The following is a 72,089-nucleotide window of genomic DNA, read 5'->3' as shown; positions in this document are numbered from 1 at the left end:
TTAAAAAGTTTGATGGGACAAACTTTTCTTTGTGGAAAGAACAGATAAGGGATGTGCTTATTCAAAAGAAGCAGATTAAACCCTTGGCAGGTATTGAAGCTAAGCCTGCGGATATGTCTGAGGATGATTGGAATGAGTTGGATGCATTAGCTATTAGACTTCATCTTGCAGAGTCAGTTTATTTCATAGTAGTAAATGAGCAGACTACGGAAGATTTGTGGAAGAAACTGTGTGCCACTTATGAGAAGGAAACTGCCTCTAATAAAGTTTACCTCATGAAGAGGTTGTTTGAGCTGCAGATGAAGGAAGGGGTCTCCATTGCTTCTCATTTGAATGAATTCAATATTATTTTCAGCCAGCTTCAGGCTCAGAAAATGAATTTTGATGCGGAGACTAAGGCAATATTTCTCTTATGTTCATTGCCATCCTCATGGGATACCTTCCGTACAGCTGTCAGTAACTCTGCACCTGGTGGAGTACTGAAATTTGATGATGTTGTGGGTAGCTTGTTGGCCGAGGAGATTAGACAAAAGTCTATGGATGGCAACAAGCAGGATGCAGCCTTAAATGTGCAAAGGGGCAGATCACAGTTCAGGGGGAAGTCCCAACAAAGAGGGAAGTCTCGTAGCAAATCCAAGGCACGGAACATTGAGTGTTACCATTGTGGCAAGAAGGGCCATATGAAAAAGGATTGCTACAAGCTGAAAAGAGAGCAAAAGGATAAGAAAAAGAATGCAAATTGGGGTGCAAATAAAAAGGAAGAGCGTCCAAGGGAGGACAAAGGAAAAGTGAAGATCGAGGAGATCAATGCAGTCACTCGTGATAGTGACAATGATGTTCTCTTCATGTCTAGTTTATCTGCAGAGTTGCTTACCACTTCAGATGATGCATATTCCCAGGATTGGATTTTGGATTCTGGTGCTTCATTCCATGTTACTCCCCATAGGGAATGGTTCTCCACTTATGACAGTGGAAAGACAGGTTGTGTGCATCTTGGAAATGACTATGCATGTGACATAGTGGGAGTAGGTGACATAAAGTTTTCTTTTGCAAATGGGTCTGCATTTGTTTTGAAACATGTGAGACATGTGCCTAAGCTGACCAAGAGTCTTATTTCAGTGGGTTAGCTAGATGATGCTGGTTTTCACACCACTTTTGGCTTTCAAAGTTGGAAAATTCAAAAGGGCTCTATGCTTTTGGTTAGGGGTGCCAAGTGTGGGACTTTGTATCCCTTACATGTATCAGGGGTATTTGATCATGTTGTTGCAATAACCGAGCAGCCAAGCACTTCTTTGTGGCATTGCAGGTTGGGGCACATGAGCCAAAATGGAATGAAACTCTTATGCCGTTTGGGTTATGTACCGCATTTGAGTTTCTCTGATTTTGAATTTTGTGAGCACTGTCTCTATGGGAAGCAGACTAAATCAGCCCATAAAAGAAGGGGAAAGAAAGAGTTTGAAATTCTTGATTTGGTGCATTCAGACGTATGTGGTCCCATGATGCCTACACGGTCATTAGGCGGGGCTGAATACTATGTGACATTCATTGATGATGCAACTAGGAAAGTGTGGGCTTATGCTATAGCTCGGAAGAGTGATGTGTTCTAGGTATTTCAGAAATGGCTGGCCTTGGTTGAGAATCAGTCAGGTAGAACGCTTAAATGCCTACGGACTGACAATGGTGGAGAGTATCTCTCTCATGACTTTCAGCATTTCTGTGATACTCGTGGGATTAAGAGGGAGCTTACATCCCCTCGTACTCCAGAGCAAAATCCAGTTGCAGAAAAGATGAACCGTACCATTCAAGAAAGGTTGCAATGCATGCTTTCCAATGCAAGTCTTTCTGGTGGTTTTTGGGCTGAGGCAATGAAGACTGCACTGCATGTGATCAATAGATCACCTAGTAAGAGTTTGGATGGTGGTATTCCTGAAGAGGCATGGAGTGGAAAGAAGCCCTCTTACTCTCATTTGCGTATATTTGGGTGTGAGGCATATGTACATGTGCCAAAAGAGCTTCGAAAGAAGCTAGATCCTAAGTCTAGGAAATGCATGTTTCTAGGTTATGGTGAAAGTGGAGAGATGGGCTATCGTCTCTGGGATCCACAAGCAAAGAAGATCATACGCAGCCATGATGTGGTCTTCAATGAGAAGAAGATGCATAAGGCACCCATGAGGGATGTGGAAATGAGGAGAATCACTTTCCAGGATGTGAATCCACCTGCCTATGTTGATAGACAGCAAGCTGTCCATGCACCAAATGTGCAAGAAATGGTACCACCAAGTACTCTCACAGGTATACAATCAAGGGTAGATGATGGATCATCTATTGGTGGAAATGATGAGCCAAATGTGGCTGATATGCAAGTGGGACAGCAAGCTGAAATGCCCTTGAGAAGATCATCTAGAGTGTCTAGACCGCCTGATAGGTTTGTTCCAGGGGTAGACTATGTGATGCTCACTGATTGCGGGGAGCCTTCTTGCTACAGAGAGGCTATGATGCGTGAGGATCAACGCAAGTGGGAGTATGCTATGCAATCAGAGATGAGTTCACTTATGAAGAATAAGACTTGGGACTTGGTTTCTTTGCCACATGGAAAGAAAGCATTGCCATGTAAATGGGTCTACAAAATCAAGGTCACAGGTGATGATGTGCCTAGGTACAAGGCCCGTTTGGTTGCTAAAGGGTTCAAGCAAGAGAAGGGTGTGGACTTTGATGAGATATTCTCTCCGGTTGTGAAGATGACCACACTTAGATGCATCCTTGGGCTAGTGGCAGTAGAGGATATGGAGCTTATGTAAATGGATGTCAAGACAGCTTTCTTGCATGGGGATTTGCATGAGGAAATTTACATGGTGCAGCCGGAAGGCTTTGAAGAAAAGGGCAAAGAGCATTTAGTTTGCAAGCTGAAGAAGAGTCTCTATGGTCTTAAGCAAGCACCTAGAGAATGGTATCAGAAGTTTGATGCTTTCATTCGGTCCGAGGGTTTTAGAAGGAGTGAAATTGATCACTGCCTCTACACTAAAAGGGCTAAGGATAATAGCCTGATAATCCTGGCACTATATGTGGATGATATGCTGTTGGCTAGCAAGAATACTTATGAGCTAGATGCATTAAAGGCCAAGTTGCATGAGGCCTTTGATATGAAGGATTTGGGACTTGCAGGTCATATTCTTGGTATGCGCATCACGCGTGATCGGAGTAGGAAACTCCTTTGGCTTTCACAAAAAGAGTATGTTACAAAAGTATTACAGTGATTCAATATGGAGGGGGGGAAGGCAGTGAGTACTCCATTGCCTCCATATGTGAAACTGAGTCATACAGATAGTCCCAAATCAGATGAGGAAAGGGCCATGATGGCCAAGGTTCCTTATGCATCAGCAATTGGGAGCCTTATGTATGCTATGATAGCTACTAGACCAGACATTGCATTTGCAGTGGGAGTTGTTAGCCGGTATATGGCTAATCCAGGAAAGAGGCATTGGGAGGCAGTTAAGTGCATCATGAGGTACATGAAGGGTACCAAGGAGATGTGCATTTGCTTTGGTAAAGGAGACATGCGTGTACTTGGGTACACAGATTCAGACTATGCAGGGCATGTGGATAGTAGGAGATCCACTTCTGGTTATGTGTTCACCTTTGCAGGTGGTGCAGTGTCGTGGATGTCTCGTGCACAAAAGTGCGTTGCTTTGTCTACCACAGAGGCTGAGTATGTTGCAGCCACAGAGGGTTGCAAGGAGGCTATATGGCTTGATCGGCTAGTGGGAGATTTGGGGATTCATACAGGTGTACCGACGGTCAGGTACCATTTCATCAGGGAGGTACTTGAGGACAAGCGCATAGAGCTTGTCAAGGTTCATACAGATGATAACCCTGCAGATATGCTGATGAAGAGTCTACCTAGTCAGCGGTTTGAGTATTGTCGTGTATTGATGGGCATTGGATAGTATGCTCACTAGTTGTTCTCTCTTAAAGGCACATTGTCCTTTAAGTGGGAGGTTGTGGGGGTTAAAGGTCACTGTGCCTTAACCCCAGTTATGTACAATACTCAAACACATATATAAATGAATGAAAAAGAAGATTAGGGTGGTTCTGCACCCACCAAAACTTGTGTGGCTCTCTGTCTCTCTCTCTCCTTCTTCCGTTCTTGCTTCCGTTGAGAGCACTCTCATTAAATAATCTTGATCTCTTGGGATATACAATTGTGAGTGATGGTTGGTCAAATGTACAATGTTGCCCTCTCATCAATGTAATGGTTGTCTCACCTCATGGCGAACACTTTTTAAGAGATATTGATAGCTCTGGTCAAATTAAGATGGGCACTTACATAGCACAATTTATTATTGATGTTATTAATAGTGTGGAAGCAGCAAATGTGGTACAATTGGTGATGGACATTAAAAAAAATTATTGAGCTATAGGTAAAGAAATTCATAGGATTTACCCATGTATATATGCTATTGGTTGCAATACCCATAGCTTGAATTTGGTTCTGCGGGATTGGCACAAGAGTGACGATACACAGTGGTTCAAGGAACCTATCGAAGATGCTCGTAGAATAGCAAAATTTGTGCTTAATAGACAATGAGTCCTTGACATCTTTCGACCCATAGCATAGTAAAGTTTAGTGCTTAATAGACATCAAAGGTGGGTATCTACCCATAGTCCATTGCAAAATGTAGGATATCTTTTGGACCCCGAGTACTGGAATATGTAGCCTGAGACTGAATAAGAAGCCATGGATGACTTCTATCGAGTAGTCAATACATTCTACCCGGACAGAGATCAAGCTGCTTCATGCATTTCAGAGTTTACCAAATATAGATTGAAAGAGGGAAGGTTCAGCGGCACTTTTGTACAGGAAATGGCCAAACAACAACTAGAATGGAAGTGGTGGATGTTGAATGGTACAGGTTGTGAGCTTTTGAGGCCATTGGCAATGCGCGTACTTGCTCAATGTGCTTCAAACTCCAGTTCAAAGAGAAGTTGGAGCACGTATAAGTATGTGCATAGTACTATTCAAAATCAATTGTTGGTCGATCGAGCTGAGAAACTGGTATATATGTATTGCAATAATCATATCCTATTGGACATTGAGTCTAATGCCTATGAAGAGCAAGCTCCACAGTGGCCCTATGACTGTCAAGCTGATGAACAATTGGATGATGATGTGGAGATTCAAAGAGCAGTTGTAACGAAGCAAGAGATTGAAGACAATTTGGAATTGGAAGTTAATGAAAGAGATGCTCTACTTAATGTCCAAGTAGAAACAGTCGACAGTGAAGAGGAATAGAATTTGTAGTCATTTCCAACATATGTCCACACTTTAAAACAAGACTTTATACAGAATGTTTTAGGCTTCAAACAAACTTTAATTATCTTTAAACAAGACTTTATACAATATCATGAAAATTTTGTGTACAAGCTTTCAGGCAGAGTAAATATCGCTTATAAATTTCATGAAATCAAACTGCAAGCTTGTCAATATTACATGTCAAATTTGTATTTTGTAATGCCACTGAGGAGGATCATTACGGCTTCCTTCCCCATAACCATGAAAAAGGTCACGAATAAAACTCGACATGGCTGGTCAGTTCCTGCATGTATATCATAGTATCTCTCAAGGCCAAATAACTCGAACAGTGCATGAGATAGTGGAGCAAGACATATTGGACATACACGGCTTACTTTCATATGCTTTATCAAGCATGAGAGGTGTAGATAACGCAAACACAGCAAATTGTCATGCTTTATCAAGCATGAGAGTTGCAAGTAATGCAGACACAACAAATTGTAATGCCCCAACCATGAGTCAAATGAGTTGTTTGCAGGAAATACATTCATTACAATCTACAATGCCTTTGCGTACTCTTGTTTGGACATCCTTTGGATGCTTCATAGTGATGGAGTTAGGAATTGAGCCATTCTGATGCTTAAATGACTCTAGAAGATGCTTCACCAACTGCTTTAGCTCAGCCATCTCTTGCACCATGCCTTCATGTCCAGTTTGAGGTTTTACTAAACGAGGTGGCCCTTGACTTTGTGCAAACTCATGCCACCTCTTCGTTTCTTTCTCCTGTTGGCTCAACCTCTGGAGGAGAGAATCTACATGTACCTTCAACTCTAAGGCAACTCCTTGAAGCGCTAGATTCAGCTCTTCTCGTGTGAATGTGACAGTCTCCATCCTGATATCATGTACATTGTGAATAACCTCTTTAGAGCTAAAGTCCACGCTCTCACCTCGGACAAATTGCATGTATCACATTTTTGCAAAGAATAACGGGAAATCGGCGTGATGAAGGGGATGTCCAAACACTTCAAGGTAGATCCTCTTAGCGTTTGCATTTATGTCATCATTCATGCACTTGTCCACCTTCCATCATCCCTTTCGAGACTCACTCAATGACACCGGCCATAGTGAATGCACATATTAAACAAAAAACCGCTTCTTGATTGCCTTCCACTGAAGGGACACAGGATTGGCCCACTTGCTCGTTCTGGCAACAACACGAGCCGATCCGATTGGATCCATCCCCAGGGCTAAGACTCGCATTCGCTTAAATGCTTTTCAAGCTCTCTCCTTTGTTGCAACCTCCTCTTCCAATTCCTCTCTAGTCAATGGTCTTTTTCCCCTATCTCTGTTACGTCTAGGGCCTTGTTCTTCAGCCATGGAAGTATGCATGTACACTGTATTGTGATGACAAGCATCTACAGAACAAAAGGACATGATGTTTAGTACACAAGCAAATATGTGATAAAAGTTAAACAATACAAATTTAAAACAATTAAATAGCAATTAGTCTTAAAACAATGAGCATCCATTTAAATACCATTTAAACAATTAAATTTAAATAATATAAATTTAAAACAATTGGATACCAATTAATCTTAAAGCAATGAGCGTCCATTTAAACAATTTAATTTAAACAATCGAAATTCAAAAAAATTGGATACCAATTAAACAAATTTAAAACAATTAAATACCAATTAATCTTAAAACAATGAGCGTCCATTTAAATACCATTTAAATAATTTAATTCAAGCAATAGAAATTTAAAACAATTGGATACCAATTCAACAATACCATTTAAATAATTTAATCCGCACTCATCTATATCAATTAAATTTAAAACAATGAGCGTCATGTGGAGATACCAAGTTTAAAACAGAGACACAAGTACATGAATAATTAGATAGTGCCATAAGCACAGTAGCTATTCAATGTCTAGTACAAATATATGTTCATTGTAATTCAAATACAACATGCCCAACTAGAACCTTGGGCTCATCTCAATCATTGGTCGACGGTCGCATGACCAATTGTGGCTTAATGTTCAACTTGCTCATTCTTTCATCATAGCAGCACGTGAAGTTGCCTTCTTTCCAACATAAGATCCGCAATAATATTTATACGAGACATTCGAACAAAATTTGTATGCAAGCGGTAGTCTACTTTCAGATATACATCCAGACACTCTTTCCAAAAACTAAACATTTGCTTGATGATCCAACTGAGAGAGTATACATCGGAGGCCTTGGAGTATGCATTGGAGCATGTCGGATCCAAAATCTCTGGAGCCACCCAATCTCTCAATCTCTCCCTCCCTCGTTGCACTTTAGCTTTCCTCAGCTCGAACTCTGCCTCATGCATTCCCTGGGGCCTAGTAATAAAATTAGAAGCCGGTCTAGTCTCACCGGCCTTTAGCATGAGACCCCAATCAATGACACCTACTTTGGGACAGTGGTCTCTTGTAAAGTCCAGTACAATATTTTCAGCTTGTAGATCACAATGCATGATCCTTGCCGTATGAGCAATAGACCACAAGGGGGTACACAATTGAGGGAATATGGTCTAGAAACCCCTGTAATCTAGCCATGTCATTAGCTTCAATCTTTGGATCCTCCCCCGGGCTTCTAATCACTCCTCCTTGCTTCAACTTGAGATGTGCATGCCTATATGTACCTAAGCAAAAAGTTAATTGCATCATCATTTTCCCTAGGGTACGACCATTGAAATATGGAAAGATAGTTACCCATGGAGTCTCGCCTGTCTTACCTATGCAACAAATGAGACAAGGGTGCAGTATTTGCATCCCTTGTTCAATGTCAAAAGCCTCAAACTATTTCCCTATGGACCTTGCTGAGTATTTCTTTCCACGGTATGCTAGATGACTAGGAAAGTAAGAAACACTAGTGAATTGGACCTTGTGACAAGATCCGTATGCACCCTTCCCAATCTCTTCTTGCCATACTATAGCATCGTATGGCACTACAATGATCACCATACACTCATTGTTTCTTGTTGTCCATTGCAAGTGTCCAAACCCCCCTGTATCACCTGATGATGCTCCTACAACACCTGTCTCTCTCTCGCCACCTCTACCAGATTCATCTAATGCTTTGCACTAATGTTTGCTCACTGGCAACTGTGACTCAATGTCCTTTTCTCTCTTGCTCCTATGCTTCTTCTTTGTCCACTGAGCATCCCATAAAGATATTATTTCCATATCTTTAGCTGGTTGTTGGAGTCCTAGGTCAGTGACACACTTAGTGACATTTCCAATGACACCGAGACACATGTGTTTGACCACTTCTAGGTGCCATAATCTTGCCTCCGTCAAATTTTCTTTTCCCTCTCCTTGAAGTTGCATCTTTGCCGCACTCAGTATTGCATGAGTGAAGTCATCAAGTGATGTGGCATTCTAAATGGTGCTCTCGATAGCAATCGGCAACATGCGACTAATCTCATTGACTAGCTCCAACCTAAGAGCTCTCATCACATCCCTTCTCTCATCTCTCCCGTAACTGACATCACCCATTTTGCATACAAGACCAATTGACAATGAGACAAAGATCATGCTTCTTGATAACAAGATTGTTGTAGGCGAGAAAACAAGGATGTCAAAACATAAGCATAGTAAACACTTACACATTCACTATATAAAAATTAAAACATGTACACAGTACAAAGCATGTGGAGAGAGAAAGTTAGTTGGCCACATCATTCTTTAAAGAAAAAAACATAAGTGAGTTCATTTCACATGCACGTGAGCATCAAGCACAAATTGCTCATGTATATGTAGATTGTAGATGGAATGTGCATCGTCTGATGTCACTACAGTGCACACACGAGAATGGGAATGGAACGAGAGATGACACAAATGCTGAACAAACAACAAATGCTGAACAAACGAGAGATGACACAAATGCTGAACGAGAGATGACACAAATGCTGAACAAACGAGAGATGACACAACGAGAGATGACACAAAAGCTCTTGGGTAGAGACGAACCTAGTGTAACGACACAGACGACCGAATAAACAACCAATTAACAAAATCTTACATAACTTAAATAAACCCTACATAACTACCCACTACCCAAAAATGACACACATGATTGACTAAACGACCAAGTGCCGAGTCTACTTCTACCAAGTAGTGCACACTTCTAAGAATGACACATACAGTCGAATAAATGACTAAGTGCTGAACTATACTTAGATATTGGTTGGAAAGGAAGGTGTTACGTCTCAACGACACACATGGTTGAAAAGACGACCAAGTGCCGAGGAGAGTAATATACCTATGCGAACGACCCATCTTGCTGAATGAACGACAAAGGGCCGACAGCTAGGTACCATATATATTGCCTACTATTTTACTAGTTATAGTAATTTTGGACGACCTGATATGTCGAAAGTACGACATCAGGCTAGACATTTTTACATTAACTACCTAAACTAGTGACGCAACTCATTATGTCGAATTAATGACACAGAGCTGAATCAAAACTATGAAATTAATAGTCAAAATAACATAATGATAAAGTTTTAAAATTTACTTGAAGGCTAAAGGCTGAAGGGAGGTGAATGTGAGGGAGCCCGCTGCGGGTCTGCCATTTATATAATATATAGCCCGTTGGACTTTTTGATTATCCCGACGGCCCCAGGCGGGCTTTTGAATTTTCTCGCCGGGCCCGATGGGCCTTGGCAGGATTTTGCCAAATCCTGCCGAGGTTTTTGCATCAGGACACTGCATACCGGCTTGTTACCAAGCTCTTAATAACGTGATGATGTGAAGTTGTTATTAACACACATTATTGACATTAAAAAGGCTCGTGATTACGTAACTACTTGAACCCTGTTTAAAAATCAACAAAAAGGAAGGGGCAAGGAAGGATATCTGGGTTAAAAAATTAAAAAATTAAATACACACAAGATGTTTCAAAATCTTCTTAATAGAGGATTCTATTTTTTAAAAGTTTTTCAAGAACTAATCTCTTTTTTTTTTGAGAGAAAATACATGGGCTTCAACGTATCTAGCTAAGATTATTTTTTGACTCACATGCTCGGTCCAAATATATCATTAAACATTATTGTTCTCGACTTCACAATGTTGTCTATGATACATATCTTGCATTGAGGTTGTTATCGACTACATTGGATGTGTGTTTCATGATCATCTAGCTGAGTTTATCACTTTCATTCTCAAGGCATGCAAAAAAAAAAAGTTGATCATTGGCAGAGATATCTTTTATTTATGACATGTTCCTTACATGCAACATATATGTGATCACTAGCAAAATATGTCTCATGCCTTTGGCTAGGCACACACCTATTGATCACTAATGCGTCTAGAATATGTTTAGGATGTGATCTTGGTTGATACATTTTATGTTCGCAATGTGATCTTTGCATGTTGGATACATCTACCAATTATAGGATCTCAAGCATTATTTATTTTATGTTCTCAAGGCATGCAAACATATGAGTAACACTGACATTGAGCTCATCATATTATCGGCTTCTATTTTTCATGTCTGACATCATCTCACTTGGCCATTGGTATATTGCATGATCATTGGCATTTCAGCCATGATATGGTTCTCCTATAAGGGGTAGGAGAGATAGGATCGATCATCAAACTAGTGGCAGGTCCTTCATGATATATGGGAACATATATTCATAAAAGCCACACTTAGATTCTAGAAATATGAGTGGGACAAGAATGATAGATTGAGGTGCTGGTCTCTCCAAGAAGTTCTTGGTAGAATTAGTTATTACAATAGCTTATGTTTAAAATTACTTACCCACAACTTCCCTTTCCAGCGATAATCTAGTCATAACTTGGATGGGTACATGATACCCTCCATCTCTCACTTTTAATATTTTCCCATATATTCATATTCCCAAGGAGATGATGAAATTTGACCTTCATACACACAACCTTATCTTCATTGGGTATCCGAACAATATCAAAAGTTACAAATTTTATGATAAAGCTACAAAGACAGTAGTCATAAGAATTGATGCAACTTTTTAAGAAAAAACCATGGGTGACAATCGATCTATCAATGTAACTAACGATCAACACACCATCTTAACAACTTTTCCTTTCATTTTGGATGCTTCATCTACCCTTGATAATATGGTTCCTACTCACACTTCACCCTCTAAATCTTGTTGCAATATTGAATTATTTTTTTAATGGATCTTTCTATTGACCGCTAGCATTGATCTTTTGCACTTGATGATGATATTGAGTTTCACGCTATGTCTACCTTTGAGGATTCCTCACTCATGAGCAAGCTATCTCCTCCCCCAAAAGGAGAAGTGGCAAGATGCCATGCATGTATCATATGATTCTCTCATTTCCAAAGATCTTGGATTCTAAGTCATCTTCCTCCTAGATAGACACCTATTCAATTATCTTGTTGCCAAAGGTTATTCTAAAATTGGTGGTCTAGTCTATCATGATGCTTTCTCACCTCTTATTCATGTGACCGACATCCATGTTCTCTTAACATTTGCAACCCAATTCAATTAGTAGGCTCATGAAATGGATGTCAAAATGGATTTCCTTACTATGGGCTTAAAGGAAGAATACATGTACAACAATCACTAGATTTATTATATTGCAGGACAAGAACACGTGGTATGCCATCTTCATCGAGCTCACTATGGTTTAAAACAAGCCTCACATGCCTTGTACCTCAAGATTAATGCTTTTCATTGACCTCATGGATTTGATTCTTGCACCTGTAATCCAAACTTATATCTAAAGTAGCAACCTCATCTATTCATCCACATTGCCTTATACGTCCTGACACTATCTTTGTTGCGAATCATTTAGACACATCATAAGGCTATTATCTTTGGCATTTGAAATGGTAGACCTTGGTGAGATCTCGGTGACATTCACTCTTGTTTGTATTTACTAATTTAGCGATTTCATAACAAAGGTTTTTTATTTCTTCACTAAAAAAAATCCGTTATTGATGCTCTTGAGAAGTTTCACTTAGCAAATACACATCCACTACATAATACTCTTAGTATTCATTCAACCAAGCACTATCCGTGAGCTATCCGTCTAAATATGATCATTCCTCAAACTATGTACAAGTTTGATTTGTTGCTTATAATTTGTTGGTCCAAATACATAACTGGCTAACATTCTTTTTATGAAAATTCTTCTTGGGTAACATCTTGCAAAGACATGTCTTGGTAATTGGATAGCAATGAAGACCTAAATTTGGAAGGTATTCAAGCTTTTGGTCTTCTTTATTGATGGTAATCTTCTTTGTTCCTTTCCTTAGTTGGATACACTGATTTTGATTGGGCTAGTTCACACTCTCAAATGAGATTTACAAGTGACAATTGTATCTTTATCAATCGATACCTCGTTCCTTGGACAAGAAAGAAACAATGTTCACTAATTGACTTTCAAGTACTCATCTTAGATGTGATAATCAGAGTGCTACAAGCATTATGTTCAACAAGAAAACCAAACATATTCAATAGACTATGTGATTGTTGATATATCAACAAAGGGGCTTGAGTAAGGTCGATTCCCCTATTTGTGTACAGTGTGATGGATTTGTAGTTTTTCTATCCTCATGAAACATAGCCAACCTCATGTATATAGATTATGCATCACACTATACAATACATATCATGTAACATGTAAGAGTGAACATATCATGTAGTATATGACATTTTCTATATCGTTGCAACTCTTAGTCTATGACCATTGTTATACAATCATTTTACCTTTGAACATCGCATAATGATTGAAAAAAAAAAGGCTAGCTTGTAGGTGCATAGAAACTTTACACAGAATTCATGTAACATGGAGAAGGAAGTTAGATTCCTATGTATACATAGCCGCTTGTCAAATTCTACCTTTAACGGATTTTCTTCCATTTCCACAAAGTGAAGAACTAGTGTTAATCTCTAAACCAATAGGAAAAAGAAGGCATTGACAGAATTATGGAAATGTAGGCTATTGGACAAATCTTTCTTGATGTAGAGTTGCAAATATTGGCCCATGCTACCATTTTCAAGGCTTCAGTGGAAGTAAGTATACGTAAACTCCATGCATAAGGTTTTAATAAGCTAGAACTTAAAAATTCCAACCTTAAAGATGTAGCAAGACAACTTATGCCATCGATACTCCATCGATTTGAGTAATTGGAGGACTAATTTTAGAGCTCATATGAGAAAGTTATAGTAATTAATTTTGGGTGAGCCCAACCAACTTGTAGAATTTTCAAATTCACCATTGGGCTAAACTTTACTATTATTTGTTGATTCCTTGGTAGCATCCCGCTAATGACTAAGATGTACGTGTGTATAGAGTGCTAGGTTACTCACATATGTGCTTTCTATGCATGGATTGTGATATCCTCACCCGAAATAATGTTGATTGCAGATCATAGTAGTTGTTTGGTAAAATGAGGGGTTAGAAAAATCCACTAACTGCAAGATTTCATCAATCAGGGCTCTCATGTGGTATCTATGCTCAGTTAATGAGTCTATGCTTACCTTTGAACATTGCATAATGATTGAAATAATACTAGCCAGCTTGTAGGTGCATAGAAACTTTACACAAAATTCATGTAACATGGAGAAGGAAATTAGATTCATTTGTATACATAGTCACTTGTCAAATTCTACCTTTAACTGATTTTCTTCCATTTCTGCAAAGTGAAGAACTAGACTTAATTTCTGAACCAATAGGAAAAAGAAGGCAGTGACAGGCTTATGGAAATGTAGGTTATTGAACAAATCTTTCTCGATGTAGAGTTGCAAATATTGGCCCATGCTACCGTTTTTAAGGCTTGAATGGAAGTAAGTATACTTCAACTCCATGCATAACGTTTTTATAAGCTAGAACTTAAAAATTCCAACCTTAAAGATGTAGCAAGATGACTTATGCCATCGATATGAGCACTTGGAGGACTAATTTTAGAGCTCAGACGGGAAAGTTATAGTAATTAATTTTGGGCGAGGCCAACCAACTTGTAGAATCATCAGATTCACCATTGGGCTAAACTTTACTATTATTTGTTGATTCCTTGGTAGCATCCTGCTAATGACTAAGATGTACGTGTGCATAGAGTGCTAGGTTACTCACATATGTGCTTTCTATGCATGGATTGTGATATCCTCACCCGCAATAACATTAATTGCATGCAGATTGATATAGTATAGTTGTTTGGTACAATGAGGGTTATCGAAATCCACTAACTGCAAGATTTCATCTATTAAGGTCAACTTTAGAAGTACATCCAACTTTAGAGGTGTATCCAATTCTCCAAATGAGGGCTTCTCAAAACACGCCAACTTTAGAAGTACATCCATTTCCAGGTTTAGTTTCTCAACCCCAACATTTTTGCATAAATGAGCATTGAGGACACATTGGTAGACTAGTAGAGTAGTTTCCATGATCAGCAAGGTCTACATAGAAGTATGATCAAACAAAAAAGATATTCTTACATGTTATGTATGATAGACTCCCGTGAGCTCCAAAGTCATACCTTTGTTTATTTTGAGTTGCCCGCTTTTTATTTGAGGATTTATATATTTAATAGGGTGCCTTTCGAGGCTCCACGCTTTTTATTTTGGGGTTGCCCGCATTTTGTTTGGAGTATTTATTTATTTAACTCGACGTTTGAAGGTCACACAAATGACCTACCAACTCGGGGTCGAAAGGAAGATTTGCAGCGTTGAGCTGCCGAGGGATGCCATCAAGGGTGTAACGGGGTGTTATAGTCGACCAGAAGTAATTCCCAGCCATCAAATTCCCTAGCGCTTCCAAGTAGCTCTCTATTCCAGGTTTCTGGATCAGGCTGTATTTCTTGATCTCGTTCATTAGGCGAACGCATTCCGAATCGCACCGTCTTACCAACTGACAAGCTTTGGAAACGGCGTCTTCCATATTGGAGGACTCGTCATTAAGTAGCATCACGGCAAGGATATTGAAGTAATCGCCCTTGGAAGCCTCAGCTTCGAAAGACCACATATCGTTCAGCCAGGCGACTTGGCCTACTACAGCATCATGGAGTTGGGAAATGAGAGGATGAGAGACTGTCTCTTCATCCAGCTCCATCTGTAGCGAGTACTCCATGAGGAGACATAATGGCCTCACTCCAGCATCTTTTCCACGATTGCGAATGAACTTTTCTACTTGTGGAACTGTGCCAGATTTGCGAAACGGACCATGAACTTCGACAGCAGCAATCATGTCATTCATGATCTGAAAGAATCGAGACTGCTGCGTCGGAGGCATATCCTCCGTAATTTCCGTCCACCAGCTCCACCCACTATACATGATAGTACTAGCCACGCCAGGATTGACGTTGCTGGCAAGATCAGCGGTCGTTTTCGCATGAAAAACGCTGGCCGCGGCACGAATGACTTCAGCGCGGGAAGAGCCGGCTGCCTGCAGGACCTCGTCCGGAACGTCTAGGGTGGAATCAAAGAAGCAAAACCAGGTGAGATATTTGGCACTGGCAGCCACCCGCTTCGCATCAGTACCGTTAGCAAAGAAAAGGCATCCCAGCAAAGGATATTGGCAAGAGAGAAACAGCTTTCCCTCATCGGATTGAGGAGAAATGTTGAGCTGAGACATAGACCAAGAGTCACAGGCTTCGATGATAGAGCGAACGTGAGGATGGTAATTCAAGGGGAAAGAGCAATGAAGACGAGGGATAATGGGGGGTGACAAGTTATGGAGCGTGGGCAGATGGGCTGTAGTGCGGTTGGGCTGAGCATGGCAGGTAATGGTCAAGGCAGGGGAGGGGCCGTGGAGGAGGAGGGGATGAGGAAGTGTGTGCAGAGAAGAGGAGCCGAGGCGAGGGTGGCGATGCAAGATGGTGAGGGAGGAGCAGTGGCTGAGGGAAAGAGCTTTCTCCATTGTGTGTGTGTGTGAGTTTTCTCTCTAAGCCGAGGCCTAAATAGACTTCATGAGCCCCACGTAGCTCACACCCCTGCTAGACCTAAATAGACTCCATGAGCCCAATTAGCACAGTACTGTGTCCGTACGTTACGCATGCAGTCCCTTGCTCTCGGTTGAGCAATCCACATTGATTATATATATATATATAAAGAGTACATCTCTCTCTATACAGACATAAAAATCCCTCTCTCTATATATGAAATAGTACATCTCTCTCTCTCTCTCTCTCTCTACAAAATATGGTTTTGAAAATATTTCTTTTTTTGTTTACATACAAGAAGCGTACCATTTAAACGGGGTACTCACACACTGAAGAGAAAAAGGGTTTATTCTATTTCACAAATTGAACCGAAAAAAAGGTGCATTCTATTCCTTAAAAAATCATGTGACTATATGTACTTGTAGCATGTATGTTCAATAGACAAGGCTTTTCAAATCTTTTTTTTGCACGTTTTACATATAGAAGCCTGAAGCGTACCATTTAAAGGGGGTATTCATAGATTGAATAGACAAAGGGTGCATTTTATCCATAAAAATTTCATAAACAAGGTAGTTTTAAATAAGGATTTAGACACCGAGGTGGGTGTAACACAAGCACACACCTTTGGATACGGTCGAGTGTAGAGGGTAGGGTAAATGAAAATGTAGGTAGTTATGCCAGAATCTAGACCTAGGGAGGCCACGTACTATGTAAAAACCCGATATAGCACATGTGATCAAGGGGTATTAAAAAAGCCCCCTACTTATGTATTTTTATAACCTATATGCACCTCTTTTATAAATTTTTTGATGATTAAAGTATCCCTTATGTATGACAACTTTCACTTTTTTGAATTAAGAAACCTTTATGTATATATATTTTTTCATAACTCCATAAAACTAGAAGTATGGCAATCATTGAACACTTAATTGCCAACTTGAAATTAAACTTGAATCCTAGCATTTTATCAAAATTTTAAAAGAAAAATACAAAGGAGTAAAAATATGGACATGAGATGCATCGTCGAGCACGTAATTCCTAACTTGAAATTGAGCTTGAATCCTAGCACTTTATCAAAATTTTTAAAGGGAAAAACCGTCTTATTATTGACTTAGATGCCGCAAGGTAACATACCCATACCAAGTGTGGCATCAAGGACCGTAGTCCATAAAGAGTAGTAAGGGTCGATGCTAATGTGGTAGCACGGGAGATGCAGATGAGTCTGCACACTCCCAGTGCTCTAGGTCTCTCCTTCTCCATGAGACACAGTTCTAGTATGGTCTCTTGCCCTCCCCTCTCACAGGCCGCAGTACCCTCCCTACCACTCGCTCTCCTACTCCTCACTCCTTAAGCACTCGCTCCACCCCTCGCTCTACCTCCGCTACTCCCACCCCGCACGCTGGCTCCGCTACTCTCTCCACTGAGCATTCTTCGAACTATGTTTTGCCCAAGGACTTGTTCTACCAAGTGAACATCATTGGGAAAGTTGTAGAGGATAAGGACAGGAGGTAGGTATTATCGATCTAATGAGGTACCATGCGGTGTCTCTGCAATATGTTATAAAAAGGTCCTGCCCCCACCGTGCTCGCATCTGTTGCTTTTGTCTTCCAGTGTCTTTGTCGCTTTTGTCTATCGGAAGGAGGAGGGACACATGATATGGATAATAGGGGTGTGGATAGATAAGGTAAATCATGATATGTCTCCCTCCACCTCTCTCTCTCTCTCTCTCTCTCTCTCTCTCTCTCTCTCTCTCTCTCTCTTTGTGGAGGGTGACTTATAGGCTCTACAATCATTCGCTCTCGAAGTCTACCTAGACATTCTTTGATGGAACTCTTGCTGCTATAGCTAGATAGAAGCTGGAAGAGGAAGCAAACAAGCTTATTGGTGAGACAGAAGTATAGGAGGGTGTCAAGGTTGTGGGCTGAGGATTAAGGGGGAGTGTGACAAGGAACCTTGGGAAGGTACGGGGGGCTAGAGGAGAGCACCAACACTTATGCAAGAGGTGAGGGGGGACAAGATGTTTGAAAGGTCACCTCCCCATCTGTAAGACCCCAAATGAGGATAGGCCTAGATAAGAGAAGAGGAGTGGCTACCACATCGACATCAGCAAGGCTGCCATGTGGGAATCCCAAAAAGAGATCCACTCGGAGCCTTAGAGGCTACATCAAGGGAGTAGATGTCTAGAAAAGATGGCAGGGCAGTGTACCTTGGATCTTGCCTGGCAGGAAGCGACTAAGGGGCAACAAGAAGATGTAGTAGTGGAGCTGGAGAGGTAGCCTTAGCAGATGGCACAATTAGGGTAGACCATGGCCTGGAAGAAGGCAGATGTGTAGGGTGCACAAAAGAGTAGGTGGTACAGCAAAGGGAGGGGATGCAAGAGGGCAACACCCTACCCTTATATAGGGCCAAACAGGTTGGTTGGATAGCCAAAAAATTACCTAGCACACAGGCCCATAAGGGCTGCCCACGGCCCCATAAGGGCTACCCACAGCCCTATAAATAGAGAGCTGGTGGGGTTGGTTGAAGAGCCAGCAAAAGCAGTCGGCCGAGAGTCACAGCCATTATGGCCCTATCGGTCGGTCAGCCTTGTGAAGGGCCAATAGTAAGCCATTATGTCCCTGTTGGTCCCTACAAGGGTTGCCCTAAAGGTGCCCATAAGATAGCCACATATATTTGAAGAACATCAAGTTAAGGAGTTTGTGATTCTGGACACACATATTGTGTGAGCTCCTAGGCTATTCTACCAGTCTTTTGCTATCCATACCTTCTATTGGTCACTTTCAAACATGGTATGAGAACCCAAGTACGAGGCTCACAACTGTGGGAGCTTGAAGGCAATGAGCTTTCTAAAGGATGAACCTAATTCAGTGGCTCTAGGGAATCGACTCCATGACTGGGGATTGTTCCTTGGAGAGAAGGAGGGTGACTCCAATCCCCATAAGGGTTGCCATGTAGGTCCCCATAAGGGCTCCTACCCATAGCCCCATAAAGGGGGAGCTTATGGGGTCTGTTGAAGGGCTAGCACTTAGCCATTATGGCCCTGATGTTCCCCATAAGGGCTACCCGGCTGCATGCATGCTTATCAGGAATCTGGAACACCTGGAATGCCATTCCAAAATGTAGAATCCCAAGGAACATTCGGAATGCATTCGAAACATTCTATGAGCTCACGGCTACAATTTTTGACGGTCCCACCTCAGCTTCTTGGCCACTCCCGCTACCCGTCTTTGTTACTCCAGCCTCCACTGCACTCTCCCTCTATGCTTGAACCCTCCAACTCCTCCACCCTCCCTCCTTGGTTCATCCCTCCGTCTACTCTCCCTCCTTGCTTCATCCCTCCATCTACTCTCCCTCCTTGCTTCAGCCCTCCATCTACTCTCACTCTCCCTCCTTGCTTCATCCTCCCTCCATTACTTCTCCACTATTCCTCATGCTACCTTTCTCCACTCCCTTCTCCCTCTTTCTCCACTCTCTCAGCCCCCTTCTCTCCAATCCCTTCTACTCTCTCAACCCCTTTCAAAGTTCAGCCCCCCTTCTCTCCACTCTCTCCCTATTCTCTTATCCCCCCCTCTTCTTAATGGCTCCTCCTTGTGACCTCGAGCAAGACCACAAATCCAAGTGGTGGAAGGAGGTGAAACCTAGACGCCTCTATGACAAGTCAAAAGGAGTAGCACACCATTAGGATTGTCCCTATTGTGGTAAAGAAAAATTTGGAGGCTCAAACCTAGTGCAAAATCATTTATCTTAAATAAAGAATAGAGTTGTTAATTGTTTCCCTACATATATTCTAGCTACAACAAATACCACGCGTTTTCATGCACTTGCACATAGGTTGGGTGCCAAGGCAGTGTGCCAAAAGGTTCTTGATCCTCATGGTTGAGCACAGGCAGCCCCACATGCCAGTGTAATAGCTTCTCCATCTACATTTATTTCTAGCTCATCTTTGGGTCTATAGCTTCACACACACATATGGGGACTCCCACTTCATCATCCCTTGGACCCTAGAGAAATGTTTTTACTTCTAAAATGTTAAGCATAATCAAATAAACCCCAACTTGAAAGGGTTATGAAAGTCCCACACAGTAATATATTCTAAAACTTGACCAAAAATTTTGAATGACAATAAAAGGTACAACTAAGGATACTGGGGAAAATGGAACAAAGGCTGGAAGTGAGAAATGTTGTATTTTCATTTCAGTTGCTTAAGAGCTCAATTAAAATGAAACACAATACCTTTTTTTAGCCAAAATATTAAAGTAGAGAAAATGTCCATACCTATCAATTATGACACCATTTTTGCAGTGCAATTCAAACACTTCAACAATTACAAAAGAAACACGTATAGCACAATCCTCATAGAATGATATAACTTAAGCATATTGCCTTAGTGGCTACACAAGTAATAGCAATGCTAATAGTATGAAATACGGCTTTGAGATCAAGTCTAAGTTACTACTTTTGCTTTGAGGTAGATTCTAAGGAATCCTCATGGGTGTAATGATTAAGCCTAGAACTTGATAAAATGAAGTCCATCAATCGATTGAAGGGTCAATTTTGGTTTCCTAAATGGGTCCAGGGTCATCCTTCGTGCATTTCACACTAGTGCAGAGGCTTGATGTCACCTTTTTCAACATTGGACAAGATCATCATCATCATGGCATCAACAAACTCTCTTATTTCACCAATCTCTCTTATTCCATCACAAGATAAGATAATAGTATATTCATGACATAATCATTTCATTCTATATCTCAAATACTACATTAAATGAGTTGTATCAATCAAGGTCTACTAGCTCTACTTGCAAAATCACAAAATGCAACATCAACTTGTTCGGTCTCATAGAATGATGGAATTTTTAATGCTTTCAAGTAAGAGAATACCGTTTTGGTTAAATCATCATCTGGAAAATGTTGCAACTATGCATGAAAATTATGAAAGTTGAGAAAATGGGATACGAAATGTGGGAGCAGGTATCATCACCAATGCTTTTTTTAGCAATAAAAATGATCAAAGGTACTTGGCATTTGTTGTAAGAAATATTGCTACAAACTCTCTACAAACAAACATCATGAATTGACCTTGAAACAACTCTAGGCTTTCAAATAGTCTACTTTTGGGCCAATAGTACCATTTGTAGTTGGAATCGAACGTCTAATATTGAAATCAAAATAAAATAATGCTAATTTAGAAGACATTAAAGTGCCTTTTCTATGGCCTAGTTTGAGACATGATATTGCGCATGATACGATTGAGCTTGAGCAAAGGATAGAGTCTAACACTATTCATGATAGAAAACAAGCATCTCAAGTTTGAGAAATCTATTGCCAAATGTATGCGAAATATAAATGAATCTAGGTCATAGTTACTCTATCAACTCGCCTACATTAGTAGAATCAAAGTTTTTGTTCAAACATTTTCTTTTGTCATTTTCATGAATTCAGCTTCTTTGATTTCTTCTATCCATCAAAGATTTGTGCACATGTTCAACTTGTATATGTCTACAAAAATGATATCGATGTTTTCCTTGTGCCAATAAAAAGCCACAAATCTTATAAGATAGTGCATGTTCACTTTGATGTAAATGATCAAGCTTTTTGTAGTAGTTTCAATATCTCTAGACTTTAAATTCCAAAATAAATACTATATATTTTCTTATCAAAGATGACTATTCTAGGTATTTGGAAGCTAATGGTTTGTTTGCTCTAAAAGAAATGAGTGATCCTTCCAAGGGTCGACAAAAGGAGTAATACTTTTTAGCCATCATCTAGACAAGATAAGACCACCAAGTGATGAGAAGAAATGAATTATGAGATCTCCACATAAATATATCTTTTATGCAATGAGAGCTCAACATAAATATATATTTTGAGAGTATGCAAGTCATTTTACTAGATGGTGTCTTATAAGCTTGAATTGTGAGTTAGATGGATAGATGTTCACAACATCTTATGGCATTCCTTTCAAAAAATATTCATCATCCTTCAACTTTCCCATCACTTATACTCGTAGATCAATTGTTGTTAAGCATCCTCTGTATCTAAGCTTTTGCAAATGTATAGAGATATATTGAAAGAAAAGAATATACCGTGCCATTTGCAGAAGTAGATCCTAAAGCTCCTTGTGTGAAAAATGTTTTAGTGCCTCCTAATTTCTATAAAAGTGGGAGAGAGAAACATATTTACATTATGCTTGCCACAAAAAAAAATTAACAAAATCATATAAAAAATATGTGCATCAATATCTTTAAATGGCCATTAGCGATTCATATTAGTTATAATCTTTTATAGGACAAACTTACAAAATAATTCATTTAGAGTCACTTGAACTTTTTTTAAAAGGTTTCCTAGCATTTATTAGGTAAGAAAAATAGCAAAGGGATAATTTCAATGATTTAATGCCACACTTACATGTGGAGTGGGAGGTTTGGCACATGTGTTCCTAGTTTTTCTTGCCAGTGCTTTCTTTTTCTCCATCACAAAATTAGTATGTCCATATGTTGCTTCCTTAGTTGGAGTTGGAACATTTTTAACATTTATAGCTGCCTGCATTAACGTGTTTAGATTTTCCTCTAATTCTCTAATTACTTATCCTTTTAATAATTAGCACAATGACTTTGAGCTATTAGAACTCTATGAATTAAATTTCATGGTCATCTTGAAAGTAATAAATAATAAGGAAGAATCCATTCTCTTTAAAGCTTATAATAGAGAAATGTTTTTACTTCTAAAATGTTAAGCATAATCAAATAAACCCCAACTTGAAAGGGTTATGAAAGTCCCACATAGTAATATATTCTAAAACTTGACCAAAACTTTTGAATGACAATAAGAAGTACAACCAAGGATACTGATCCTTTTGGGAAAATGGAACAAAGGCTGGTAGTGAGAAATGTTGTATTTTCATTTCAGTCGCTTAAGAGCTCAATTAAAATGAAATACAATACCTTATTTAAACCAAAATATTAAAGTAGATAAAATGTCCAAACCTATCAATTAGGACACCATTTTTGCAATGCAATTCAAACACTTCAACACTTACAAAAGAAACACGTATAGCACAATCCTCATAGAATGATAGAACTTAAGCCTATTGCCTATGGCTACACAAGTAATAGCAATGCTAATAGTATGAAATACGGCTTTGAGATCAAGTCTAAGTTACTACCTTTGCTTTGAGGTAGACTCTAAGGAATCTCATGGATGTAATGATTAAGCCTACAACTTGATAAAATGAATTCCATCAATCTATTGAAGGGTCAATTTTGGTTTCCTAAATGGGTCTACGGTCATCCTTCGTGCATTTCACACTAGTGCAGAGGCTTGATGTTACCTTTCTCAACGTTGGACAAGGTCATCATCATCATGGCATCATCAAACTCTCTTATTTCACCAATCTCTCTTATTCCATCACAAGATAAGATAATAGTATATTCATGACATAATTATTTCATTCTATATCTCAAATACTACATTAAATGAGTTGTATCAATCAAGGTCTATTAGCTCTACTTGCAAAATCACAAAATGCACCATCTACTTGTTCGGTCTCATAGAATGATGCAATTTTCAATGCATTCAAGTAAGAGAATACCCTTTTTGTTAAATCATCATCTTGAAAATGTTGCAACTATGCATGAGATTATGAAAGTTAAGAAAACGAGATATGAAATGTGGGAGAGAGTATCCTCACCAATGCTATTTTTGGCAATAAAAACAATAAAAAGTACTTGGCATTTGTTGCAAGAAATATTGCTCCAAACTTTGTACAAACAAACATCATGAATTGACCTTGGAACAACTCTAGGCTTTCAAATAGTCTACTTTTGGGCCAATAGTACCATTTGTAGTTGGAATCAAACATCTAATATTGAAATTGAAATCAAATTTTGCTAATTTAGAAGACATTAAAGTGCCTTTTCTTTGGCCTAGTTTGAGACATGATGTTGCGCATGATACTATTGAGGTTGAGCAAAGGATAGAGTCTAACATTATTCATGATAGAAAACAAGCATCTCAAGCTTGAGAAATCTATTTCCAAATGCATGCTAAATATAAATGAATAGGTCATAGTTACTCTATCAACTCACCTACATTAGTACAATCAAAGTTTTTGTTCAAACATTTTCTTTTGTCATTTTCATGAATTCAGCTTCTTTGATTTCTTCTATCCATCAAAGCTTTGTGCACATGTTCAACATGTAGATGTCTACAAAACTGATATTGATGTTTTCCTTGTGCCAATAGAAAGCCACAAATCTTATAAGATAGTGCATGTTCACTTTGATGTAAATGATCAAGCTTTTTGTAGTAGTTTCAATATCTCTAGGCGAGGTAAATTGTCAATAGTTACTAGGTGACTATTCCCATACCCATAACTCGCATTGAGTGTCCTAAGCCTCACATGCTTTGGTCTCAGAATCTTTGACCCTATGAAATTACTCACATGACCTTGTCATGAAATTCACACATACCCATCTTTGAGCTACTAGCACGAGCCCTCAAATTCCCTAGTCTCCTCACCTTCCACATAACCTAAGCCTTGAGAAGGGGTATTTTTCACACAAAGAATCTTACACTTCCTTTTTGAGTCTTCATATATCATGATAACCCTTGCAAGACTTAACCAAGACTTCTAGCACACTACTATTGTTCTAAAATGATTAAATAACAATTCTATCTACAAGTGTTTTAAAAAAAGTGTAAGTGAACACAAACTCAAATAAAAATTTTTGGCTTCATAATCTCTCCACTCTCACTTTGCACTAAAGGTGATCAAGAAAAAATTGTAGGAGTACAAAAATTTGAGAGATCTAGACACATCTAGAAAAGATTATAGTAGTACAAAGATTTGAGAGATCTAGCCACATCAAGCTCGTGCAAGTGCATTCTCAAATATGTTCCTAACTTCCTAGCTCACCTTTTGTCCGATTTCTCCTCTTGGTTAAAAAAGACAAGAAGTTTTATTGGTCATAAGACTGTCACTGTGCATTTAGTGTAAATTTAAAAAAATCTTGACATTAGCTATAATGTTCAAGTAACTAAAATTTAAGATTTCTTTGTTTTTTAATGGATGCATCAAATCCTGGACTAGGCATAGTGTTATTGCACTAGATGGGACTTGTAGGCTAATCAAAATTTCTTTTCATAGCTTGGCCATTTAAAAATGACTAAAGTCAATTGTGGAGAAAGAAATCCTAGCTATGATTTAGACTTGTGCTATACTTTACCCCATCTCCATGATATATAGGTAACAATAGAAATAGAGCATAAAGCATGATCTCCATGGTGACCACAAGCCATTGATTTCTCTTATTTCAAAAATAGATTCTAAGATGGCCATTGGCCCAAGAATATCATACTATCAACATCAAATATGTTCAAGGAAAAATGAAGGGGTTAATTCCTTATCCAACATAAAAGGTCTCAATACAATCAAATTGCTAGTCACCATACATTTGTAAGGTTACAACAAGCTAGCGCAAGGATGACTCACTTGATAACCAAAATAAAGCCTTTGTAGCTAGTAGTAGCATTTGTTTCTTCCAAAATGTTCTATACAAATCTACCTTGCAATTCATATATGAGATTGTTTATTTTAGCCTATCCTTGGGTGGTTTGCACATTATATTTTACTTTCCAACCCTTTTTTTAGCACTTGAAACCATATTATTAGCCAAGGATAAGACTCTTGATAGACACATAGCACTTTTAGGCCTTTCTGATTGGTTTCTTAGTAGATAATTAGCTGGTTTTTCTAGTTAAAGTCAAGAAACTATCACATAATGGTGCTAACTAGATACCTTATGAGGAACTAGTGTCATGTCAATGTAATTTTAGAAATTTACCAAGACATTGGTAAATTTCTTATTGAAATATTTATAGTGAGATATTATTCCCCAAAAACACTGTTACCAATCAAGCTTCTAGCTTTAAATCTTTGCCAACATTAAAAAGGACAACCAGATATCCCAAAGGAACTCCACAAATAGTCTTGGCATGAAATCAAGCCCAAGTCTCAAGAGCATCTACAATTATGTTTAAGTGAGATTAGAGGCAAGGTATTCCAAGGTGTAGTACATGCTAAGCATTGAGGGAGAGAGTATTTACAGTACAAGTAGTCAATTCTAGAGGGTGAGGGAGTTATCGTGAGTTGTTGTTTTGGATTATGAGCATACATTTGTTTAGTCACTAGAATTGTACTTAGACAATGATGTGAGAATTGACACAATGGATAGTAGAGTGAACATTTATGTAGGATGTGAGAATTGACACAATGATGTGAGTAAATATGACACAATGGATAGTAGAGTGAGCGCTTATGTAGGCGAATTGTACTTAGTGGATGATGTGAGTAAATATGGCACCATAGATAGTAGAGTGAAATTTTGGGTATGTATTGTTTCATTCATATCTATGTTTGTGAGTGAGTGTAAGAGTATAAAAGGTAACAAAGGAATGGGTGTGTCCCATGCGGCAATCTGAGGCCATTTGTATTACCTTGTGCACAAGCGTTGATGAATCAAACACCCCTTTCCTTTGAACATTTTCTAATCCATTTTATCATTGATGCATCTAGAAAGTGTGCAACTTGTCTTTCATTCACTGACTCACTTTGCATAGAAAACGAGCATTCTATGTGAGAGGTTGTGAGCATGCTAATAGGCAATTTTAGAAACAAGAATATATCTTCATAGATCCCAGAGCATAGTCAACTCAAATGCATGTCTAAGTGAACAAATTAACATGTTAATAGTAATGATTTGTAGCTAACATGCTTGATTATCCTACTATCTTTTACTGGACATGTCAATGAAGGAATATGAATGGGTGGAGTCTGCAAGAATGGAAAAGATAACCCAATAATACCTGTGAGGGAGCAAGATGGGATAAAGCAAGGTGGAGGTATCCACAATAGGTGCAATTCTAAACCAATGTCAAGACGCAAGAAGTGGCAAGCCCAAAATAGAATTGTCATGAGCAAACAATCATCTGTAAAGTCAATGTAGTTATCAAACTAGACGTTGATTCCTTTTCTTCTACATGCATTTTGGCTTGCCTACATTGATATGTGCTCTATGAAGTGGCTGGGAAGCTAGTATGCATGTTCTTGGATTTAAGAGGTGGACTTGACGTGCTCACTACTTCTCATGTAGAATGCCCATTCATATGCAAGATGGGACAATGGATGGAGAACACTCCTTTTCTATGAACATTACAACTTTTACCCATTGATGCATCTTAAAATTGGAATGAATTTGATCAACGTTGAGGTTATGTACAAGGTCAAATACCCGTCACCTTTTGTGCTTGTTGCTATACTACACATTGTTGCATTAAGTCTACATTGTCCTAGCCCACAGAAACCTCCCTTGTTGTAAGGGCATGTCCAATCCAATTTTTGGTGTTGAATTAATGTTTTACTTTTTCTTGATGCTCCCTTAGACATCGAGTCAAACCTTTGGTCATGTTTTTATAGGACATCAAATTTGGATGGCTCGGATGTCTTGGTTTATAGTTGTACTAGCTGTTCCACTTTGGTTTGTAGATCATCTCTTTGTTGAATGCCCTCAAAGGCCTTTGAGGATTCATTCCTTAGCTTCAATTTCACTTCCTTGAGATTCAATGGAGATCAGTTTGTCCACTACATAATTTGCCAAATTGGGAGTTTAATGAGAATTATATGCGAGAGCGCATGGGTTTGGTCTTGAAGCATTGTAGATCAACTTTGCGTACTTCCATCACAAAGGGGTTGGCTAAACCCATCTGGGCAGACAAAGCTGATTGGAAGTTCTTTAAGAAGTATAATAGGGACCATCCCGAAATGTTCGAGGGTCAGAGGAGGGCTGTGAAGAGACGGCTGGACATCGTAGGTACTTCGCACTTTGGTGCAGGTGGACGGTTGGCGTTCGAGGCAACCGTGGTAAGTCTACTTCTTCTCATTTAATGTATTGTTCTATTTGTTTTACTACATATTACATGCACTTTAGCGAACTCTAACTCTTGTAAATTGGATCCACAGCAAGCTGCGATGGGTCATCTTCCTACAGATGCAGAGACGCGATGCGCATTTCGGCATAGGAACAAAGCCGTCGTTTATTGAGCAAGAGGCAATGGGAGCGACGGTCGATTGGGCTGAGGTGGCTGCTCGCACAGTATAAGTCTACTCGTACTTGTAATCTCACTTTTTAAATTGTTTTATTCTTTAAGTTCCAATCTAATTTTCAATTTATATGGTTCACTCTTAGGGTCAAAGCTCAAGCGTCCCATCACCGAAGGTGAGCGGTCACTAGGGCCAGGGATCAGATGCACGTGACTAGGATAAGGGAGAAGGCGCAGCTCACGAGGACCAAGGATCAGGCCAACAAGATGAGGACGAGGACGAGGACGATGAGGACGATTCAAATGAGTAGTAGTAGTAGTAGTAGTAGTAGCAGTAGTAGCAGTAGTAGCAGTAGTAGCAGTAGCAGTAGTAGCACTAGTAGCAGTTTGCATATACTTTGCCATGTATGTCATTTTCTATATCTGCTCATTTGAGCAATTTTATATCACCCTTTTCGAAAGGATAATTTTGTAACAAACAATGTTGTATATGTTCGACATGTACATGCTTTTGTTGCTCAATCATTTCATTTGAGCGATTTTGTATCACCCTTTTCGCAAGGGAAATTTTGTAATAAAAAACTTTTTTTTATAATTAAAAAAAAAAAGCATTAGTGGGGCCAAACAGGGCTTGCTATGGCCCTGTTTAGCCCCACTAATGCTTTTTTTTAAGTTCTGTTAATCGTCGCTATATAGCGACGTTTACTAGTGTTGTTATATAGTGACAATTATCAGTGTCGCTATATAGCGACGTTTAGTAGCATCGCTATATAGCGGCGGTTCTTTTTCGACACTTTTAACGACTTTAATAATGACATCTGTGCTTGTGAAAAAAAAAAATTTCATGTAAAAAGCATCGATATTTTCATGGAAAAAGGGCCTATGCCTTGCAGTGAATCTCACCGAGCTTTCTTAATACATAATATAGTCCCCAAATTTGGAGAAGCATGTAGAGACAGCTCCTTGGGCGGCACACCCTTGCTAAGGCTTGGTTGTTCACTATTTTTAGAACTAAGCTCTGAAATGATTTGTTGATTGGACCATTTGTCCTACTCTTGGGCTGTGTTGGTCCTTGATACACACATTTCTTTAGAGTGTTGATGAGACCTAGCTTGTTACCCGGATTGGGCTATTTTTCCTTTGTTGGGCAAGGGTAGTCCATGATACGTATCATTGCAAGGACCTTCGACACTCAGTTTGTTAATTGTAGAGTTTGTGTTTAGGTATTTGGGCCATTTGTCCTTCTTTGGGCAAGAGTAGTCCTAATATCTATTCTCACGTGTTGCTTGTGATTGTATGCTATTTGTTGTGTATTGTGGGATACTAGTCCTATTATTGGGCAGTAATAGTCCTCGTGTGACTTTATTGACATAGGTATTGTGCAGTGGATGAATCTTGGGTTAGTTGTCCTATAGTGAGTTGGAAAAAACTAATCCCTGAGGAGGCCATTAGTCTTAGTTGCATTTGTGTTTTGTTGTGTGGTTGACTTTTGGGCATTGTGTCCTATTCTGGGCAATATATGTCCTAAAGAAAAGTTCACTATTATGTTATTATTTTTTGAATCATGTGTATCTTGTATTGTTAGGCTTGTGTTGCAATCTGCGTGCATGTATTTTTCAATAATAATTTTTATGTACGACCACATGTGAAGACAATAGAGAGGCTTTCAAATTATACATTGGTAACTCGAGAGAGAAGATTATTGACTTCTACTAGGTCTCAGGTATGCAAAAGCTCATGTTTTTTAAATTTTGCAATGTTTTAATTATTAGAGTATATGTAAGCTCAGTCAGCCATGCTCGTCACAAGGATCTAGACCACAAGCAACAGTTACGGAGTCTAATCCTAGTCAAAAAACGCAAAGCAAAAAGTGGCCTGGTGCTGAGTGGCAATTTGTCAATAACTTAAATGGCAAGTATTACGACTGGGTGTGCAAATACTATAAAGTGTATAAGAGTGGTGGAGCCCCACGTATTAGCGATTACTTCTTTGGCAGTAATCTCAAGTTGATAGGAAAATGCACCTATCTTGATAGGCAGAGACTGGCTACAAGGCTTAGGAAAGAAATAGCTAAGGAAGAAAAGAAGAAGGGGTGTTGTCGAGGAACAAGGCTTGACACTGCTTTTGCATGGACAAACACATCACATGATAATGTGGCCAGTGGGATGCACATTGATGTAGACAGAATAGATCTGGAAATAGAGACCGAATCAGATGTTTCACAAGCCAATATACATGTCCCTGAAAGGATGCATGAAAATTAAAATTTGAGTTCATCTCAAACACCTTCTTCAATGATGAGGCAAATGTTCTTGCATGAAATCTTTCGAGGGCCTTTGTTGGAAGATGTGTAGTATGCACTTATAGAGGCAATATTCTTCATAGGATTGTCATTGTCGATGGTAGACAAGCAACCATGGAAACATGCATGCATGGAAGAAGATTGGTGAATTTGGTCCTGGTTTCACTCCTCCATCTTATCACAATACCAGGCATTCTTTGCTAGACAAATGCTAGGAAGAGGTGAAAGAGAGAGTCAACCGAGTAGTCTTAAATGTGGCGGTTAAAGGTCACTGTGCCTTAACCCCCGTTATGTACAATACTCAAACACGTATATAAATGAATGAAAAAGTAGATTAGGGTGGTTCTGCACCCACCAAAACTTGTGTGGCTCTTTGTCTCTCTCTCTCCTTCTTCCGTTCTTGCTTCTGTTGAGAGCCCTCTCAACTGGTATCAGAGCCCGAGTGATCTAGCTGAGCGTGTGTGAATGCTTGAAGCTCAGCAGCTCTGTGGGAGGAAGGAGAAGCTTTGTGGGAAGCTTTGTGAGTGACTTTACTTGCATCCAAGTGTGCAGAGACCTTGGAGGAACCTTTGGAAAAGTCACTTTGGCTTTGCGAAGTGGTTTTGAGCGCCTGTTAAGAGCTTTCAAAGAAAAACTCGTTTTTTGAGCTTTTCCCTATTCCGTTCGATGACAGAGACTCCATATTGACTTGTAGAGGCAACTATTGCTTGTTTTTGGTGTCCACATCACTTCAGGAGCCTGGAAACACCTTTATTCTTGAATCCGGGATCATTTCATTGGATTTCTGGCTCTCTGTGTCAGTTTCTGCGTTTTTTGCCCGGGTGTTGGAACTCAAGTTTGGAGCAACCATTTGCAGATCTGTCAGTTCCGGTGGACTCAGGAGGTCCTAAAACTTCTATGTTGCTCATCATTCGCACTTCGGTGGAGTTTACAGATAGCTCTGTTTCCAAAAACTTTTTTCAGTCCGTGTGTTGGACCCAGTGATTGAGACCACGGTTTCCAAAACCGTCTGTCCCATTGCGTTCCGGACGCCCAAAAACCCCTACCTATCAGTTCTTGCGTGATTCGGTGGAGGATTTTCAAAGTTATAAATCTCTGTGTATTCGATTTCGTCTCTCTGTTATGCATTTTTCATACTAAGGTTTTGAAACCTTAGATTTATGCCACATGGCAGTGGATAAGTGTTGACTCCCATTTCTCACTCATCGGTTGGGATTTTGGAGTTCTGGTAGAAGAGAGATATTTGCAGATTTTCTTGCTGAGTCCGATTATGCAATGGCGCCCATATTTTGAAGCATCTCAGGTTCTATTTTCAGTAGCGCTCATTACCATGGGACTATGATTTCTTGAGCATACCTTATGCAGATCACTCTGGTTACACTTTGAGCAGTGTGCGCTCATTCGTGGTATGCATTGGGTTGCAGTGGATGATTTATAGGCCATTTGGATGCATTGCGATCCTTGTTGGATGCGCTAATAGGCCCAAATTGCCTTGTGGGATGCTATTTTTTATGGACGCTTTGCACATGGATGCTATTTTATGCTGAGGGATAGCTTTGAAACATTGCAGGTGATGCACTGATAGTGCTATGCTCTCTTGGATGAGACATTATTGATGCATATGCCAGTGGACAGTGTTTATGCTTGAGTCATTTGGCACTTATTGGCATTTTCTTTTGGGCCAGATTTGCTCATATGGATGCATAGTATATGCACATGAGTCAGATGCATCTTTTGATGCTTTGAGCTTTGAGTTTTGGTGATATTTCACTCTATTGTGGCATACACATTTGGGTGCACCTGGTATTTGGTGTGATTCTCTCTTGAGGCACTAGCATTTGGGATTTTGCTTTATTTGCATCATGGCATCCTCTTCCATGCCTGAAAAGGAGTTTTTCAGCATTAAAAAGTTTGATGGGACAAACTTTTCTTTGTGGAAAGAACAGATAAGGGATGTGCTTATTCAAAAGAAGCAGATTAAACCCTTGGCAGGTATTGAAGCTAAGCCTGCGGATATGTCTGAGGATGATTGGAATGAGTTGGATGCATTAGCTATTAGACTTCATCTTACAGAGTCAGTTTATTTCACAGTAGTAAATGAGCAGACTACGGAAGATTTGTGGAAGAAACTGTGTGCCACTTATGAGAAGGAAACTGCCTCTAATAAAGTTTACCTCATGAAGAGGTTGTTTGAGCTGCAGATGAAGGAAGGGGTCTCCATTGCTTCTCATTTGAATGAATTCAATATTATTTTCAGCCAGCTTCAGGCTCAGAAAATGAATTTTGATGCGGAGACTAAGGCAATATTTCTCTTATGTTCATTGCCATCCTCATGGGATACCTTCCGTACAGCTGTCAGTAACTCTGCACCTGGTGGAGTACTGAAATTTGATGATGTTGTGGGTAGCTTGTTGGCCGAGGAGATTAGACGAAAGTCTATGGATGGCAACAAGCAGGATGCAGCCTTCAATGTGCAAAGGGGCAGATCACAGTTCAGGGGGAAGTCCCAACAAAGAGGGAAGTCTCGTAGCAAATCCAAGGCACGGAACATTGAGTGTTACCATTGTGGCAAGAAGGGCCATATGAAAAAGGATTGCTACAAGCTGAAAAGAGAGCAAAAGGATAAGAAAAAGAATGCAAATTGGGGTGCAAATAAAAAGGAAGAGAGTCCAAGGGAGGACAAAGGAAAAGTGAAGATCGAGGAGATCAATGCAGTCACTCGTGATAGTGACAATGATGTTCTCTTCATGTCTAGTTTATCTGCAGAGTTGCTTACCACTTCAGATGATGCATATTCCCAGGATTGGATTTTGGATTCTGGTGCTTCATTCCATGTTACTCCCCATAGGGAATGGTTCTCCACTTATGACAGTGGAAAGACAGGTTGTGTGCATCTTGGAAATGACTATGCATGTGACATAGTGGGAGCAGGTGACATAAAGTTTTCTTTTGCAAATGGGTCTGCATTTGTTTTGAAACATGTGAGACGTGCCTAAGCTGACCAAGAGTCTTATTTCAGTGGGTCAGCTAGATGATGCTGGTTTTCACACCACTTTTGGCTTTCAAAGTTGGAAAATTCAAAAGGGCTCTATGCTTTTGGTTAGGGGTGCCAAGTGTGGGACTTTGTATCCCTTACATGTATCAGGGGTATTTGATCATGTTGTTGCAATAACCGAGCAGCCAAGCACTTCTTTGTGGCATTGCAGGTTGGGGCACATGAGCCAAAATGGAATGAAAATCTTATGCCGTTTGGGTTATGTACCGCATTTGAGTTTCTCTGATTTTGAATTTTGTGAGCACTGTCTCTATGGGAAGCAGACTAAATCAGCCCATAAAAGAAGGGGAAAGAAAGAGTTTGAAATTCTTGATTTGGTGCATTCAGACGTATGTGGTCCCATGATGCCTACACGGTCATTAGGCGGGGCTGAATACTATGTGACATTCATTGATGATGCAACTAGGAAAGTGTGGGCTTATGCTATAGCTCGGAAGAGTGATGTGTTCCAGGTATTTCAGAAATGGCTGGCCTTGGTTGAGAATCAGTCAGGTAGAACGCTTAAATGCCTACGGACTGACAATGGTGGAGAGTATCTCTCTCATGACTTTCAGCATTTCTGTGATACTCGTGGGATTAAGAGGGAGCTTACATCCCCTCGTACTCCAGAGCAAAATCCAGTTGCAGAAAAGATGAACCGTACCATTCAAGAAAGGTTGCAATGCATGCTTTCCAATGCAAGTCTTTCTGGTGGTTTTTGGGCTGAGGCAATGAAGACTGCAGTGCATGTGATCAATAGATCACCTAGTAAGAGTTTGGATGGTGGTATTCCTGAAGAGGCATGGAGTGGAAAGAAGCCCTCTTACTCTCATTTGCGTATATTTGGGTGTGAGGCATATGCACATGTGCCAAAAGAGCTTCGAAAGAAGCTAGATCCTAAGTCTAGGAAATGCATGTTTCTAGGTTATGGTGAAAGTGGAGACATGGGCTATCGTCTCTGGGATCCACAAGCAAAGAAGATCATACGCAGCCATGATGTGGTCTTCAATGAGAAGAAGATGCATAAGGCACCCATGAGGGATGTGGAAATGAGGAGAATCATTTTCTAGGATGTGAATCCACCTGCCTATGTTGATAGACAGCAAGCTGTCCATGCACCAAATGTGCAAGAAATGGTACCACCAAGTACTCTCACAGGTATACAATCAAGGGTAGATGATGGATCATCTATTGGTGGAAATGATGAGCCAAATGTGGCTGATATGCAAGTGGGACAGCAAGCTGAAATGCCCTTGAGAAGATCATCTAGAGTGTCTAGACCGCCTGATAGGTTTGTTCCAGGGGTAGACTATGTGATGCTCACTGATTGCGGGGAGCCTTCTTGCTACAGAGAGGCTATGATGCGTGAGGATCAACGCAAGTGGGAGTATGCTATATGCAATCAGAGATGAGTTCACTTATGAAGAATAAGACTTGGGACTTGGTTTCTTTGCCACATGGAAAGAAAGCATTGCCATGTAAATGGGTCTACAAAATGAAGGTCACAGGTGATGATGTGCCTAGGTACAAGGCCCGTTTGGTTGCTAAAGGGTTCAAGCAAGAGAAGGGTGTGGACTTTGATGAGATATTCTCTCCGGTTGTGAAGATGACCACACTTAGATGCATCCTTGGGCTAGTGGCAGTAGAGGATATGGAGCTTATGCAAATGGATGTCAAGACAGCTTTCTTGCATGGGGATTTGCATGAGGAAATTTACATGGTGCAGCCGGAAGGCTTTGAAGAAAAGGGCAAAGAGCATTTAGTTTGCAAGCTGAAGAAGAGTCTCTATGGTCTTAAGCAAGCACCTAGAGAATGGTATCAGAAGTTTGATGCTTTCATTCGGTCCGAGGGTTTTAGAAGGAGTGAAATTGATCATTGCCTCTACACTAAAAGGGCTAAGGATAATAGCCTAATAATCCTGGCACTATATGTGGATGATATGCTGTTGGCTAGCAAGAATACTTATGAGCTAGATGCATTAAAGGCCAAGTTGCATGAGGCCTTTGATATGAAGGATTTGGGACTTGCAGGTCATATTCTTGGTATGCGCATCACGCGTGATCGGAGTAGGAAACTCCTTTGGCTTTCACAAAAAGAGTATGTTACAAAAGTATTACAGCGTTTCAATATGGAGGGGGGGAAGGCAGTGAGTACTCCATTGCCTCCATATGTGAAACTGAGTCATACAGATAGTCCCAAATCAGATGAGGAAAGGGCCATGATGGCCAAGGTTCCTTATGCATCAGCAATTGGGAGTCTTATGTATGCTATGATAGCTACTAGACCAGACATTGCATTTGCAGTGGGAGTTGTTAGCCGGTATATGGCTAATCCAGGAAAGAGGCATTGGGAGGCAGTTAAGTGCATCATGAGGTACATGAAGAGTATCAAGGAGATGTGCATTTGCTTTGGTAAAGGAGACATGCGTGTACTTGGGTACACAGATTCAGACTATGCAGGGCATGTGGATAGTAGGAGATCCACTTCTGGTTATGTGTTCACCTTTGCAGGTGGTGCAGTGTCGTGGATGTCTCGTCACAAAAGTGCATTGCTTTGTCTACCACAGAGGCTGAGTATGTTTGCAGCCACAGAGGGTTGCAAGGAGGCTATATGGCTTGATCAGCTAGTGGGAGATTTGGGGATTCATACAGGTGTACCGACGGTCAGGTACCATTTCATCAGGGAGGTACTTGAGGACAAGCGCATAGAGCTTGTCAAGGTTCATACAGATGATAACCCTGCAGATATGCTGACGAAGAGTCTACCTAGTCAGCGGTTTGAGTATTGTCGTGTATTGATGGGCATTGGATAGTATGCTCACTAGTTGTTCTCTCTTAAAGGCACATTGTCCTTTAAGTGGGAGGTTGTGGGGGTTAAAGGTCACTGTGCCTTAACCCCAGTTATGTACAATACTCAAACACATATATAAATGAATGAAAAAGAAGATTAGGGTGGTTCTACACCCACCAAAACTTGTGTGGCTCTCTATCTCTCTCTCTCCCTCTTCCGTTCTTGCTTCCGTTGAGAGCACTCTCATTAAATAATCTTGATCTCTCGGGATATACAATTGTGAGTGATGGTTGGTCAAATGTACAATGTTGCCCTCTCATCAATGTAATGGTTGTCTCACCTCATGGCGAACACTTTTTAAGAGATATTAATAGCTCTGGTCAAATTAAGATGGGCACTTACATAGCACAATTTATTATTGATGTTATTAATAGTGTGGAAGCAGCAAATGTGGTACAATTGGCGATGGACATTAAAAAAAATTATTGAGCTATAGGTAAAGAAATTCATAGGATTTACCCACGTATATATGCTATTGGTTGCAATACCCATAGCTTGAATTTGGTTCTGCGGGATTGGCATAAGAGTGACGATACACAGTGGTTCAAGGAACCTATCGAAGATGCTCGTAGAATAGCAAAATTTGTGCTTAATAGACAATGAGTCCTTGACATCTTTCGACCACATATGAATTCAATGTTAAAGCTACCGGTACAAACAATATTTGCTATGCACTTTTACATTCATGAGGCTTTGTTGAAAAACAAAGATCCTATTAAAGAGGCATTCTCATGCACCCTCTAGAGAAGGTGGGAAGAGGTCCAAAAAGAGAGCATATGAAATAAGAGTGCTGAGATGAAAAAATTAGTTGAGAAGGACTTGTTCTGGAAGAATGTGGGAGATGCATACCATGTAATGATGCCTATGATGTATGCTATCAAAGCTCTTGATACAAAAATGCCTAATGTGGCCAAAGTATGGAAGACTTGGTGGGGTGTGCAACAGAGCCTGCAAGACCTAGAAATACTGAAAGAATCGGTTGTGTCCACATGGAGAATACCATACACTAGGAGAAAACGCAATGTGCTGTTGAAATATTTCCATCAAAGGTGGGTATCTACCCATAGTCCGTTGCAAAATGTACGATATCTTTTGGACCCCGAGTATTGGAATATGTAGCCTGAGACTGAATAAGAAGCCATGGATGACTTCTATCGAGTAGTCAATACATTCTACCCGGACAGAGATCAAGCTGCTTCATGCATTTCAGAGTTTACCAAATATAGATTGAAAGAGGGAAGGTTCAGCGGCACTTTTGTACAGGAAATGGCCAAACAACAACTAGAATGGAAGTGGTGGATGTTGAATGGTACAGGTTGTGAGCTTTTGAGGCCATTGGCAATGCGCGTACTTGCTCAATGTGCTTCAAACTCCAGTTCAAAGAGAAGTTGGAGCACGTATAAGTATGTGCATAGTACTATTCAAAATCAATTGTTGGTTGATCGAGCTGAGAAACTGGTATATATGTATTGCAATAATCATATCCTATTGGACATTGAGTCTAATGCCTATGAAGAGCAAGCTCCACAGTGGCCCTATGACTGTCAAGCTGATGAACAATTGGATGATGATGTGGAGATTCAAAGAGCAGTTGTAACGGAGCAAGAGATTGAAGACAATTTGGAATTGGAAGTTAATGAAAGAGATGCTCTACTTAATGTCCAAGTAGAAACAGTCGACAGTGAAGAGGAATAGAATTTGTAGTCATTTCCAACATATGTCCACACTTTAAAACAAGACTTTATACAGAATGTTTTAGGCTTCAAACAAACTTTAATTATCTTTAAACAAGACTTTATACAATATCATGAAAATTTTGTGAAATAAGCTTTCAGGCAGAGTAAATATCGCTTATAAATTTCATGAAATCAAACTGCAAGCTTGTCAATATTACATGTCAAATTTGTATTTTGTAATGTCACTGAGGAGGATCATTACGGCTTCCTTCCCCATAACCATGAAAAAGGTCACGAATAAAACTCGACATGGCTGGTCAGTTCCTGCATGTATATCATAGTATCTCTCAAGGCCAAATAACTCGAACAGTGCATGAGATAGTGGAGCAAGACATATTGGACATACACGGCTTACTTTCATATGCTTTATCAAGCATGAGAGGTGTAGATAACGCAAACACAGCAAATTGTCATGCTTTATCAAGCATGAGAGTTGCAAGTAATGCAGACACAACAAATTGTAATGCCCCAACCATGAGTCAAATGAGTTGTTTGCAGGAAATACATTCATTACAATCTACAGTGCCTTTGCGTACTCTTGTTTGGACATCCTTTGGATGCTTCACAGTGATGGAGTTAGGAGTTGAGCCATTCTGATGCTTAAATGACTCTAGAAGATGCTTCACCAACTGCTTTAGCTCAGCCATCTCTTGCACCATGCCTTCATGTCCAGTTTGAGGTTGTACTAAACGAGGTGGCCCTTGACTTTGTGCAAACTCATGCCACCTCTTCGTTTCTTTCTCCTGTTGGCTCAACCTCTGGAGGAGAGAATCTACATGTACCTTCAACTCTAAGGCAACTCCTTGAAGCGCTAGATTCAGCTCTTCTCGTGTGAATGTGACAGTCTCCCTCCTGATATCATGTACATTGTGAATAACCTCTTTAGAGCTAAAGTCCACGCTCTCACCTCGGACAAATTGCATGTATAACATTTTTGCAAAGAATAACGGGAAATCGGCGTGATGAAGGGGATGTCCAAACACTTCAAGGTAGATCCTCTTAGCGTTTGCATTTATGTCATCATTCATGCACTTGTCCACCTTCCATCATCCCTTTCGAGACTCACTCAATGACACCGGCCATAGTGAATGCACATATTAAACAAAAAACCGCTTCTTGATTGCCTTCCACTGAAGGGACACAGGATTGGCCCACTTGCTCGTTCTGGCAACAACACGAGCCGATCCGATTGGATCCATCTCCAGGGCTAAGACTCGCATTCGCTTAAATGCTTTTCAAGCTCTCTCCTTTGTTGCAACCTCCTCTTCCAATTCCTCTCTAGTCAATGGTCTTTTTCCCCTATCTCTGTTACGTCTAGGGCCTTGTTCTTCAGCCATGGAAGTATGCATGTACACTGTATTGTGATGACAGGCATCTACAGAACAAAAGGACATGATGTTTAGTACACAAGCAAATATGTGATAAAAGTTAAACAATACAAATTTAAAACAATTAAATATCAATTAGTCTTAAAACAATGAGCATCCATTTAAATACCATTTAAACAATTAAATTTAAATAATATAAATTTAAAACAATTGGATACCAATTAATCTTAAAGCAATGAGCGTCCATTTAAACAATTTAATTTAAACAATCGAAATTCAAAAAAATTGGATACCAATTAAACAAATTTAAAACAATTAAATACCAATTAATCTTAAAACAATGAGCGTCCATTTAAATACCATTTAAATAATTTAATTCAAGCAATAGAAATTTAAAACAATTGGATACCAATTCAACAATACCATTTAAATAATTTAATCCGCACTCATCTATATCAATTAAATTTAAAACAATGAGCGTCATGTGGAGATACCAAGTTTAAAACACAGACACAAGTACATGAATAATTAGATAGTGCCATAAGCACAGTAGCTATTCAATGTCTAGTACAAATATATGTTCATTGTAATTCAAATACAACATGCCCAACTAGAACCTTGGGCTCATCTCAATCATTGGTCGACGGTCGCATGACCAATTGTGGCTTAATGTTCAACTTGCTCATTCTTTCTCTCACATCAATCATAGCAGCACGTGAAGTTGCCTTCTTTCCAACATAAGATCCGCAATAATATTTATACGAGACATTCGAACAAAATTTGTATGCAAGCTGTAGTCTACTTTCAGATATACATCCAGACACTCTTTCCAAAAACTAAACATTTGCTTGATGATCCAACCGAGAGAGTATACATCGGAGGCCTTGGAGTATGCATTGGAGCATGTCGGATCCAAAATCTCTGGAGCCACCCACTCTCTCAATCTCTCCCTCCCTCATTGCACTTTAGCTTTCCTCAGCTCGAACTCTACCTCATGCATTCCCTGGGGCCTAGTAATAAAATTAGAAGCCGGTCTAGTCTCACCGGCCTTTAGCATGAGACCCCAATCAATGACACCTACTTTGGGACAGTGGTCTCTTGTAAAGTCCAGTACAATATTTTCAGCTTGTAGATCACAATGCATGATCCTTGCCGTATGAGCAATAGACCACAAGGGGGTACACAATTGAGGGAATATGGTCTAGAAACCCCTGTAATCTAGCCATGTCATTAGCTTCAATCTTTGGATCCTCCCCCGGGCTTCTAATCACTCCTCCTTGCTTCAACTTGAGATGTGCATGCCTATATGTACCTAAGCAAAAAGTTAATTGCATCATCATTTTCCCTAGGGTACGAACATTGAAATATGGAAAGATAGTTACCCATGGAGTCTCGCCTGTCTTACCTATGCAACGAATGAGACAAGGGTGCAGTATTTGCATCCCTTGTTCAATGTCAAAAGCCTCAAACTATTTCCCTATGGACCTTGCTGAGTATTTCTTTCCACGGTATGCTAGATGACTAGGAAAGTAAGAAACACTAGTGAATTGGACCTTGTGACAAGATCCGTATGCACCCTTCCCAATCTCTTCTTGCCATACTATAGCATCGTATGGCACTACAATGATCACCATACACTCATTGTTTCTTGTTGTCCATTGCAAGTGTCCAAACCCCCCTGTATCACCTGATGATGCTCCTACAACACCTGTCTCTCTCTCGCCACCTCTACCAAATTCATCTAATGCTTTGCACTAATGTTTGCTCACTGACAACTGTGACTCAATGTCCTTTTCTCTCTTGCTCCTACGCTTCTTCTTTGTCCACTAAGCATCCCATAAAGATATTATTTCCATATCTTTAGCTGGTTGTTGGAGTCATAGGTCAGTGACACACTTAGTGACATTTCCAATGACACCGAGACACATGTGTTTGACCACTTCTGGGTGCCATAATCTTGCCTCCGTCAAATTTTCTTTTCCCTCTCCTTGAAGTTGCATCTTTGCCGCACTCAGTATTGCATGAGTGAAGTCATCAAGTGATGTGGCATTCTAAATGGTGCTCTCGATAGCAATCGGCAACATGCGACTAATCTCATTGACTAGCTCCAACCTAAGAGCTCTCATCACATCCCTTCTCTCATCTCTCCCGTAACTGACATCACCCATTTTGCATACAAGACCAATTGACAATGAGACAAAGATCATGCTTCTTGATAACAAGATTGTTGTAGGCGAGAAAACAAGGATGTCAAAACATAAGCATAGTAAACACTTACACATTCACTATATAAAAATTAAAACATGTACACAGTACAAAGCATGTGGAGAGAGAAAGTTAGTTGGCCACATCATTCTTTAAAGAAAAAAACATAAGTGAGTTCATTTCACATGCACGTGAGCATCAAGCACAAATTGCTCATGTATATGTAGATTGTAGATGGAATGTGCATCGTCTGATGTCACTACAGTGCACACACGAGAATGGGAATGCAACGAGAGATGACACAAATGCTGAACAAACAACAAAGTGCCAAGCTCTTGCGTAGAGACGAACCTAGTGTAACGACACAGACGACCGAATAAACAACCAATTAACAAAATCTTACATAACTTAAATAAACCCTACATAACTACCCACTACCCAAAAATGACACACATGATTGACTAAACGACCAAGTGCCGAGTCTACTTCTACCAAGTAGTGCACAGTTCTAAGAATGACACATACAGTCGAATAAATGACTAAGTGCTGAACTATACTTAGATATTGGTTGGAAAGGAAGGTGTTACGTCTCAACGACACACATGGTTGAAAAGACGACCAAGTGTCGAGGAGAGTAATATACCTATGCGAACGACCCATCTTGCTGAATGAACGACAAAGGGCCGACAGCTAGGTACCATATATATTGCCTACTATTTTACTAGTTATAGTATTTTTGGACGACCTGATATGTCGAAAGTACGACATCAGGCTAGACATTTTTACATTAACTACCTAAACTAGTGACACAACTCATTATGTCGAATTAATGACACAGAGCTGAATCAAAACTATGAAATTAATAGTCAAAATAACATAATGATAAAGTTTTAAAATTTACTTGAAGGCTAAAGGCTGAAGGGAGGTGAATGTGAGGGAGCCCGCTGCGGGTCTGCCATTTATATAATATATAGCCCGTCGGACTTTTTGATTATCCCGACGGCCCCAGGCGGGCTTTTGAATTTTCTCGCCGGGCCCGGTGGGCCTTGGCAGGATTTTGCCAAATCCTGTCGAGGTTTTTGCATCAGGACACTGCATACCGGCTTGTTACCAAGCTCTTAATAATGTGATGATGTGAAGTTGTTATTAACACACATTATTGACATTAAAAAGGCTCGTGATTACGTAACTACTTGAACCCTGTTTAAAAATCAACAAAAAGGAAGGGGCAAGGAAGGATATCTGGGTTAAAAAATTAAAAAATTAAATACACACAAGATGTTTCAAAATCTTCTTAATAGAGGATTCTATTTTTTAAAAGTTTTTCAAGAACTAATCTCTTTTTTTTTTGAGAGAAAATACATGGGCTTCAACGTATCTAGCTAAGATTATTTTTTGACTCACATGCTCGATCCAAATATATCATTAAACATTATTGTTCTCGACTTCACAATGTTGTCTATGATACATATCTTGCATTGAGGTTGTTATCGACTACATTGGATGTGTGTTTCATGATCATCTAGCTGAGTTTATCACTTTCATTCTCAAGGCATGCAAAAAAAAAAAGTTGATCATTGGCAGAGATATCTTTTATTTATGACATGTTCCTTACATGCAACATATATGTGATCACTAGCAAAATATGTCTCATGCCTTTGGCTAGGCACACACCTATTGATCACTAATGCGTCTAGAATATGTTTAGGATGTGATCTTGGTTGATACATTTTATGTTCGCAATGTGATCTTTGCATGTTGGATACATCTACCAATTATAGGATCTCAAGCATTATTTATTTTATGTTCTCAAGGCATGCAAACATATGAGTAACACTGACATTGAGCTCATCATATTATCGGCTTCTATTTTTCATGTCTGACATCATCTCACTTGGCCATTGGTATATTGCATGATCATTGGCATTTCAGCCATGATATGGTTCTCCTATAAGGGGTAGGAGAGATAGGATCAATCATCAAACTAGTGGCAGGTCCTTCATGATATATGGGAACATATATTCATAAAAGCCACACTTAGATTCTAGAAATATGAGTGGGACAAGAATGATAGATTGAGGTGCTGGTCTCTCCAAGAAGTTCTTGGTAGAATTAGTTATTACAATAGCTTATGTTTAAAATTACTTACCCACAACTTCCCTTTCCAGTGATAATCTAGTCATAACTTGGATGGGTACATGATACCCTCCATCTCTCACTTTTAATCTTTTCCCATATATTCATATTCCCAAGGAGATGATGAAATTTGACCTTCATACACACAACCTTATCTTCATTGGGTATCCGAACAATATCAAAAGTTACAAATTTTATGATAAAGCTACAAAGACAGTAGTCATAAGTATTGATGCAACTTTTTAAGAAAAAACCATGGGTGACAATCGATCTATCAATGTAACTAACGATCAACACACCATCTTAACAACTTTTCCTTTCATTTTGGATGCTTCATCTACCCTTGATAATATGGTTCCTACTCACACTTCACCCTCTAAATCTTGTTGCAATATTGAATTATTTTTTTAATGGATCTTTCTATTGACCGCTAGCATTGATCTTTTGCACTTGATGATGATATTGAGTTTCACGCTATGTCTACCTTTGAGGATTCCTCACTCATGAGCAAGCTATCTCCTCCCCCAAAAGGAGAAGTGGCAAGATGCCATGCATGTATCATATGATTCTCTCATTTCCAAAGATCTTGGATTCTAAGTCATCTTCCTCCTAGATAGACACCTATTCAATTATCTTGTTGCCAAAGGTTATTCTAAAATTGGTGGTCTAGTCTATCATGATGCTTTCTCACCTCTTATTCATGTGACCGACATCCATGTTCTCTTAACATTTGCAACCCAATTCAATTAGTAGGCTCATGAAATGGATGTCAAAATGGATTTCCTTACTATGGGCTTAAAGGAAGAATACATGTACAACAATCACTAGATTTATTATATTGCAGGACAAGAACACGTGGTATGCCATCTTCATCGAGCTCACTATGGTTTAAAACAAGCCTCACATGCCTTGTACCTCAAGATTAATGCTTTTCATTGACCTCATGGATTTGATTCTTGCACCTGTAATCCAAACTTATATCTAAAGTAGCAACCTCATCTATTCATCCACATTGCCTTATACGTCCTGACACTATCTTTGTTGCGAATCATTTAGACACATCATAAGGCTATTATCTTTGGCATTTGAAATGGTAGACCTTGGTGAGATCTCGGTGACATTCACTCTTGTTTGTATTTACTAATTTAGCGATTTCATAACAAAGGTTTTTTATTTCTTCACTAAAAAAAATCCATTATTGATGCTCTTGAGAAGTTTCACTTAGCAAATACACATCCACTACATAATACTCTTAGTATTCATTCAACCAAGCACTATCCGTGAGCTATCCGTCTAAATATGATCATTCCTCAAACTATGTACAAGTTTGATTTGTTGCTTATAATTTGTTGGTCCAAATACATAACTGGCTAACATTCTTTTTATGAAAATTCTTCTTGGGTAACATCTTGCAAAGACATGTCTTGGTAATTGGATAGCAATGAAGACCTAAATTTGGAAGGTATTCAAGCTTTTGGTCTTCTTTATTGATGGTAATCTTCTTTGTTCCTTTCCTTAGTTGGATACACTGATTTTGATTGGGCTAGTTCACACTCTCAAATGAGATTTACAAGTGACAATTGTATCTTTATCAATCGATACCTCGTTCCTTGGACAAGAAAGAAACAATGTTCACTAATTGACTTTCAAGTACTCATCTTAGATGTGATAATCAGAGTGCTACAAGCATTATGTTCAACAAGAAAACCAAACATATTCAATAGACTATGTGATTGTTGATATATCAACAAAGGGGCTTGAGTAAGGTCGATTCCCCTATTTGTGTACAGTGTGATGGATTTGTAGTTTTTCTATCCTCATGAAACATAGCCAACCTCATGTATATAGATTATGCATCACACTATACAATACATATCATGTAACATGTAAGAGTGAACATATCATGTAGTATATGACATTTTCTATATCGTTGCAACTCTTAGTCTATGACCATTGTTATACAATCATTTTACCTTTGAACATCGCATAATGATTGAAAAAAAAAAAGCTAGCTTGTAGGTGCATAGAAACTTTACACAAAATTCATGTAACATGGAGAAGGAAGTTAGATTCCTATGTATACATAGCCGCTTGTCAAATTCTACCTTTAACGGATTTTCTTCCATTTCCACAAAGTGAAGAACTAGTGTTAATCTCTAAACCAATAGGAAAAAGAAGGCATTGACAGAATTATGGAAATGTAGGCTATTGGACAAATCTTTCTTGATGTAGAGTTGCAAATATTGGCCCATGCTACCATTTTCAAGGCTTCAGTGGAAGTAAGTATGCGTAAACTCCATGCATAAGGTTTTAATAAGCTAGAACTTAAAAATTCCAACCTTAAAGATGTAGCAAGACAACTTATGCCATCGATATGAGTAATTGGAGGACTAATTTTAGAGCTCATATGAGAAAGTTATAGTAATTAATTTTGGGTGAGCCCAACCAACTTGTAGAATTTTCAAATTCACCATTGGGCTAAACTTTACTATTATTTGTTGATTCCTTGGTAGCATCCCGCTAATGACTAAGATGTACGTGTGCATAGAGTGCTAGGTTACTCACATATGTGCTTTCTATGCATGGATTGTGATATCCTCACCCGAAATAATGTTGATTGCAGATCATAGTAGTTGTTTGGTAAAATGAGGGGTTAGAAAAATCCACTAACTGCAAGATTTCATCAATCAGGGCTCTCATGTGGTATCTATGCTCAGTTAATGAGTCTATGCTTACCTTTGAACATTGCATAATGATTGAAATAATACTAGCCAGCTTGTAGGTGCATAGAAACTTTACACAAAATTCATGTAACATGGAGAAGGAAATTAGATTCATTTGTATACATAGTCACTTGTCAAATTCTACCTTTAACTGATTTTCTTCCATTTCTGCAAAGTGAAGAACTAGACTTAATTTCTGAACCAATAGGAAAAAGAAGGCAGTGACAGGCTTATGGAAATGTAGGTTATTGAACAAATCTTTCTCGATGTAGAGTTGCAAATATTGGCCCATGCTACCGTTTTTAAGGCTTGAATGGAAGTAAGTATACTTCAACTCCATGCATAAGGTTTTTATAAGCTAGAACTTAAAAATTCCAACCTTAAAGATGTAGCAAGATGACTTATGCCATCGATATGAGCACTTGGAGGACTAATTTTAGAGCTCAGACGGGAAAGTTATAGTAATTAATTTTGGGCGAGGCCAACCAACTTGTAGAATCATCAGATTCACCATTGGGCTAAACTTTACTATTATTTGTTGATTCCTTGGTAGCATCCTGCTAATGACTAAGATGTACGTGTGCATAGAGTGCTAGGTTACTCACATATGTGCTTTCTATGCATGGATTGTGATATCCTCACCCGCAATAACATTAATTGCATGCAGATTGATATAGTATAGTTGTTTGGTACAATGAGGGTTATCGAAATCCACTAACTGCAAGATTTCATCTATTAAGGTCAACTTTAGAAGTACATCCAACTTTAGAGGTATATCCAATTCTCCAAATGAGGGCTTCTCAAAACACGCCAACTTTAGAAGTACATCCAATTCCAGGTTTAGTTTCTCAACCCCAACATTTTTGCATAAATGAGCATTGAGGACACATTGGTAGACTAGTAGAGTAGTTTCCATGATCAGCAAGGTCTACATAGAAGTATGATCAAACAAAAAAGATATTCTTACATGTTATGTATGATAGACTCCCGTGAGCTCCAAAGTCATACCTTTGTTTATTTTGAGTTGCCCGCTTTTTATTTGAGGATTTATATATTTAATAGGGTGCCTTTCGACGCTCCACGCTTTTTATTTTGGGGTTGCCCGCATTTTGTTTGGAGTATTTATTTATTTAACTCGACGTTTGAAGGTCACACAAATGACCTACCAACTCGGGGTCGAAAGGAAGATTTGCAGCGTTGAGCTGCCGAGGGATGCCATCAAGGGTGTAACGGGGTGTTATAGTCGACCAGAAGTAATTCCCAGCCATCAAATTCCCTAGCGCTTCCAAGTAGCTCTCTATTCCAGGTTTCTGGATCAGGCTGGATTTCTTGATCTCGTTCATTAGGCGAACGCATTCCGAATCGCACCGTCTTACCAACTGACAAGCTTTGGAAACGGCGTCTTCCATATTGGAGGACTCGTCATTAAGTAGCATCACGGCAAGGATATTGAAGTAATCGCCCTTGGAAGCCTCAGCTTCGAAAGACCACATATCGTTCAGCCAGGCGACTTGGCCTACTACAGCATCATGGAGTTGGGAAATGAGAGGATGAGAGACTGTCTCTTCATCCAGCTCCATCTGTAGCGAGTACTCCATGAGGAGACATAATGGCCTCACTCCAGCATCTTTTCCACGATTGCGAATGAACTTTTCTACTTGTGGAACTGTGCCAGATTTGCGAAACGGACCATGAACTTCGACAGCAGCAATCATGTCATTCATGATCTGAAAGAATCGAGACTGCTGCGTCGGAGGCATATCCTCCGTAATTTCCGTCCACCAGCTCCACCCACTATACATGATAGTACTAGCCACGCCAGGATTGACGTTGCTGGCAAGATCAGCGGTCGTTTTCGCATGAAAAACGCTGGCCGCGGCACGAATGACTTCAGCGCGGGAAGAGCCGGCTGCCTGCAGGACCTCGTCCGGAACGTCTAGGGTGGAATCAAAGAAGCAAAACCAGGTGAGATATTTGGCACTGGCAGCCACCCGCTTCGCATCAGTACCGTTAGCAAAGAAAAGGCATCCCAGCAAAGGATATTGGCAAGAGAGAAACAGCTTTCCCTCATCGGATTGAGGAGAAATGTTGAGCTGAGACATAGACCAAGAGTCACAGGCTTCGATGATAGAGCGAACGTGAGGATGGTAATTCAAGGGGAAAGAGCAATGAAGACGAGGGATAATGGGGGGTGACAAGTTATGGAGCGTGGGCAGATGGGCTGTAGTGCGGTTGGGCTGAGCATGGCAGGTAATGGTCAAGGCAGGGGAGGGGCCGTGGAGGAGGAGGGGATGAGGAAGTGTGTGCAGAGAAGAGGAGCCGAGGCGAGGGTGGCGATGCAAGATGGTGAGGGAGGAGCAGTGGCTGAGGGAAAGAGCTTTCTCCATTGTGTGTGTGTGTGAGTTTTCTCTCTAAGCCGAGGCCTAAATAGACTTCATGAGCCCCACGTAGCTCACACCCCTGCTAGACCTAAATAGACTCCATGAGCCCAATTAGCACAGTACTGTGTCCGTACGTTACGCATGCAGTCCCTTGCTCTCGGTTGAGCAATCCACATTGATTATATATATATATATAAAGAGTACATCTCTCTCTATACAGACATAAAAATCCCTCTCTCTATATATGAAATAGTACATCTCTCTCTCTCTCTCTCTCTCTACAAAATATGGTTTTGAAAATATTTCTTTTTTTGTTTACATACAAGAAGCGTACCATTTAAACGGGGTACTCACACACTGAAGAGAAAAAGGGTTTATTCTATTTCACAAATTGAACCGAAAAAAAGGTGCATTCTATTCCTTAAAAAATCATGTGACTATATGTACTTGTAGCATGTATGTTCAATAGACAAGGCTTTTCAAATCTTTTTTTTGCACGTTTTACATATAGAAGCCTGAAGCGTACCATTTAAAGGGGGTATTCATAGATTGAATAGACAAAGGGTGCATTTTATCCATAAAAATTTCATAAACAAGGTAGTTTTAAATAAGGATTTAGACACCGAGGTGGGTGTAACACAAGCACACACCTTTGGATACGGTCCAGTGTAGAGGGTAGGGTAAATGAAAATGTAGGTAGTTATGCCAGAATCTAGACCTAGGGAGGCCACGTACTATGTAAAAACCCCATATAGCACATGTGATCAAGGGGTATTAAAAAAGCCCCCTACTTATGTATTTTTATAACCTATATACACCTCTTTTATAAATTTTTTGATGATTAAAGTATCCCTTATGTATGACAACTTTCACTTTTTTGAATTAAGAAACCCTTATGTATATATATTTTTTCATAACTCCATAAAACTAGAAGTATGGCAATCATTGAACACTTAATTGCCAACTTGAAATTAAACTTGAATCCTAGCATTTTATCAAAATTTTAAAAGAAAAATACAAAGGAGTAAAAGTATGGACATGAGATGCATCGTCGAGCACGTAATTCCTAACTTGAAATCGAGCTTGAATCCTAGCACTTTATCAAAATTTTTAAAGGGAAAAACTGTCTTATTATTGACTTAGATGCCGCAAGGTAACATACCCATACCAAGTGTGGCATCAAGGACCGTAGTCCATAAAGAGTAGTAAGGGTCGATGCTAATGTGGTAGCACGGGAGATGCATATGAGTCTGTACACTCCCAGCGCTCTAGGTCTCTCCTTCTCCATGAGACACAGTTCCAGTATGGTCTCTTGCCCTCTCCTCTCACAGGCCGCAGTACCCTCCCTACCACTCGCTCTCCTACTCCTCACTCCTTAAGCACTCGCTCCACCCCTCGCTCTACCTCCGCTACTCCCACCCCGCACACTGGCTCTGCTACTCTCTCCATTGAGCATTCTTCGAACTATGTTTTGCCCAAGGACTTATTCTACCAAGTGAACATCATTGGGGAAGTTGTAGAGGATAAGGACAGGAGGTAGGTATTATTGATCTAATGAGGTACCATGTGGTGTCTCTGCAATATGTTATAAAAAGGTCCCGCCCCCACCGTGCTCGCATCTGTTGCTTTTGTCTTCCAGTGTCTTTGTCGCTTTTGTCTATCGGAAGGAGGAGGGACACATGATATGGATAATAGGAGTATGGATACATAAGGTAAATCATGATATGTCTCCCTCCACCTCTCTCTCTCTCTCTCTCTCTCTCTCTCTCTTTGTGGAGGGTGACTTATAGGCTCTACAGTCATTCGCTCTCGAAGTCTACCTAGACATTCTTTGATGGAACTCTTGTCGCTATAGCTAGATAGAAGCTGGAAGAGGAAGCAAACAAGCTTATTGGTGAGACAGAACTATAGGAGGGTGTCAAGGTTGTGAGCTGAGGATTAAGGGGGAGTGTGACAAGGAACCTTGGGAAGGTACGGGGGGCTAGAGGAGAGCACCAACACTTATGCGAGAGGTGAGGGGGGACAAGATGTTTGAAAGGTCACCTCCCCATCTGTAAGCCCCCAAATGAGGATAGGCCTAGATAAGAGAAGAGGAGTGGCTACCACATGGACATCAGCAAGGCTGCCATGTGGGAATCCCAAAAAGAGATCCACTCGGAGCCTTAGAGCTACATCAAGGGAGTAGATGTCTAGAAAAGATGGCAGGGTAGTGTACCTTGGATCTTGCCTGGCAGGAGCGACTAAGAGGCGACTAAGGGGCAACAAGAAGATGTAGTAGTGGAGCTAGAAAGGCAGCCTTAGCAGATGGCACAATTAGGGTAGACCATGGCCTGGAAGAAGGCAGATGTGCAGGGTGCACAAAAGAGTAGGTGGTTCAGCATCGGGAGGGGATGCAAGAGGGCAACACCCTAACCTTATATAGGGCCAAACAGGCTGGTTGGATAGCCAAAAAATTACCTAGCACACAGGCCCATAAGGGCTGCCCGCGGCCCCATAAGGGCTACCCACAGCCTCATAAATAGATAGCTGGTGTTGTTGGTTGAAGAGCCAACAAAAGCAGTCGGCCGAGAGTCACAGCCATTATGGCCCTATCGGTCGGTCAGCCTTGTGAAGGGCCAATAGTCAGCCATTATGGCCCTGTTGGTCCCTACAAGGGTTACCCTAAAGGTCCCCATAAGATAGCCACATATATTTGAAGAACATCAAGTTAAGGAGTTAGTGATTCCACACATATTGTGTGAGCTCCTAGGCTATTCTACCAGTCTTTTCCTATGCATACCTTCTATTGGTCACTTTCAAACATGGTATGAGAACCCAAGTAGGAGGCTCACAACTCTGGGAGCTTGAAGGCAATGAGCTTTCTAAAGGATGAACCTAATTCAGTGGCTCTAGGGAATTGACTCCATGAGTAGGGATTGTTCCTTAGAGAGAAGGAGGGTGACTCCAATCCCCATAAGGGTTGCCATGCATGACCCCATAAGGGCTCCTACCCATAGCCCCATAAAGCCTAGCTAGTAGTAGCATTTGTTTCTTCCAAAATGTTCTCTACAAATCTACCTTGCAATACATATATGAGATTGTTTATTTTAGCCTATCCTTGGGTGGTTTACACACAATATTTTACTTTCCAACCTTTTCTTTTGCACTTGAAACCATATTATTAGCCAAGGATAAGACTCTTCATAGACACATAGCATTTTTAGGCCTTTCTGATTGGTTTCTTAGTAGATAATTAGTGTCTACATTGGCTAGACATGCTTTGATTTCATATCCCAAGAAATTGTTTCTATAACCATGGATATCTATATTTTGTTTCTATAAATTTTCATATCAGTGCTTTCAAACTATCCTCTTTAGGTTAATTTTTGTATTTAGTTAGCACGGATAACTTTTTCTTCATATGTGAATCATTGATGAAGTGTTAGAACTCTATGCATGGCATAATTAATTCTATCACCATTTTGTTGTGGAATTTCGCTTGGTATATTAAATTGAATCTAAGGACATATCAAATAGACTTTAAATTCCAAAATAAATACTATATACATTCTTATCAAAGATGACTATTCTAGGTATTTTGAAGCTAATGCTTTGTTTGCTCTAAAAGAAATGAGTGATCCTTCCAAGGGTCGACAAAAGGAGTAATACTTTTTAGCCATCATCTAGACAAGATAAGACCACCAAGTGATGAGAAGAAATGAATTATGAGATCTCCACATAAATATATCTTTTATGCAATGAGAGCTCAACATAAATATATATTTTGAACGTATGCAAGTCATTTTACTAGATGGTGTCTTATAAGCTTGAATTGTGAGTTAGATGGATAGATGTTCACAACATCTTATGGCATTCCTTTCTTTACAACATCTTATGGCTTCCTTTCAAAAAATATTTATCATCCTTCAACTTTCCCATCACTTATACTCGTAGATCAATTGTTGTTAAGCATCCTCTGTATCTAAACTTTTGCAAATGTATAGAGATATATTGAAAGAAAAGAATATACCGTGCCATTTGCAGAAGTAGATCCTAAAGCTCCTTGTGTGAAAAATGTTTTAGTGCCTCATAATTTCTATAAAAGTGGGAGAGAGAAACATATTTACATTATGCTTGCCACAAAAAAAAATTAACAAAATCATATAAAAAATATGTGCATCAATATCTTTAAATGGCCATTAGTGATTCATATTAGTTATAATCTTTTATAGGACAAACTTACTCAATAATTCATTTAGAGTCACTTGAACTTTTTTTAAAAGGTTTCCTAGCATTCATTAGGTAAGAAAAATAGCAAAGGGATAATTTCAAAGATTTAATGCCACACTTACATGTGGAGTGGGAGGTTTGGCACATGTGTTAGTTTTTCTTGCCAGTGCTTTCTTTTTCTCCATCACAAAATTAGTATGTCGACCCATATGTTGTTTCCTTAGTTGGAGTTGGAACATTTTTAACATTTATAGTTTCCTGCATTAACGTGTTTAGATTTTCCTCTAATTCTCTAATTACTTATCCTTTGAATAATTAGCACAATGACTTTGAGCTATTAGAACTCTATGAATTAAATTTCATGGTCATCTTGAAAGTAATAAATAATAAGGAAGAATCCATTCTCTTTAAAGCTTATAATAGAGAAATGTTTTTACTTCTAAAATGTTAAGCATAATCAAATAAACCCCAACTTGAAAGGGTTATGAAAGTCCCACATAGTAATATATTCTAAAACTTGACCAAAACTTTTGAGTGAAAATAAAAAGTACAACCAAGGATACTGATCCTTTTGGGAAAATGGAACAAAGGCTAGTAGTGATAGCACAATCCTCATAGAATGATAAAACTTAAGCCTATTGCCTTAGTGGCTACACAAGTAATAGCAATGCTAATAGTATGAAATACGGCTTTGAGATCAAGTCTAAGTTACTACCTTTGCTTTGAGGTAGACTCTAAGGAATATCATGGACGTAATGATTAAGCCTACAACTTGATAAAATGAATTCAATCAATCTATTGAAGGGTCAATTTTGGTTTTCTAAATGGGTCTAGGGTCATCCTTCGTGCATTTCACACTAGTGCAGAGGCTTGATGTTACCTTTCTCAACGTTGGACAAGGTCATCATCATCATGGCATCATCAAACTCTCTTATTTCACCAGTCTCTCTTATTCCATCACAAGATAAGATAATAGTATATTCATGACATAATTATTTCATTCTATATCTCAAATACTATACATTAAATGAGTTGTATCAATCAAGGTCTATTAGCTCTACTTGCAAGATCACAAAATGCAACATCTACTTGTTCGGTCTCATAGAATGATGCAATTTTCAATGCATTCAAGTAAGAGAATACCCTTTTGGTTAAATCATCATCTCGAAAATGTTGCAACTATGCATGAGATTATGAAAGTTAAGAAAACGAGATATGAAATGTGGGAGAGAGTATCCTCACCAATGCTATTTTTGGCAATAAAAACAATCAAAAGTACTTGGCATTTGTTGCAAGAAATATTGCTCCAAACTTTGTACAAACAAACATCATGAATTGACCTTGGAACAACTCTAGGCTTTCAAATAGTCTACTTTTGGGCCAATAGTACCATTTGTAGTTGGAATCAAACGTCTAATATTGAAATTGAAATCAAATTTTGCTAATTTAGAAGACATTAAAGTGCCTTTTTTATGGCCTAGTTTGAGACATGATGTCGCGCATGATACTATTGAGGTTGAGCAAAGGATAGAGTCTAACATTATTCATGATAGAAAACAAGCATCTCAAGCTTGAGAAATCTATTTCCAAATGCATGCTAAATATAAATGAATAGGTCATAGTTACTCTATCAACTCACCTACATTAGTACAATCAAAGTTTTTGTTCAAACATTTTCTTTTATCATTTTCATGAATTCAGCTTCTTTGATTTCTTCTATCCATCAAAGATTTGTGCACATGTTCAACATGTAGATGTCTACAAAACTGATATTGATGTTTTCCTTGTGCCAATAGAAAGCCACAAATCTTATAAGATAGTGCATGTTCACTTTGACGTAAATGATCAAGCTTTTTGTAGTAGTTTGAATATCTCTAGGCGAGGTAAATTTTCAATAGTTACTAGGTGACTATTCCCATACCCATAACTTGCATTGAGTGTCCTAAGACTCACATGCTTTGGTCTCAGAATCTTTGACCCTATGAAATTACTCACATGACCTTGTCATGAAATTCACACATACCCATCTTTGAGCTACTAGCACGAGCCCTCATATTCCCCAGTCTCCTCACCTTACACATAACCTAAGCCTTGAGAAGGGGTATTTTTCACACAAAGAATCTTACACTTCCTTTTTGAGTCTTCATATATCATGATAACCCTTGCAAGACTTAACCAAGACTTCTAGCACACTACTATTGTTCTAAAATGATTAAATAACAATTCTATCTACAAGTGTTTTAAAAAAAGTGTAAGTGAACACAAACTCAAATAAAATCTTTTGGCTTCATAATCTCTCCACTCTCACTTTGCACTAAAGGTGATCAAGAAAAAATTGTAGGAGTACAAAAATTTGAGAGATCTAGACACATCTAGAAAAGATTATAGTAGTACAAAGATTTGAGAGATCTAGCCACATCAAGCTCGTGCAAGTGCATTCTCAAATATGTTCCTAACTTCCTAGCTTACCTTTTGTCTGATTTCTCCTCTTGGTTAAAAAAGACAAGAAGTTTTATTGGTCATAAGACTGTCACTGTGCATTTAGTGTAAATTTTAAAAAAACTTGACATTAGCTATAATGTTCAAGTAACTAAAATTTAAGATCTCTTTGTTTTTTAATGGATGCATCAAATTCTAAACTAGGCATAGTGTTATTGCACTAGATGAGACTTGTAGGCTAATCAAAATTTCTTTTCATAGCTTGGCCATTTATGAATGACTAAAGTCAATTGTGGAGAAAGAAATCCTAGCTATGATTTAGACTTGTGCTATACTTTACCCCATCTCCATGATATATAGGTATTAATAGAAATAGAGCACAAAGCATGATCTCCATGGTATGTAAGAGATAGACCACAAGCCATTGATTTCTCTTATTTAAAAAATAGATTCTGAGATGGCCATTGGCCCAAGAATATCATACTATCAACATCAAATATGTTCAAGGAAAAATGAAGGGGTTAATTCCTTATCCAACATAAAAGGTCTCAAGACAATCAAATTGCTAGTCACCATACATTTGTAAGATTACAACAAGCTAGCGCAAGGATGACTCACTTGATAACCAAAATAAAGCCTCTGTAGCTAGTAGTAGCATTTGTTTCTTCCAAAATGTTCTATACAAATCTACCTTGCAATTCATATATGAGATTGTTTATTTTAGCCTATCCTTGGGTGGTTTGCACACAGTATTTTACTTTCCAACCCCTTTTTTTGCACTTGAAACCATATTATTAGACAAGGATAAGACTCTTGATAGACACATAGCACTTTTAGGCCTTTCTGATTGGTTTCTTAGTAGATAATTAGCTGGTTTTTCTAGTCAAAGTCAAGAAACTATCACATAATGGTGCTAACTAGATACCTTATGAGGAACTAGTGTCATGTCAATGTAATTTTAGAAATTTACCAAGACATTGGTAAATTTCTTATTGAAATATTTATAGTGAGATACCATTCCCCAAAAACACTGTTACCAATCAAGCTTCTAGCTTTAAATCTTTGCCAACATTAAAAAGGACAACCAAATATCCCAGAGGAACTCCACAAATAGTCTTGGCATGAAATCAAGCCCAAGTCTCAAGAGCATCTACAATTATGTTTGAGTGAGATTAGAGGCAAGGTATTCCAAGGTGTAGTACATGCTAAGCATTGAGGGAGAGAGTATTTACAGTACAAGTAGTCAATTCTAGAGGGTGAGGGAGTTATCGTGAGTTGTTGTTTTGGATTATGAGCATACATTTGTTTACTCACTAGAATTGTACTTAATCAATGATGTGAGTAAATATGACACAATGGATAGTAGAGTGAACGTTTATGTAGGAGAATTGTACTTAGTGGATGATGTGAGTAAATATGGCACCATAGATAACAGAGTGAAATTTTGGGTATGTATTGTTTCATTTATACCTATGTTCGTGAGTGAGTGTAAGAGTGTAAGAGGTAACAAAGGAATGGGTGTGTCCAATGCAGCAATCTGAGGCCATTTGTACTACCTTGTGCACAAGCATTGATGAATCAAACACCCCTTTCCTTTGAACATTTTCTAATCCATTTTATCATTGATGCATCTAGAAAGTGTGCAACGTATCTTTCATTCACTGACTCACTTTGCATAGAAAATGAGCATTCTATGTGAGAGGTTGTGAGCATGCTAATAGGAAATTTTAGAAACAAGAATATATCTTCATAGATCCCAGAGCATAGTCAACTCAAATGCATGTCTAAGTGAACAAATTAACATGTTAATAGTAATGATTTGTAGCTAACACGCTTGATTATCCTACTATCTTTTACTAGACATGTCAATGAAGGAATATGAATGGGTGGAGTCTGCAAGAATGGAAAAGATAACCCAATAATATCTGTGAAGGAGCAAGATGGGATAAAGCAAGATGGAGGTATCCACAATAGGTGCAATTCTAAACCAATGTCAAGACGCAAGAAGTGGCAAGCCCAAAATAGAATTGTCATGAGCAAACAATCATCTGTAAAATCAATGTAGTTATCAAACTAGACGTTGATTCCTTTTCTTCTACATGCATTTTGGCTTGCCTACATTGATATGTGCTCTATGAAGTGGCTGGGAAGCTAGTATGCATGTTCTTGGATTCAAGAGGTGGACTTGACATGCTCACAACTTCTCATGTAGAATGCCCATTCATATGCAAGATGGGACAATGGATGGAGAACACTCCTTTTCTATGAACATTACAACTTTTACCCATTGATGCATCTTAAAATTGGAATGAATTTGATCAGCGTTGAGGTTATGTACAAGGTCAAATACCCAAGTCACCTTTTGTGCTTGTTGCTATACTACACATTGTTGCATTAAGTCTACATTGTCCTAGCCCACAGAAACCTCCCTTGTTGTAAGGGCATGTCCAATCCAATTTTTGGTGTTGAATTAATGTTTTACTTTTTCTTGATGCTCCCTTAGACATCGAGTCAAACCTTTGGTCATGTTTTTATAGGACATCAAATTTGGATGGCTCAGATGTCTTGGTTTATAGTTGTACTAGCTGTTCCACTTCAATTTGTAGATCATCTCTTTGTGGAATGCCCTCAAAGGCCTTTGAGGCTTCATTCCTTAGCTTCAATTGCACTTCCTTGAGATTCAATGGAGATCAGTTTCTCCACTACATAATTTGCTTACAATGCCTTCAAAACTTCTAGGCATGCCTTGAGAGTGATTTTTTCTTTGCTCACTTTGCCCATTTGCTTTAGCACGGTGCTCCCTTATTTGGTTGGCCTATTTAGATTTGTCAAATGTCTTTGAGCATAAGGATTTCTTGGCTTCTTCTTCCGTACTTCGTTGTGTTTGGTGGATGGCTTCTTAGTCTTTCCCTTTATTCTTTACATGTCAGCCTCTTCCTCTTGTAGGCTAAACTCCATGGTTCTTGAGGGGGTATATATTTTCTTGGACATGGGTGCTAATATGGATAGCTCACAAAAATATCTAAAAGTGGAAATTACTATAATATTCAAGATCTTGGGGTATCACCTTGTTGAGGTCAATTCAAGGAATTGGTGGTATCTTCCTCATTTGTAGGGTGTGGTTTAAATAACCATCATGTGCAGTCTCACTTGGATCTCCCTACTTAAGTTCATAGATCATCTGCACATTGCGTCTTGTTTTCATCCTCGCATTTTCTCTTCCTATGACTCTTAACCTACTCCTTTGATCAATGATGGCTATAGTGATACTAACTAAATTGTCTCTTTCTCTAGAAGCTTTGGGAGTGGTTTGTCAAATGGGCCATCCCAAGATATCAGTTATTATAGGTCCATTGGATTCATATCTTTTCCATGCAAATGACTATTTTCTATATTCATGGCCATAAATACCTTTTTTTCCTTATTGTGATGAAATACCTTCTTCCATGGTAGCTCTGTGAATGCTTTTAAGGCAATTTGCTCTACCGTTCAAGGATCTAGGGATGTCTCCTTCTCTTTTTTATGCATCTAATTTTGCTTAAATGGGATGTTTGTCATGGTGTTGGATTACACATCTTTTGCTTCATATATGATTTGTGCCTTGCTCCTATCTACTCCTTAATTTGTTCTAGCTCCTATGATCATTCATTCACATTCCAAGTTGCTTTCATTTCATGAGCTCCTACTCGTGGATAAATGGATCCCTATTTGTAATGCTCTGAAAGATAAGGGAACATTTAATGAATGCCAAAAAGCATGAGTGAGAATTCTTCTTTGTGATTGTAGAAAAGGATCCATGCAAATGCGATGAGCTTAAATTCTGGTGAGTTTACATTAGCTCTGTATGACTACCATCTCACTACCTCATAAACTCATCGTGTCTTCTTCATCATGGGATTCCTTCCTTAAGTTTCATGACATCTTAATGCTTCTACCTTCTAAAGAGTCTTGGATAAATTTAGCACAGTTCTTTTCCATGATCATGTCCCTTTATGCTATTAATTTTGATTTGATATGTAAGCGGCCAACTACCACTTGTGTCCATTTGATTAATTATTATGGGTCCCTCATCCACCTCATGATCACGTCCCTTTGTGCTATTAATTCTAATTTGACCTGTAACAGCAACTACCACTTGTGTCCATTTGATCATTATTGTGGTCCCTCATCCATCATAACAAATTATGCTTTGGGACAAAACGTCTTGTCCGGCTAATGCCATTGACTAGGTTTGGTAATTCTCTTCCATCCAAAGTTTAAAAATAATTGTCATGAAAATACTTGATCTTGTATGTCTTGATATATATTCAACAAAGATTTTGTTTCTTTACCCCTAGCTTTAAAGCATACCAATATGCTTCCTACTTTTTACATGATGGTCATGTCCTTGATTCGTGGATTACAGTCTTGGGATGATCACTCTATAAAAAAGCATGTAACACATGTGAGAAGCACACAATTAAAATACCCTATATTTACAGTTTATCTTTTTTGTATTATTGTATTTTCCTCTTTTGTACATATGTACATGGTGCAATTTTGATTTTAAAAGTATCATTTATACAATTACATACCATGATACATTTGATAAGTACTTTTTAAATCCCTCCCACTTATAACTAGCCTAAAAGTCCCCCAAATTATAAAATTCCCTTCTATTAATGAACCTATTATCTTTTTTATTATAAAGGCTGACCACTCTAGGATTATGCTTTGCAGCCAAGCTACCCTTAGCCCCAATTGGTTGATCTTTATCACTTCATCTAACGTTCTTTGTAGGGCTTTCTCTTGACCATTCATTTGTTGTACTACTACCCTTAGGCCAAGCACGACAAATTCCAACGGTATGACCACCTCAAGACTAAAGGGACATGTTCTTATTGGTGAGCTTGAAGGGCATGTGCTTTGCATGCCATGCAATAGGGTGGTGGTAGCCATAGTGTAGTTTGGAACTTATGCTCCCAATAATTTTTTTATTCATTTATGGGCTTATGAAGAATGCTTTTTTAAGTACTATGTTTCACGGACTTCGCTTGACCAATCATCCTTGGGCAACACATTTTTTGACTTTTTATGTAAAAAATTGAATGCATATATATCCTCCTCCACAAGCTAGAATGTGGCATTATCTTTCTAGTGTATTCCATCTAGATTCCATGCCAAAAGTGTCTCAATTAAGAACAATTTTGAAAATAATACATTGTAAAATCAGTTTCTATAGTAAAAGCAAACAACATAGACTTGAGCATAAAGCCTCAAGTAGGATGTGGCATTGCTTTTCTCATGCATTTCCATCTAAGTTTGTAAGAAGTATCTAAATTAAGTAGAGTACGAAAAATTCATTTTTCCTATCAAAGCAAAGCAACCTACATGAGACTAGCATAATCCCTACCTAATCCCTAGCTCATGTGGATATAGCTCTCTTAACAAAAAAATTACACATTTTGGAAAGGATTCAACAAGGATTCAATTAGTACTCAATTCCAATCCGTGCAACTGTAAAATGTCAATGCCTTCCATGACCTCTCTCTGATCTCTCTCTCTCTCTCTCTCTCTCTCTATCCATCTATCTTTCTATCTCTCTATCTCTTGATCTTGATCTCGATCCTTGGAATACATGGTGTGAAACATCAATAGATGTTATCATTTTAAGCACATGAAATTATAAGTTAACAATTTTAAGGCAAATAGGATGAATCTTGAGAAACATTCAAAGAAAGATTTTCGATTTTCTATATGTCTTATGTACTCTTAGTCGGACTCCTTATGGTATTTTGTCTTGCCGTCCATAGTTTTGGAATTGAGATCATCATATCTTCTTTATTTACCAAGTCAAAAATTTTAGTGGCACACACCAATTTGCCTATAATGTGACTATTGAGTAGAAGAGGAATAGAGGAGCCTTGGGATCATTATTCTCGTTTATCTAAGAACTCTAGTACGTACGCTATAGAAAGAGTTGCTATAGGAGGGCATTATCACATGTCCATTATGCTCAACTATGGAGGGGTTAACCACAGTTACAAGCAACACACATGCCATATTGGCACCTCTAAACCGCTTATCTATAAAAGTATTTCAGCGTTAACTCTTTGCAAAACTTATGGTCTTCACGAACATGATTACAGTTTGTGCAAGCAATGCTATGCGGGTATAGTAAGAGAAGGGTACCTGAGGTTTATAGCCTTTGTACTGTGGCCATAGCTCCCTTGAATACTGATCGAGGTCCAGCAGCAACATCTTCTCCTTCTCTGAACTCCTCGGCTGGAATGCCGTCTTTGAGGGCGGATTGTGTAGAGGTTGGTGACCCATGTACCTCGGTATGTGATACTGGCCTTGTTGTGCCCTGCCATCACAAAGATTTCAATCATTTAGGCTCCAAACCATCCTACTTTCCGTTGCTCATCGTTCTTGAAAACATGCAGTTCTAATAAATACCAAGAATTCGCGGCCCATGATCATTCGTTTTTTAGAATCTCTCAGCAAATTATGTGCTGAATCATTTTTGCGGTGCTTCTGCACAGATTAAGCGTGCAGATTTTGACGATGATTCGATCAGCGGTTCACCACCCCCTAAAGAAAATCGTGCAGCTAATTCGGATATTAAACGTGCACGATCGATAGAGAAAACCATTGATAATTCACAAACAAACGATGGCTTCACACATAATTATGAAGACTCAATGACCTATGTTGCTAGCGTTTCCAAGGAATTAACAGGCAACTCGTTAAAAAAAGTATTGCATGATCGCAGATTACCATAACTTGCTAAAAGTAAGTGGGTGATGCTGATTAAACTCACAAATTACCTGATTGTTTTGTCGTTTTGAATCCGGACATCTTCCTCAAGTGAGCCAGTGTAGTTCCAAGGACCGCACGGCCTGCAGGTGCTTGAATCCATCTCGACAGTATATTGAGTGTATACACGAAATCCTAGGAAAAGATATAAGGCCTTACAATATAATGTCTCCGAGTTCGTCTACCTTGATGCGCTTTCCGTCATTGCGTACATTACTGCCGCTGGTGGAGCCACCTCGGCCTGATGTCTTTTGGGTTCCTTCGTTTCAAGGGCGTCCTGGAGTGGAGGTGATCACCTTCAATCGATCAAATTCACACTCGTTGCCTTGAGGTCTTAGACATGCTGGAAACTAAGACTTGGTCCTGATCTGTCCATCTAACTGAAAATTGGAATCTCTCTCGACTCTGGAGTGTGTCTGAAGTCTTACACCCATGTGAAATTTCAAAGGGATCGCTTCGGTGGGACGCTGCCGGAGTAGCAGGCTCTGATCACTATATGTGGTCTGGTAAGCAGCTAGTGGCGCGCATGGGACGTTATGTCCAAAACGATCATTTTAGGGCTCTTTGTTCTCGCCGTAGTCTTCGAGAGGGGGTAATCTAGGGGGCCACTGAAGGTACATGGCCCTCTAGGAGGCCCATTAAAAATACCACGTCAGCATTTCCCAACAACCACTCTTTTAACTCCTTGGAATGCCTTTTGGGCCTAGGGATTAATTACGCTTATGTGCTAGGAGAATTTGATTGCAGTTCAAAAGACAAAAGTCTTCTGTTTTTTGAGCTGTTTCCATTCTTCATATTTGTAATTCCTTATTAAATGCCATAAAATCAATCTTGCTACAACAAAGAAATCTCTTAAAATTATAATGATCATTTCACAAATTAAAAAGAGGAATACTATTGGGAAAATGTATTGTAGCAATAAGAAGAAATCGGCTAAATTAGGGAGGGAGATGAATACAATTAGGATGTGTCGATTTATAAGGGGGGAGATAGCAGGATGGCAAAGAATTATCGAACAATCATGGTGAGTAGTCTAATGGCAAAGCTACATGGCATTATTCTTGAGCAAAAAATGAGCACAGGCCTTTGGTTGCCATAAGAGTTGCAACTGAAGGAGCCAAGCATCAGAAAGAAGCTGTCTCCTGTTGTTTTTTAGACTTCAAGAAAACTTTTGACACGGTCCCATGGAAGAATTATGGGAAAGACTGGAACCTTGATAGCTAATGGATGAACAAAAGTGTTATAATAAAAAAACACACCATATTGATTGATCAATCAACTTCTATAGAGAGTGAAGGAAGTGAGTTAGAAAAAAGATTCACAAACTATTATAACTCCAACACTAGATAGATTCTAAGCATATGGCAAGGACCAACCACAAGTATGTAAGAAATTGTAATAATCCACTCTGTGATATAAAGACACTGGTATCAAATGTCCGAACAGTATCGTAGGATACCATGGATGACTGGCGATTGTAAACACTATTACGCCCATATTCGTGACAGTAAGTACTGATCTTGTCATGCGACTGTCTTACTGACTTACAGATATACTTCCTTTCGATCAGCAGGTTCAATGCTTATGAAAACGATAGATCTTACTCGTAAGCAGAAATTCCGGTGGGAAACTTAAATCTTCGTGTGATCTCTGCTCTACCCAGAGCCTGAGTATTCTTAACGCCGTGCCTGGTAGCGAAAGCATAATCTTCGAGCGTCGGTTCCACCATCTAAACATCAGTAATTGCAAATCATCAACATAGAGACGCCAAATCTTTGGCGGTAAGTAATTCTGCGATGCGGAAGGCAACGCCGGACAAGCGTTCTCTTCACGTCAAGCTACGTGTTATTAGTGGTTTCAAATCATTGTATATGTGGTCCTTACGTCGTGCATGTAGATGGACTGGAACCTCCCCAAAGGTTCGGCAGAGGACGTGTCCATGACGATGAATCAATGGGGGAGGTATGAGGCTAAACGAATGGATCGATCGACAGAAGAGCATGGTCCAAATCGCCGCACCAGGATTTAATGAGAAATGGATCGACCTGGTGAGGGAGAATTCGACCGGTTGAGAAGAGATTGGAAGCTCCGCGCATCAGAGATGTTAGTGCGCAGAATGAAGATGATGAAACGATTCATGAAAACTGTCTCGAAGGTCGAAGGGTGGCAACCCCTTCAATCTGCACTTCTCTAAGAATTAGGCTCTCGATTGTTGCCTTTGATATTCTAGTTAACTTCGCCACTGTAAGTCTAGAGTTAACCTTGGATCAAGTTAACTTCGTGAGTACTTGAATCAAGTTCATTTCACCACTACAACAATCACACTCCTCCTAGTCGCCCACTATCACGATGGAAACATCACTACCTACTCCTATCACACTACTCTCGGTCGCCCACTATCACGATGGTGGGCTTCTATGCTCTCATCTCTCAGCCCTCACCCTGTGCGGGGCGCAACCTTGCAATTGTTACTTACCATGTCTTAATAGTTTAATTCATACAAAGGAAAAGTCCCCAAATAGAACAAAGAGATATGAGATATGAGATATGAGCTAATTTTTACTTCATAGCAACAATGCCAAGGAGCCGAATAGAATCATTCGAAGCAGAATCGAACACACACACACCACGACACGAACCAGAGCCTTAACCATAGAGAGAGAGAGAGAGAGAGAGAGAGAGGAGGAGGAGGAGGAGGAGGAGGAGGAGGAGGAGGGTCACTAACAAATGATGGAAGAGAGACATCACTCAAGGGGGCAAACTCTTAAAAGTGAATAGAAGAAACATCAAAACTATACATAGAGAACATGCAAATCATAAAAAATATAATCCAAGACTCTACATTTTTGCTTTCTTCCCCCCTCCTTACCCCTAGTTGAATCTAGTCCAAATCTCAAGAGCTATCAATGCATGCCTCCACAAGTCCATAAATCTTTGCGTCCATGGAATCGTCTGTGGGCATTGTCTGAAGAAATTAACCCACTTTTTTTAAAACATAATGAACGTCAAATACCCAAAAACAAGTTGTGGAGGGGTTGTGGACAACATCTTAGGTGCTTTGGCCCCTCATGAATAAAGCCCCCTAAGGGCCCCCTTTCGGTTTCCAAATGTCTACACTACTACACAAGGGTCCATTTCCAATACTTATTTCCTGACACTCTCCGAGCCCTAGAATGCTTTTAGCACCACAACTGGCAAATTATCGGTAGAGTTTGTAGGTGCAAAATACATGCATATAGGTGTCTTTATATGTGGCACTATAGGCATCAATATCTACACCAAGAACACTTCTATACCAAGCAGATATAGATATAGACACAGATATCAACACCTACACCAATGCTGCCAATCCAAATACCGACACAGATACTAACATCTATATTAATGCTACCATTTCCCAATGAAATTACATAAAGTAATTTATAATAGGACCCAAAATTATTTGGACCTAAAAGTTTGATTATTTTGAAGATAATAGATTCCAGAATATGTACACCAATTTTGGGATCAAAATACTCATATATTTGTGATGAATGTGGAAGGGTAGAAGGGCCAAGGATAATAAGAAGCCCTCTTGATGGAAGAAGAATCAATTAGTAGCATTTGTATCAAAGCATGCTTCTTAAACCAAGTCCATCATGCCAAATAATTCTATCTCTAGTTCTATTTCTAACTCACCTATATCATCAAGTCTATACTCTACCTAAGACTTGATCCTCTAATTCACACTCTTCAATAATATCAAGTTATACATGATCCCCATATTCTTCTCCATTGTTGTGCTCTCCACCTTTCTCTATTGTGATGTCATTATTTCCACCTTCGTCTCCTCTTCTTCTTCCACATTGTGATGCATTAAGGAAGAATTGGGGTCTCAAAAGGGCCTCCAATTAGTGTTTCCTAATTTCAAGGGATTAAAGAGTGATTTGAGGTGTACCAATGAGAGTGCTAGAAGGCATGGGGCAATGGTATGTTGAGGTGGAGGGTGGGCAAGCCTATCGAGAGGCCCTATTGGTTGCTCCCCTTACACTAGGGACCACCCAAACCATCCACCCCCTCTTAACCCATGTTTGACCCTCCTACCAGGTGCACCTCCCCCACATGAGCCCGAAACTGCCTTCAATGGGATGGTAGGTTCCTTCTAGCAAAGTTTTCTTCTCCCATCCCTCTTTCTAGGGCCTCTGTCCCCCACTATTCTAGTCTAGCTTGCCAAATCACTCCATTTGAACCAAATCCCACGCACTTTCCCTCTTCCCCCTCTTTCTCTACTCCCTCTTGCCCTGGCCTGCTTGCTGCAGCTCCTCTCTCTCTCTCTCTCTCTCTCTTTCTCTCTCTCTCTCTCTCTCCTGTGCCTCTATTGGAGCTGCTCTGCGTCCCTCTCCTTCTCCCTCTCCTGTGCCTCTGTTTCTGTTGCTCTGTCCTTCTCCTCCCTATTTTGTGCCTCTGTTGGAGCTGCTCTGTCCCTCTCCTTCTCCCTCTCCTGTGCCTTTGTTGCTACTGCTCTGTCCCTCTCCTTCTCCTTCTTTTGTGCCTTTATTGGAGCTGCATTGCCCTGTGTAGGAGTCCCATTCTTGCTATTGCAACCTCTGCAAGCATGGTGAGGAGGAAGGCTATAAGACCACGCAATGATGCGACCTCTTGTGTCTTCCACAACACCAGAAATTCATTGGATGAGTGGATCCCTTGCACCTACAGCTTAAATGATTGGATAGTGATGAAAGGATCGGCCAAAGGTCCACATAAGCTTCCCAAGAGCAAGAGAGGTGACATCTTGCATGAGAGGAAGGAGCGCATCTTGAAGTTCAAGTTTGGGAAGAAAGGATGGCTCGCAAAAGTGCAACATGTTTACATGTAAAAAGATATGCAGCTTCTTCCATCATTCAATCAATCTAGGATACCATCACACTGTGAGCCTTTCTATCTATGTACCTTTTTCACCTGTGAGTGTAATGAGTCCATTTGGAAATTTTGTGTTTGGTTTCTAAAAGCTCTTAATCATGGTGGCAGATGTTTTCCCTTCGGACTTTGAGGAGTGGGAACCAGTTGAACCATTCAGAAGTTACTCCCTCCATCAACTGCTATTTGCCATGGATTCAGCTAGAACTACGTTGCATGACTTCATCTCACGAACTGCATTTGCAAATCATGAGGAAGAGCTATTTTTTGTGTTTGATAGGACTTTAGATGTCCTATGCACATATATGCGAGCCAAGGATAACTTCTCAGATCTCATCCTTTACATGCAAGATAATTTCTCAAATTTTGCCTATACACTTGACCACTCTTCAAAGAGGTGGATTCCCATAGATTACATAAAGTATCCGTTCATAGAGGAACCCAAGTTTGTAAAGCGCTTGGCCCGCTTCTGTGACAACCTTACAAATGAAGGGTTTAGGACAGTTGAAGTTCAAGACATCCTAGGCATGGGGATCACAAGAAATATAGGCACCAAATTCCTTTCATGGGAGATGACATTCATCTTTCTTCTCCAAGAAGGAAATTTAGAGGAAGAAGCCTCATTGTCTAGTACCCCCTCTTGTAGAACTGCTGATCTAGTCATCCCTAGACTAGACTTGGACATCTACATAGAAGAGCGTCTTTACGATCCAATAGAGGAGATGGAAGTAGCTCAAGCATTGAGCCTACTTCAAGAGCCCCCAGTACAGCAAGAATCTGCATTAGAGACCACTGACCCAAACTTAGAATTATGGTCCTTGTCCCCCCTCATCATCGATGGAGAAGAGTACGTATTCCTCCATGACATGAAGATTCTTTTTGGACTATGAGAGGATGAGGCACTTGGAGTCCTATCTGGGTTCGATGTTGACACAAGTGTCAAAGATCCCCAGGTTTTAGGTACTAAAGACCAGACAATGGAAGAATTTCTCTTGATGACACTGGTTTCAATGAGAGATGCAGACATGTCCGTATACGATGCACAACGCTCTCATGCAGAAGCTTCCACCTCTAACACAGGTTAGGAGAAAGTGTCCACCTCCCAAATGAAATATCACACAGCACCTAGTTCCATCAACATTGCAAATGAGGAAGGGATAAAAGCCGACAATGCTGTAGTGGTAAGTTCGAACAATATTTTTTATGAGTTTTTTATTTTGATGTTCTTTCAATATAATTTATTTTGTCGGTCTTCTAATGTTTGTTGAATTGTTGCAGGATGTGTTTGAGCTTGATGAATTCTCATCTCGATGGGGTAATGTTCGCAGCACATTTGGGCGAGCACTCCCCGAATTGGCCCCACCAGTGTATCAAAAAGTCATCTCCTTATCAGGGGTTCCTGGAATTGTTCCTGGAAGCATTATCGCTTTAGCTTGACCATATATTCCCTGGCCTTGTGTAAGCCGTGTCCTAGTTGTGTGAATCATTGTGAAAATCAGACCCGTGAAGACTGCTCCCAGGGGGTTTGCTTAAAAAAAATTAGTGTACCACGCGCATTCAAAAGGAGGGGTAATATGATCCAAATTTTTGAAAAAAATTGACAGAATTATAATAATAGGAGGGGTTTTTTTATTTAATTTTTGAAAAAATCACTTAGCTCATAAGTAAAGAGGGGTTTCTGAATAGTGCACCCCCTGAAAGACTGCCGCTAGATAAGTGTAGCACATCAAGATCTCCAAAGGCTGCCCTTGGTAAGTGAAACTGTGTCAATGAAATACTGCCCCTGAACTGCTGAAAATCATAACCTTTTTCTTGCCAAGGTTGACAATCAAGTCTCTCTCTATAGAACACCTCTAGGGCCCCTAGGTGTCTCTATAGACCTTTCTCTGAAGACTTTCCCTAGATAATTGTAGGGACTCCACTCGCTCCCCACGTAAATGCAACTTCTTAATGAACTATTGCCAATGAGGTATACAAAATCATAACCTTGGTCTTGCCAAGGTTGACTGTCAAGTCTCTCTCCCTAGAAAACACCTCTAGGGCCTCTAGGTGTCTTCAAAGGCCCGTTGATGCTGAAGAACATATGAGGTGTATATCATCTGTGTACAAGAGAAGCTATATCATCAAATTAGCAAGCAGTAGGCGGTCAATGAAGGTCGCGATCTTATCAATGTAGAGCCCAAAGGGTGTCAATGAGAGGGGGCATCCTTGCTTCACTTTGATCGTGCTATCAATCGAGTCTGACGGACCTCGCAGTGTACATACTCTGACTCATATAGACTCATCACCCCCCTAATCATAACTCTTGGGATCTACATTTCTTGAAGTCTCCTAATCATTTGGGATTGTGGAACTATGTCAAAGGCCTTCCAAAAGTCAACAAGGCAAGCATAGACTTTTTGGGATCTGATCTCACCTCCTTGATGATGGCTCGTAGAGTGAATATGTGATCAAGGTTAGAGTGCTACCTCCAAAAACCAACATCTCTAGTACCAACCCATAAATCTTGGCCACGAGTGACCAACATGTGGCTGTTTTGAGTTTCGATGGAGTCTCTTGCTTTGTGTAGCAGCATGATGGTGGTGGTACTCCAAGCAGAGGGGGAACTGGGCATACGCCATGATTGAGTACATGTGCTAAGATCCAGGCCAAGACCTCTTGTCCATGTGCAAAGTGCTCAATCTGCACCCCCTCATGGTCGTGGAGCCCCTTGCTTTGTGTAGTGGCATGATGGTGGTGGTACTCCAAGAAGAAGGGGAACCGGGCATACATCATGATTGAGTATATGTGCTAAAGTTAGGCCAAGACCTCTTGTCCATGTGCAAAGTGCTCAATCTGCACCCCCTCATGGTCATGGTCGCTTGGGATGTGGAGCCAACACAATGCAGCTCAAACATTCAATGTGATGAACACAATGGATGTGGTGGGCTTGGGCAAGGAGAATATATTAAGTGGTGCATGGATCAATATGTCATAGAGTGATGTCATGTATATGTGCCAGACACCTGGGTCCATAAATGGGGATAGCTGGGTAAGAATCCCCCATGAAATAGTGGAGTCCCCTCCTCAAAAAGGGCGAATCACATCATCCAACCTATCTGAGAGGAAGGCCCGCCTCATACGGCATGTAAATGGCATGATATGCCTAGTTCCTCCAATGTCATCAAGTGCCCCAAATCATGCTCTTGTACAAGGTTAGATCTCATCTCTCAGCACTCAGTCTCAAACCATTGCTTTTGGGGCAACCTCTCAGCTACAGGGCATCTTGTGAACTAAGTCATAGGGAATGATCCAGTGGCAGCAACCTAAACCACTAATACAAGGTTGTATGAGGCATGTAGGAGAGTTGCATCATCTCCAAGGGAGTTGGTATCTCATAAGATAGCTCACATAGATTGCATCAAGGGCATGACCAAAGTGTATCTGGACATAGGTGGGGGAAAGAGGATCTCATCCTATATCTGGCATGGTAGTTGAGATGCTAAATGCCAAGTAGGAGTGGTTAGAGGCAAGTGAGGGGAGGGACTATAATATCATGTACTCGTGACACAAAGGCTTGGGACCCAATCAGGTAGTCCGCTATACTTATCCCCCTTCCGTGCAGGAAACAAGTGAGCCATCTAGATAATGGCCATCTTTGAACGCTATTACACATGATCGAGTCGTGTAATTCTCCATATCAAACTGCTACACCTCCTAGAGCCTTGTATCCCTATATATATATATATATATATATAGAATATAGATATATCTCCAAAGGTGTCGTGCATGCTCCTATATATATATATATATATATATATATAGGGATACATGGATACAAGGCTCTGAGAGGTGTAGCAGTTCTTTTAGATCACATATGAGATCGTTCATATCTATGATGCAAAGAGAGGAGCATGCACAACACCTTATATATATATATATAGAGAGAGAGAGAGAGAGAGAGAGAGAGAGAAGAGAGAGAGAGAGAGAGAGAGAGAGAGAGAGAGAGAGAGAGAGAGAGAGAGAGAGAGAGAGAAATCTAATAAAAAGTCTACAAGTCCTATTAGTGTTTAAGACAATCAAATTATCATCAAGTTTTCATAGCTGGGTTGCACATGGGGTTTGAGAGACAAAGAAAACACTGTTATGCCTTGAAAGGCATGGTATGTAGATCCCATAAATCAATGAGGATTTTCATGCCTTGAATGGCATAAATTTTTTCATTGTAAAATCAATTTATAGGCTACCCAAAGGGAATAAGAGGATTTCTTGAATGGCATAAATGTTTTCATTGTAAAATCAATTCATAGGGTTGAACCAAGCATGTCCCCATTGAAAAAGTTTGACGTCAAGGTGTCATGTATTCATCAAAACAATCGAGCTAATGCATGAACAAGAATTATGCATAAAGATTATGCAAGAGTAATGAAATAAGCTTGAAGGTAGGAACTCCAACTTGAAATATACGAGAAATAAAGTTGAGCGTAGGAACTCCAACTTGAAATACACGAGCATAATAAAGATAACATCCAGAATTCAATCATTGGAACCGATGACTTTACATCGTTTACATCATGGAGACAAATGATCAATTGGAAGCTATATATTTGCATCAAGGTCAATAATTGAGTGAATTGGCATTCAAATTCACATGAACCACAAAATTTAACAAACTTCTAGAGACCCATAATACAACATTCTCGTAAAAAGTGCCATCTGCAAAAGATAATAGCATACCTATTCGAAGCAATATA

The 72,089-nt window shown here is 39.6% G+C and overlaps 2 protein-coding genes across 2 annotated transcripts; both read right to left on the bottom strand.

Annotated features, from left to right (window-relative positions):
• Positions 1-9,836: 9,836 nt before the first annotated feature.
• Positions 9,837-15,911, bottom strand: LOC147887924 (microbial Terpene synthase-like protein 13). Its single transcript, XM_087393252.1, has 2 exons — positions 14,976-15,911; positions 9,837-10,031 (listed from the first exon to the last, which is right to left on the bottom strand). Exons 1-2 carry the CDS (start codon positions 15,909-15,911, stop codon positions 9,837-9,839), a joined length of 1,131 nt encoding a protein of 376 aa, XP_087249378.1.
• Positions 15,912-21,886: 5,975 nt separating this feature from the next.
• On the bottom strand, positions 21,887-62,563 carry LOC147887923 (uncharacterized). Its single transcript, XM_087393251.1, has 5 exons — positions 62,472-62,563; positions 61,834-62,008; positions 22,629-22,763; positions 22,307-22,372; positions 21,887-21,985 (listed from the first exon to the last, which is right to left on the bottom strand). Exons 1-5 carry the CDS (start codon positions 62,561-62,563, stop codon positions 21,887-21,889), a joined length of 567 nt encoding a protein of 188 aa, XP_087249377.1.
• Between the last annotated feature and the right edge of the window lie 9,526 nt (positions 62,564-72,089).

The sequence above is a fragment of the Dipteris shenzhenensis genome, chromosome 22, assembly GCF_047967505.1.
Source record: "Dipteris shenzhenensis isolate YYH24624 ecotype China chromosome 22, Dip_SZ_1.0, whole genome shotgun sequence".
Lineage (NCBI taxonomy): Eukaryota > Viridiplantae > Streptophyta > Polypodiopsida > Gleicheniales > Dipteridaceae > Dipteris > Dipteris shenzhenensis.
This window is presented reverse-complemented; position numbering and strand designations above follow the sequence as displayed.

Excerpts from the sequence above, each read along its gene's own strand:
- LOC147887924 (XM_087393252.1), bottom strand. The coding sequence starts at position 15,911 with ATGTCTCAGCTCAACATTTCTCCTCAATCCGATGAGGGAAAGCTGTTT. Across the intron at positions 10,032-14,975 it reads TTCCTTTCGACCCCGAGTTG|TGTCCTGATGCAAAAACCTC; the intron begins GTAGGTCATTTG and ends GCCGGTATGCAG.
- LOC147887923 (XM_087393251.1), bottom strand. The coding sequence starts at position 62,563 with ATGGATTCAAGCACCTGCAGGCCGTGCGGTCCTTGGAACTACACTGGC. Across the intron at positions 22,764-61,833 it reads ACAAAGGCTATAAACCTCAG|GCAGCTATAAATGTTAAAAA; the intron begins GTACCCTTCTCT and ends ACGTTAATGCAG. Across the intron at positions 22,373-22,628 it reads CCAAACCTCCCACTCCACAT|AAATTAGGAGGCACTAAAAC; the intron begins GTAAGTGTGGCA and ends CCACTTTTATAG.